This window comes from Acipenser ruthenus, chromosome 49, assembly GCF_902713425.1.
Source record: "Acipenser ruthenus chromosome 49, fAciRut3.2 maternal haplotype, whole genome shotgun sequence".
Lineage (NCBI taxonomy): Eukaryota > Metazoa > Chordata > Actinopteri > Acipenseriformes > Acipenseridae > Acipenser > Acipenser ruthenus.
Window position 1 is genome coordinate 4,733,045 of NC_081237.1, and position 53,747 is coordinate 4,786,791.

The following is a 53,747-nucleotide window of genomic DNA, read 5'->3' on the forward strand; positions in this document are numbered from 1 at the left end:
CCATCAAAGCCTTCAAAAGGCTTGAAACTCGACCTCCCTCTCAGTGCCCACAATCTGCCAGCAATGGCTCCCATTATTAATTGTTCCCCCTCCCCCCCTCTATCGTGCTTTCAGTCTCTCTTACTCATTTGCTGTTTCATACTCTTTTTTCCCACTCTGTCTCTCTCTTGCTCATTCTCTCATCCTATCCCATCCACTCTCCCTCCTCTCCCTTTTCACCCCCTCTCTCTCACACTCTCACTCACACTAACACTCTTTCCTGCTCTCTCATTCATGCTCACACGCTCTCTCACTGTATGTCTGGTGATCTCAATTGCCTCACACAACGGTCAAGCGGGTTTGATTTGAGGAAAAGTGTTGCACCATTTCTCCCTTCATTGTGGGGGTGGTCCTGATGCACTGAGACTCACGCTGGGTTCAGCAAGCACAGGTGTCTCGGTATCTTTTGCATCGAAGTCGCTGGTTTGCATTCCAGTCGGAAACTGCTTAACCCGTCCGCGCTGGCTGAGCTCGGCACTGGGCAGGAACTGCGAGAGCCACCGCAACTGTGAACAGACGACACAAGGCTTTTGCATATCCTCCTTCGTGACTATTGTCTATTGTCGACAGAGCAGGCTGATAAACAGCAGATCTGATAAATGGATCTGCTGTCGTGCGCTCACTTCCGTCCTCTTCATGCCACAGCCAAGGGGGCACGGGGGGGGGGCTGACTGGAGTTTTTAACTTGGGATGAGAAACACAGGGAGCTGGGACCCCACGGGAAACATGTTGGTGCCAACTGATGACTTTTGAAGGTGATCGCAGATCATGTGCTTTTTTTTTTAGTTTTGCTTTTAATGAAAACATTAAATATGACCGAGCTGTCCACTCTTTTTGGTTAAAATAGCCGGGCTATTCATCAGTAGGCTAATCCTTTACTCACAGTCATTTCTCCATGGTTATACCACACATTTACCCATAACTTACAATGCTTTGCCATGTTTTTCCAATGCTTTACCGCACCTCTCTGTGCTTACAATGCTTGCCTATGCTCTGCCATGCTTTTGCTTTTGATAAAATGAATACAATCGCAGACTGCAACCCTAAAAAGGTTTAGTTTACTAAAACTAAAATGCTGATTAAGATACTGGTTCAGTATTCATTTGCTGAACATGCTAGTTTTGTATATTCGGACTGTATTTTAGAAGACCAGCTTGGGCAGCCCTGCAGTACAGGGTACAACATCATGTTTAGTTTTCCTGTTTACATGTCTGTGTTTTTAGCAACGGCATGGCCGTTAAACTGAGGCCAGATGATCTTAATAGCATCATAAACCAGCAACTATAACACAGATAGAGGACAGGGATGAGATTTACTGGTTAGAACGTTTGGACTTTGAAACCATTCCTTTGAATAAACCTGCATGCATTTCTTTGGTTCATTTGGTTCATCGCTCACCTAAAATGATTCATGCAGTAACGTGATCCCTCAGTGCTGTAAAATACTCTAAGAAAATCCGGCTGTGGTTTATCCAGGTGGAGTACAGGTTGATCAAACCCACCCCTTTTATACAAGTAAACACATTTTGCCTTAATCAACAGTACGGCATAGGAATTTATTGCAGGCTTGTGCCTTGTATCAATTCCTCTGTTCCAAGTCCAAAACGCATTTCCTGTATACACTAGGAGCAAGATTATTCATTTAGCCCTTGCAAAAATATACAGCAATACTACTTTGCAAAATTCAATTGCAATCTGCTAAAAAATGCATGTATGCATAAAATGTTATGGTTATTTTTATTTATTTTTTACTTTCAAAACTTGGTGGTAGAATGATAGGATAAGTCATGGATGCAAATAAGACTCCCATTGCATAGCAGTTTCATCTATTCCAGGTTTTACTGCAAGCTTAGCTAGAGGCACCTCAGCTGTCAGAGACAATCCATAGTGAAATTCATTTGTAACCACATAAGCCCATGGAAAAGGCTGGAATGGATCACAATGCGTCGCAATGTTTTTTTTTAAATGTATTTTATCAACTCTTTATTGACTGCAATGGGTATTTATTGGAATCAGCAGGTGCTGTTTTGGAATCCAAACAGGATTTCTCTTTTATCAGTGGGAGGGGCACTATGAAGTGGTAAAATCATCAATCTAATCAATGTGTGCCCAGGAGATGGGCATAAGGTACTGGTAGTACACTGGGGCACAGTGACACACCCCGAGGCTGGACTTGAGCGGGGGCGGCAGGAGAGCTGAGGGGCGTTTGAAGTAAAACGAACGTAACGGTATAAAACTAGCACGTTTCTGTGCAGTGTAACCTTTGATCCCAGGCTGCCCTGCTGCATCATGTTAGCGAAGCTGCGTCTCGCTCGCAATCTAACCCAACGTTCTTTAGGCTTCAGTCCCGATTTCAAACAAGCTGCAGGAGAGACCGTGTGTCTGTGTGCTTAAAGTGTCATGAGGAAAACTGAGGATCACTCTAATATGGGCAGCAGTGTGGAGTAGTGGTTAGGGCTCTGGACTCTTGACCGGAGGGTTGTGGGTTCAATCCCCAGTGGGGAACACTGCTGTTGTACCCTTGAGCAAGGTACTTTACCTAGATTGCTCCAGTAAAAACCCAACTGTATAAATGGGTAATTGTATGTAAAAATAATGTGATATCTGTATAATGTGAAATAATGTATAATGTGATATCTTGTAACAATTGTAAGTCGTCCTGGATAAGGGCGTCTGCTAAGGAATAATAAAAAAATAAAATAATATTGTAGTGCAGGAAAGACAACTTCACTCAAAACTGCAGATAGCTCTAATCTCTAAAGGAAAGATAACTTAATTCAAAACTGCTGATCGCTCTTACAGTACAGGAAAGATAACTTCACTCAAAACAGAAATATCCATACAGGAGCTACGTCCATCTTTGTTTCATTTTCAGTATGAAACACTGAAACGATTTAACTACTGAGCCTAGGGTAGTCTATCTGTTACTTCGTGCCAAAAGAGATAATCATGTGTAAAGTACAATTTTAAATGTAGACGTCAACGATAAATCAATCTGAATATACTGCATGAATACAAAGCCAGTCGTTCTTCTTGTATTGAAACTGTACATACAGTTTAAATGACTGTGCCTGGGACCCATGCCTGCTGTGTGTGAGTGTACAGTAGCTCAGACCTGTCCCGTTTCAACAGCAGCTCCTCTAATCAGATCTTAGGGGGTCATTTGCTCTCCAACGGCTCAAGCACTTTCCCACAATTCATTTGACACTTTAACCCGGCTTTATGATTCAGAGTTGTGGCTAAATGGGGGTGGGGTGGATATGTGCTCCACTAGACCTATATAAGGTGTGTTAGAGGTGTGTGTGCAACTATTCTGCAACAATATGGGAACGCAGGAGGAGTCATGTTACATAGGGGCTGCCTAGTGGCTGCAGTGTCCATCTCTGATCAAAGGCAACCCCCCAGATTTTCCTGGAATAGTAGCATTTGCAGAAACTCCCATCGGAAACTACAGGCACAAGCAGGTCATGATGGCTTGATCTCGCAGCCACTGCATGCAACAGACCCCAAACCACAGAAATCTGTTTCCATTTCCACTGCACTGCGGTAAAAGCTCACTCTCATTTTTTAGCCAGTCATCATACTTGACTGCTGAAGGAGCGGTCTGAGCCAAGGCTGAGGGATTCTGGTAAAACTGCATAATCCCAAGTGTTTCAGGGATAAAAGTCATTGTATCGCTCGACAGTGCGTTGATGAACACGAGATATTTCCATCGTACAATATCATCTAATACTCTAAAGAAGGACAGGATGCAAGAAGCACCTGAAACAGTCAGGAGCAAATCTAAAGCAGCCAGTGAGAGCGGCCATACAGAACAGGTTTCAGACTGTAAATACAAGGTTGGAGAGCCTGACCCAGTAAATAGAAAACAGGGCATGTTTGAGCCACTCAGGTGCCCCTATCTTCAATCTTGAGGGGGGTAAACAGGGAGCGGTGGAGAAGTGCCACATTCCACACTGGGGAGTAAAATCTAAACTGCATTTGATAAAAAAAAGTTAGAAAAAACAAATAAAGCTTCAACAATTTTGGACAACTTGTAACCACAGAAGCCTCAAGAGCTCCCTACAGGCAGGTAGCCAGCTAGGCAGGCAGGTAGGGAGATAACGTTAGAAGGAGACTGGGGTTTTTCAGAGCTCCCACTCTCCCAGGCTCTCTCGTTTTTTAATTCCTCTTGAAATCTTGGACTATCAGGTTCACAGCGTCTGAAAGAGGCTCTGCGGCGACTCTGACAACATGATAAAAGAGGCTTAGGATTTCAAGCCTATAGGATAACACCTCCTCCCAATGGAATAGAGTCCCGCGAGGGTTCAGGGAGCCGCAGGTGAACCAGAGGAACAAGCGGCTCTCTGTAATCAAAGAGCAAGGTGTCAGGAAGTCGCCAGCCGTGACGCTTCTCCTTGCAGCGGTAGAAGGTTATGCAGCATCACACCCGGCTTATACAAATCAGAAACAAGGGGGGAGGGGGAATTCTGTGCAGATGTAGGACCAACAAGTGATCAAACAAATATGAAGCATTGCTACCCTGTATCAATGTAACATGGAGTAAATGATGATCTCCAATCAAGAATCGGTGGATAAAACTGATCAGTTAAGAGAAACGGCGAAATATATCTCCCAGATTTTCAGCAATCTAGAAGGTGTGACAAGTAATGTACAAAGGAGCTCATATCAGATATTGATAAAGGTGTCATGAATGTCCTTACTATCTAGACATTTCTTTCATTTTTAATTGGGGGTTAAGTTCTGTCACTGAAAGCCAATAAAGATAAATGACCACTAACACTACATCCATTGAAAAATGATTTGACTAAAAGCCTTTTTTTCAACAATTGAAAGCACTGATTTTTTGGTCGTAACATCGTCATTGAATGTAGCTCTTGATGCAGCGCAGTAGTTCCAGAGCATTTTCTATATAGCTGTGGATGAGCAGTGGATCCAGGTAGTACACAGGCGATCGTGTTCAATGCTTGTGAGCCTCGCTGTGCATGTGCTTTTAAAAGCCCGTTGGTTTGTTCTGTGGCTTTGCTGATCAAAGCCCTGCTGAATGTCGAGCACATGTTGCCCTGCCTTAGCCTGCTATTCTCCTGGGAAAATGTTTATCTTTCACCTTTTGTTGCGGTTTCCATTGACTGCCACTGACCCTGGATTGACTGTCACAGAGCACTGAAAACCTGCCATTGATGAAAGCCACATCAAACGGGCCGGCGTGGCTACTGTCGGCAGCCCCGGAGCTGACCTGAGAGAGCAAACACTGCCTACAGAAGAGCTGAGGACAGGGGCAGACAGGTAGGCAGGCAGGCAGGCTGCAGCGCTATCTCCCCAGAGCGGGGAGAGGGGGTGAGGGAGCGAGGCAGAGTGGGAGTGGGGGTGAGTCACGAAAGTGGGGAGAAGGAGAGGGGAAAAGGATAGGGGAGGAAGGAGCAGAGGTGAGGGAGGGGGAGAGAGAGTGTGAGAGCGGGGAGAAGAGGGAGAAGAAGCAGAGGAAGGAAGAGATGGAAAGAGCAGGAAGGAAGGAGGGAAGGGTTAGAGAGAGAGAGATAGATAGAAGGATGGGAAAGCCAGCAAAAATGTCATCTTTTTAGTCTATGAAGATGAATTTGGGATTTTATTTGGAGTCGGAACTGATTGCGATTCCCTCACCATTACGAGCGCTATATGAGAGTAAAGAAAGAAAAAGAGAAAGAAATGGAGGGGGTTAGAAACAGAGAGAAAGGGAGTAACAGAATGAGAGATAGAGAAAGAGATGGGGATAGTGGGGGAGAGAGAGACAGGGACAGTGAGAGCTTCGGAGCCCAGTTTCCAGGTGGCTGGGTTAAGCAGCTTTCTAATTACCAGGAGGTGATAATTGGAAACAGTGACTTGCTGTTCAAAGGCTTCCCCTTATAAACCGGAGCGAAGACAGAGCTCTCCCATCCATTAGGAGCCAGGCTACTGTCCCATAAACCCCATCTGCACTCTGCAACACTTCACACCTCCTGGCTCTCATTTCAATGATGTCTTTTCAGTCTGTCTGTCCTGGGGTGCAGAGTACAGCAGGGACCCCAGCTCTGAAGGGGTGGGAGTCTAAACTGCTGAACTTAGTTGAACTCCGAAACTTTGCTATAAGACCCGAATTTATGACTTTGCAGGGCAGAGGTGAAAAAAAATAATAACGAAAGCTAGAAAGCTAAAAAGAAAGAGCAAAATAATGAATGAAAGAAAACCAGAAGGCAAGCAAGATAGGAGAGTAAAAGCACACCTCCATGCCCTGGCACTGGAAAGCCTTTCTTAATGGCCTCAATTACCACAGCTTCCCTCAGCACGGATCAAACAGGCCAGCCCAAGAGCTGCAGCCCTTATTAAACGCATGGCCTGCTTTTACAGGTGCCAGGAGGTACGGAGGGGCGCTGGTGGTTCAGGGGGGCTCCACAGCTGGGGCAGGGGTCTGGCGTGGGAGGTGAGGGGCTAAAGTTTTCCTGAAGGTGAAGTTTCTTTCCAAATTGCCAGCTGTGAATTCACTGCCTGTCCTGTAGAGCAGATAAGAGATAACACAACATATTTTAAAAAATAAAAAGGGTTTAAAAGGTTGGTGAACGTAATTTGTTGATAAACGAATTTATAGACGATCCCTTAGGCAAGATAGAACAGAATGTTATTTGGAAATTCTCGGAGTTCTCACCCGGGAGTCGTGTACAGGAGTTCCGCTAAATAAAGAGTATTTATTTTCTTGCTTTTAATATGCGTTTGCTTGATATGGTGACCCAGCAGACTGGGTGGCGGGCTGGAGTGGCAGTTCTTATGCATGTGCCAGCAACAGGGCGATTTAACCCCAGGAAGACGCAATAGTGCAGATGGGAGCCCTAAACCTAAAACCTTGGTTTTGTTTCTAGTTTGCATTATGATGTCACCCCTTCATTTTCTCTTGATCACCATGGCAATGAAGGGGTAAGGTTTGGAGGGGAGGTATGATTTTCAGGGTCTGTGAAACCACCCCTAAACGCATTAGTAATTAAAAAGAATTAGCAGAATGCATACATATTCAATATCATATTTCACAATTGTTTATGAAAGACTATTGCATATTTTTTCTGTAGATAACAGCTCTGGTCGTCATGCTGCTTGCCCCACACAATATTGTTTCATACACTAAATACACACACTATATTACCTGGATAGGTTGCTGGTATCAAAGACATTGAACCATGTACTATAGCTGTGCGGTATCCAGAGCCGAACAGCTTGCAGAATGGGAGAAATGGTTCCACCTACCGGCTACCAGCGGTACTGCTCTTTACAATATTACTCAGCTACTTCAACTACGTTTTAATTATATCGGGGTTTTATTTTAAAAATAAGGAAATTACCCTTTTTTACAGATGTGTTATTGTTAATTATTTAAAAACATGTATCATGAGTCGGTGTCTCTTTTACACGCTGTATTTCTGGTGATATTGATATGACATTGAAAAGCATGCAAGTACCGTTATGAACGTTATGTTTTCAGGGTCTTGCTGTTTTTAATGGTTTACATACCGAGAATAATAATTGTATGGAGTGCTTTGAGTTTGTGTTGCAAAAAAAAAACGTTAGTTCAATTTGTACTTAATAAAAATAGCATCGTGGGAGAACTACAAAGTTTTCTACAAAGTTTTTTTAACTCGGAAGACACTGACCAGTTTATAAAAATGTTTAAGAATTACACGGTTAGGAGAAATAGTTATATAATTATCAGATATATATATATATATTTTTTTTTTACAGATTAACATCATTTATTGACCTTAAGTTTAGAGAAAGGTTTCGAGCGAAACTGATGCATAGAGTTGTAATGGTCTTATGTTGCGGTTCTTGAAAAGAAAACACGGGCGCGGTTCGTGTTTCATTCATACCCTCTTCGCTTTCACCCATTATTTCACCTGCAGTGCTGTTGTGAATGTGCCCACGATCACGGATCACTCACCCAGCTGGCTGTAGGACAGCACCCCGTGTGATGATGTGACCCAGGTCAGGTGGAGGTTGGTCGAGGGCCAAGCCTTTGAAGGCGGCATCTGATCTGTGTGTTGTAATGGAGTTTGCACTCGCTTTGAATAAAGAAACCCATACAGGTCGTGAACTAATGCGAACTTTTTACATTTCACACAGGTAATATTAGACCGCTGGAAACTGACACCGCCGAATCCAGTCTGTTAAAATTAGCACAAAAACGAGTTTGTGTACAGCAGCGACAGAGAACACTACCCTGTTCCAACGGGGCGGTTCGCTCGCATATGTTCTGAGCGAGAATTTCCAAACAGTTTTATAGATGCGTGTATTACCTCCTGTCAATTCGCGATTATTATCTTTATTTGAAGTTTGTTTGGCGGCATGCTATCTGATATGATCAGGTTAAAAGGCGCCATCTAGCGTTAATGTCATATACTAACGTTGTAACCAGTGCTCGAATTATCCAAGAGTATATCAATGCAGAACCAAGACACGCACAGCGTTAGCTTATTGATCCCAGAATCTCATCAAGCAGCTTCTTGAAGGATCCCAGGATGTCAGGACCCACTATTGATACAAAATCAACATATCTGTCATGTTTGATGTATTAATGATTGCGTTTTTTTTCTTCAAGGAAGCGAGTCAACACCGTAAATAGTGTATTACTAATTACCATTGACTTAATTGATGATATTAATGTTTTAGTTTGTATTAATGACATTTGTCTTGGTGATGTCACATCCAACTCATGATATACAATGAAAAAGACCAAAAAAACTTAGACGGGGAGAGATTAAAAAATAAATCAAAATAAAAGCCTAATACTGTTCAGTTGAGATACTTACCGCGAGTACTACTTGACAATAACATACTTTATAATGGTATATAAATGCAGGGACATTTTTACTGAATTAAACTCAATTACACTCTCCTGTTTTGTTGGTTGACAGTGTGGCATTGCGTGCTCGAGCACCCTGCTATCGTTTAGTGAGGTCTAGCGCGCTCCTCGTCTCAGCTCTGCTAGTGGAGTCTGGTCAAAGATGTCTGCTTCGTGAAACACACAGCGGGTCTCATGTCAACATGTCCCTGCTCCGGCTCTGCTCGCTTTCCAAGGGGCTCCCCGGTCGCTTACTGCAGGAACAACACAGGCTCACTCTGCTGTTCAATGCGGACCCGTGTCACGGTTGCTTAAAACTCAGGAGACACGTCCACGACAAAAGTCCAGCAGGTAAAGTTATGTTGCGTTTGTTCTACAATCACATCACATGTTGAAATTGACACTCCGGACGAGGCAAGCGAGTCAAGTTGTGTTGTGTACCGACGGTACCCCAACCTCGAACGGACATTTTTACAGCATATTATATACAGTTTACCCTATGTGGTGTACAGACACCTGGCGGGGTTTTTTTATATTGTAACTTGTAAATAATGATAAAATACTGTTTTGTTAAATTGTAACCGCGGAACAGCGTGCTAACCAGTAGTAATTATAATATCTACTGTATCTTGCCTCACATCAGAACAAGCATTATGATCACCTCTAGACACAGTTTCCTTGCATGATTATTTTCAATCTTGTAGTTCTGGTGCGCAGCTGCTTCGGTTGCAGCTCTTCAGGAATTCAACGTTTTTGTCACTTCCTGGTACATAATCACTTCAGGTGCTGGCAGTCAATTCTGTCCAGTGGTCAGGCTGCAAACAGACCATGTGACTAACCCCACATGAACTGACTAGAATACTTGGAGGCAATAGTAAGGCAGGGATGGGTTCACCCATTCCAGGTTTTACACAGGCAACAATCTCAGGTGTGTCTTGTTAAACTTGTAGTAAAACCAAGAATGGATCAAACTGCTATGCAATGGGAGTCTGATTGCCATGCCTGGTGTAGTGTGTGTGTGTGTGTGTGTGTGTGTACTGTGTTTATATTGTGACCTGTGGTGTTATACTATATTTCCTGAATTCAATAAATGAGATCTTGAACTGTGCATTTGATTTTGTATCTTTCTTTCTTTCTTTCTTTCTTTCTTTCTTTCTTTCTTTCTCTGTCTTAAGAGAGACCCTGGGTTTTGTTTCGGAGGAGTTATTCAGCGGGGATCCCGAAAAAGGAGGATGGGAAAAAGAGGACATGGGAGCAAACCCAGCTGTTGGATGGTAAGATTGCTGTTCGTCTCGGACCATGCAACCGTACTAATTAGGCAGAGTAGGCAGTCACTTTGCGCATGATCATGCAGTACTAGACTATATACTCTACAAGCCCCCCCAAGCTTCTTAAAGGTTCACCTGGCTTGTGCAAGCCTAATTACAGTCTCTCGGTATACAGGGATGGAAATAAGACTCCTACTGCAAAGCAGTTTCACCCATTCCAGGTTTAATATGAGTTTGATTAGCCACTGTTTCTAGGTAAGAAACTCGGGTGTGTCTTATTAAACTCGTAGTGTAACCAGGCATGAATCAAACTGCAATACAATGAGAGTCTTATTGCCATCCATGGTGTATACGATAGACAACCTCTGAGCACCTGTGCTCTTGTTTCACCCCCCAGTTCTGGATGCCAGGATCCAGCAGCTGCAGATGGACGGGGTGCTGGATGTGAAGCGCTCGGAGGTGCAGTTTGTGAGGGCGTCCCAGATGGAGGCCACCCCGGTCAAGGTGGTGAAGACGCTGGCCAAGGAGAGGGAACCCCTGGGGGCCAGGAAGGGGGGGGACCAGGACCGGCTGGTTTCTAAGACACAGCCCAGCCGCTGGATGGAGAAACTCAAGCAGGAGAAGTGGAACAAGAGCAAAAGGCACCTGAAACTCGACCAGAATGCCAAACACAAGTCTCTGCAGGGCAGCCATGTGGCAGATTCTAAAGGAAAGGCATCTGGAGCCAAGAGTGACAATCCCAATCCGAAGACAGACTCCAAGAAGGCAGCGGCTGGATCCCGTTTAGACAGCGCTAGTTCCAAGGAGGAGTCCCTGCTGGCCGAAGTGGAAGATCTGGACCACCGCTTGAACCAGTGGGAGCAGCCGGAGGGAACGCAAAGGCTGCTGGAGGACCGGGAGGGGAATAAGTACGGGGACGCCCAGCTGAGCATCCACTCCTTCCTGGAGGCCTGCATCTTCAACGAGGACGTGGAGAGAGCCCAGCGCTGCCTCATGGACTACCACCGTAACCTGAGCCGTCGCAAGCAGCTCAGCATCAACACCTACAACATCATGATGCATGTCTGGGCCAAGAAGGTGAGCCCACAGCAAACCGTGCCAGGGATGGGCATGAGACGCCCACTGCTGAGCAGTTTGAGCCATTCCTGTTTTTACTATGAGCTTATAAAGACACACCTGAGCTTGTTACCTGTATACTGTGGCTCGTTTTAAAACCTGGAATGGGTGAAACTGCTGTGCAATGGCAGTCTTATGTCCATCCCTGCCGTGTGGAGCAGGCTGTCCAAACCTGCCACTTCGATCTCACCACGTTCTTAAATATTAAGTTAAACCTCTGGCCAGGTACGGAAGTTCTTCAGGTAATTATATCTGTTAAACCTTGAAAGGAACGAAACTCCTGCAGTTGCCTAATACATTTGTGGAGCTCAGTCCTTCTTAACTTTTAGTGATTTTCACTTACAGTGAATGTGGGTTTTGCCAGGGTTTCCTAATGTTTTTTTAACTCGTTTGAGTGCTCCTGGGTACATATATTAAGAGATTAAAATCTTGACTGGTTGACATTTTAATTGGAACTGTTAGAGCAACACATGTTTATTTTTGTATGTTTTTTCCAGGACTGTAATTAACTTTACATTTTTTGCATCCAATTGGGAAACAATTTCATGATTACTGGCTTTCCACTGTTCGATTGCATTACAAGGTTTTAGAAACCCATGCATCAGGCATTTGTATAACACAATGTACAGGGATTTTACAGGGTCAACAGCCTCAGTCCAAGTCTGGTGGTCCACAGGGCAGTGTTGGAGAAGCTTACTTTATCTCTGTATTGTTTCTAAAAACTATCGGTCTGATAGATTGAGGGGACAGGGAAGTGTGAAGGATGCTGTTGTCAGCAGCCTCATTAGACATCTCCCTGGCAGCTGTTTCCACTGCTCCTGTACTCTGATGTGAAGACTGTATTACATGCTTCGTCAGCCTGACACAGACAATTGACTGACTTTTTATAAATGTATTTATTTATTTAAAATGTATATACACCTCTTCAAGGGAGACCCAGGAAACAAATACTATATACATTCCACCTCATCGATTCTCATTTCTCACTAGTCAGTGATTACATGTACTTTGAACAAGAAAGTAATTGCAGGGATGGAAATAAGACTCCCATTGCATAGCAGTTTAACCCATTCCAGGTTTTAGTACGGGCTTGATTAGTCACAGTGTGTAGTTAACAAGCGCAGGTGTGTCGTCTTAAACTCCTAGTGAAACCAGGAGTGGATCAAACTGCTATGCAATGGGAGGCTTATTTCCATCCTTGAATTATGAATCCAAGTTAAAAGACATTTAAATGGCTGGGGTTTTTTTTCTTTTCTTTCATGAACCAGCTTTTCCGGTTCTTAAACCAGCACCAAAGGCTGGTTTCACAGACCTGATTAGTTCTAGTATAGGACTTGCTTTCCAAAGGTGACATCGAGCAGTCCAAGATTAGTGCTGGTCAGGGTCTGCTGAACCAGCTGGAATACATTAAATAAAAATGGCGCTATCATAAGATTCTAGAATTTATAAAAGTAATCAATTGTCTTTTTATTTTAAGCATAATGTGAGGTTTAGGTTTTACCCACTTGTCCGTTAGGATTAGGATTAGGATCAAGGTCCGGACTGTACACCAGTAAATGCTGTATACCAGTTTTTTTATATTGTACCATCAGAGTAGAAGAGATCAGTGCTGGGGTTTCCAAGGTAAGTGACTTTTTTGTTATTTTTTTTCAGAAGTTTGAATCTTGCACGTTCACCCTGATGGGGTGAGCACACGTCCCAGCTCCTAGCAGCAGTCCCTGCAGTTGCGTTGGTTTGGGTCCGGGTTGCCTGTGTTAACAGCTTCTCCTCTGCGTTGGCAGGGCTCTCTGGGGCACATCGGCCGGCTCTTCGTTCTCGTGGAGGAGGCTGGCTTGAAGCCGAACCTGGATTCCTACACCGCGGCTCTGGAATGCATGGGCCGCAGCCCCCACTGCTCCAATCGGGTCATCAGCAGGTACAGTATCTGCAAACCGCTCTCGAGGTGTTTTCATTAAAGAACGGATGAAGCGCTTTGAAAGTATGGCCCTTAGCATCTTACCTCCCTTACGGCTGCATGATCATCTCTGCAATCAGCCAGCAGGCTTGTGTTTTCATATTAAATAAATGAAAGGTTTGCTGTTCGCAATCTTGCACTTCCAAATCGTTCAGGCTGATTTGACGTACCCCTTAGATTACGCTGACGGGTAGTTTTTTCTTTGTTTTGTTCACAAAAACTCCCGTTTCTGGTTTTGGAAACTGTCGTCCGGATTGCAGCCCTGATCTGTTGGTACAAAGATTCAGAGCACTTTGTTTCGTTGCACAGAGAGACATGTTTGCACCGCTGCTGTCCTGATGTTTCTGTGATTGCTGTGCACGCTGTTCTTTGTCCCAGGGCAAGCTTTGCTGGAGGCAGACAGAGTGTTAAATTGAAAGCTTGTCTTTACTGCCTTTGGGTGACCTTCAGATCTGTGCCCATCGGTGCGTGTGCAACCTTCCAAACAAAAAACTAAAAAAAGAGGAGACAGACACAGTTAGCTTTTCAATACCACTTAGCAGGGATGGAAATAAGACTCTTGTTGCATAGCAGTTTCACCCATTCCAGGTTTTAATACAAGCTTGATTAGCCACAGTGCATAGGTAGCAAGCTCAGGTGTGTCTTATTAAACTCATAGTGAAACCAGGATTGGATCAAACTGCTATGTAATGGGAGCCTTATTTTCATGCCTGCTTAGCATCAGCTACCTGAAGCTCTGTTATTTTTCTATGCTGAGGAGCTGCTGTTCGGTTGTAGTTGCCTGCCATAGCCATGTATTTATATTATGAGCTAGATCCCCCAAAGCTTCTTAATATTTGTAAGCTCCAGCAGCGTATCGGTAGCAAAACAAAAGGCAATCGATTGATCATAGGTGGCGCTGGCTCCTACTTCTGTAAATCTCACCTACGTTACATCTATATTTTCAGGGATAGAAATAAGACTCCCATTGCATTGCAGTTTCACCCATTCCTGGTTTCACAACGAGCTTGATCAGCCCCAAGAGCAGGTGTGTCTCATCAAACTCCTAGTAAAACCAGGAATGGATGAAACCGCTATGCAACGGGAGTCTTATTTCCATCCCTGATACAGCAGGCAACTGGAAGCGAAGAGCAGCTACTGAAGGGATTGCAAAAAGAGCCGTTCAGAATAATAGCAAACTCCATACAAATGTAAAAGAAAAAGCCAATAAAATGAAAAAAACAAGTTACTTCAGCCTCTTTTCAAGAGCTTGTACGAGAGTCTAAATGGTAAACGGCCCGTGTCTTGCAGCAGTTGTTTCACAGTATTTGTTTGAGTAAGTTTGTCTGTCTTTAGAGGCTGACACGTCACGCGGGCTCATGTAAACTTTGTCTCAAACGAATGTCCCCGAGGTGCAGAGTGTGTTCCAGTATTGGGAACTGAGAGTGTGCTTACAGCACGATTGCATTGATGTTAATTACGGAACATAAGAAGTGGGATTCGATGGGACAAGCTCTGCGGTGTTACAGTCCCAGCGCAGTTTAACATGTACCTGTTATGTTCAGCCAGTAGCTTGCAAATTGGAAAGGGACCGACACACTGCTTATCGAGTACAGCACAAGAACACCTGCTAGTCACATGATACCTGATTCTGGGAATTAGAAGCCTGCAGTAGCAGTGTTTTCTCACTAGATGCCAGTGGCTTCTTGTATGATATCGGTATTTCATTTCTGATTTATTTTTTTTTGTCCTCTGCTTTGTAACACTGCTGTCCGTTTTGCTGCAGTCCTCTACTCCTTGCAGATTGAATGACGTGAGCCCAGGTAATGAGGGGGTGTGGAGTCTGGTGGGTATTGAGATTCGATTATTATAAAGGTGTTGTATGCAAAAGGACTGGCCGGTCACTTATAGCTCAGTCTCTGTAATGCTCAGCCGAGCTTCGACCTGTGTGGCAATGTGTTGTACAGCTACTCAAATGATGCTATAAGAGAGATACTGTTAGACAAAGGCTGCAGGGGGCTCCAAGCAAAATGCAGTGCTGAGCAAGATCCGAGATGAAATCAATAATCTGTTTTATGTATTGATCAGCCTCCCCAGATGTTCCAGTCGCAAGCTTTTTTTTTTTCCTTCACAAGTCAAACTTAAAGTAACACAACCCCCCCCACTGCCCAGCCATGTCTTATACACCCACAAAAAGATTCACAGGCTTTTTATTCTGGTGACTGAATTTCAAAGCCGCCAGTCGTATAACTGTGTGTCAGGCTGACCCTGACAGTATCTGTTTAGCGTGGCTCAACTGCAGGGTTTTAATGAATAGAGAACTGTACTCTGCTTTAAAGCAAATTGCCAGGAAGGCTAAAAATGAGGATCACCTGCCATGTGTAACACACACTTCTGTGTGAATCCCCTTTGTTCAGGGGAATGGCAGACATGAGAAACGCATTCTTGAATCGATATGTTTGTCACAATGGGCAAGACTGCACATCTGGCACTTTTATTTGGTGATAGGCACTCGGTTGGCAGGTGCTTTTGAAGGAACGGCACCAAATTGGGCTGTAGATTTTCTACCCACGGCACCCCTTCATAAGAATTGAAAACATTTTGCATGGCAGGTAATTCTTTTTTTTTTTCAATACACTAATGTTAAATACATATAGCTGGCCTTTTTCCATTACGTGTCTTATTGGTTTTTTGTCCAATGTACTGATGTTAGCAGAGACCCTGAATTCAATTCATCACCTCCCACTGAAGTATACCAGCTCCATGGTCAAAATCTTCCTGTTATTCTCGCCGATCTGGAACAGGAAGTTCCTTTCAGGAATTCAGTTTCCACGGTAACGCTGTGTGACGTGCGACTGCCACAGTGCTAGAACTTCATCAGGGAGACTCTTTCTTTGATGTCTTGAGTGCAGTCATTCATTCACTGCCTCTGCTTTCTGTCTGTTTAGCAGAATATCAGCTATCTTTGCATGTCTTAATTTGACTGTATTAGGACACGGATGTTTGTGAAATGATTCCATCCCCTGTACAAGGGTTGGAACAATAATTGATTCCAAGAATGCTATTGATTGTTTATAGTGCTGGAAAATGATTGCTGATTATTTCTGACAGTCATGCAAAAAACACTAGGCGCCACACCTCCTGAGATATCTCTCCCTCTTACTGTGTACAGTACAACGCACTCGTCTCAGATTTGTCCTTGTATAGTGATTCTGAATCACAACGCCTCTGTTATCAATGCAGCCCGGGCTAGATGTGTTGCTAATATCCACGGCCGGACAGGAGCTGCTCCTCGCTTCATTCCTAACGACGGCGCAATCCAAGATTTGAATTGGATCCGTTCAGTCTTGTGATATGGTCAGACCTCTTCATAGCTTTCAGAATGGCATGTGGGAGAAAAAAATACTACAGTAAATGTTGTAAGCCTTGTAATCGTTTTAAACAGTTTTCACCAACCCTTTTGAAATTGCCCACACACACTGTGCCGTTATAATACCCGCTATGGTAGTAGCGTAACTGTAGTTGACGTTTTTGCATTGTTTTTGATAAGCTTAGGGAACTGGCTGGGGCATAAGTGAATTATAAATCATTGTGTGAAAATAGGTCACACACACACAGCGTACTGGCCCTGGATTTATTATACGGCTATAAATCCTGACATAAAACGCCTTTTATATCGTGTCTGGAGGGGACTGTTTTTATGGGAGGTTTCCATCAAAACCATGGCATGACCAGCTTGGGGAAGTCTGATAACGAATTGTAAAATAATAACTGGAGTTTTTTTTTTTTACTGTGCCCCTGAAAATTTCAGCAATTCTCCCCCTCTGTTAAGCCCAAAAGACTGAGGGAGCAATGGTCTGATACTGCCACCTAGTGAGAGCCAGGGGAGGTACAGTTGACATTTGTGTGTAGCCAGCTATCCGTATCAAGGTAGGGTTTATTGATGGGAGTAAATAACAATAAACAAATGTACACAACTGCGTCTGATACTCTATAAAGACATTAATTCATAACCTTGGCTCAAGATGTTGTGGAAATGTAGCCGGCGAGGATTTGGCTGCATCCCTTCCATAATGCAGCACTGGGTATCAGCAAACAATATCAGCAGTGACTCTGCTTAAGAACGCAGGCTTTTGCAGAATCCTTTACTTCATTGTTTCTTATTTCCCAGGACAGGTAGTTTAAATGTCTTGCAAACAAGATGCTCAACGAAGACAGGGTGGATCGCTTAAGAGGGTATCTGTTGACCCTTTTGTTTTTGGTTCTGTTCTTTCTCCGCTCCTCTCAGTTTCACCAGCCCCCGCCACAGTCACCTTGCTAAAGAGCTCTCTGTGTAAGTGGGTTAAATTGCAAGCTGCACGCTATAGATTACTGTGAAGCGGAGGCTTGTGTGATAAATGGCTGGGCCCGATTCCCAGCGCGGTAACGGACTGAGGGTGACTTCCACGCCACAAGGTCGTTCCGAGGATAGCCTGCCGCATCGATTCTGGATAAATTTAGCACACAGATAACGGCTTTATCTGAAACAATTACATGAGGCTGGGAGCTATTTATGATTTTCATTAATCCTTTTGAATCTTCATTAAGAAAACTTTCAAAATTGCATATCCATTTGGCAGTTGTGTGCGGCCCAGTGCCTAGCTTGTGTGTTCTGGCAGTAAATTATCCTGTGGGTAGGAAAAGCCTGAATGTTAAGGACTTTAATAAATATGGGACTGGTGTGTTGCGTGTTTCGCATGAATAGAATCATTTTAAATATTGTAATATTTCATTCCATGTGCTACTGGTGAATTAAACGGATACAAATGAAAAGCGTATTTTGCTATTTAACAATTTTTTGCTCACAAAAAACAAGTAAAAAACGCTTACTATGGGAACTCCTGTAGATGCTGAAGACTTTGCAGGTTTTGTTTTTGCAAAAACATGATTTGAAGTTAATGGCTTAAACTTATTCTTAGTATATTTTTCTTTTCTCTGAAACGCTAACATGCTCTGTGTAAGACACTTAATAACACCCCGCACTCCATTCTGCCTGAAGAGTTTTCCCAATGACAGCGAGAGGGAGAAAGAGCAGGTCTGATAATTGATCTCAGTAACGTGATGCTAATGACATCCTCTCTCTGCATCAGTTTCCTGCCTCATGTCACTCTCTGAAGGATGGCAGCCAGTGGCTCTGGACCTGCAGACCTCTCTGATCCCCCAGCTCGGTGCGGAGTGCCAGAGGAGGAGCTTTCATCTCTGCCACTGCTGTAAACCTAACCCCAAACCACCCGCCTATCTGTGTATTTATTCATTCATTATAAATTCTATTCATTCATTATAATTTCTATTTAAAGAACCGCAAGTCGAACTCTAATGAAACCTAGTAAGGACCTTCTTTAGCACAAGTTATTTTGAATATCAGAATCTAGAGATGTTTGGAGGTGCCTCTGTCTGCCCGTCCGTCCATCCGTCTGTCCAGCTTTATACTCGTATGTATGTTTCTCTTACAATTGAAGATCTGTTTAAAGAAGCACCATTCCAATTGTGATGAAATTTGGTAACAACGCTGTTTAGCACAGGCTGTTGGCACTGTCCGAATCTAGAGATGTTTGGAGGTGTCAGTCTATATTTTAAGCATTTTTACCTGTGCGTACTGGGGGTGCAGTTCGTGGCGGTCCACTGTGATAATTTGTTATTCAGAGCTATGGCGTGGTTATGTGTATTTTGAACACAGTTGGTACTCAGTAGTTGGGTCCAGTCTTCTCACCACGCTCCTCTGTTTAAGCATCGGCGTCACTTGCGTTCCTCTCCCTGCACTGTTTGCCGTCTGTCCGCCAGAATCTGATTAAAACCAAACTGAGACGCGATTGGAAAACTTAAGTGCCCTTTTCTCTTCACGCTGGGTAAATAGTCTCCCGGAGGACTGTCTGCTGAATCTTGATTGATCAGCAGCAGCAATTCCTTCAACTGAGAGAGCAAAGGAAGGGGAAGAGTGAACCAGGCTGATTGCTCGCTGCATGGTCGAAGGTGCGCGCGATGAAATGCAAACTGCTGTGTACTGGAGTTATTTCCAAAACACTTTTGGATCAGAGCTGCCCAGCCTCGTTGGTTAAAAGAGCCACACTGATGACTAAGGGAGCAACGGTTCATTGTGCATCGATGAATCGCGACACTTCCTCTACATGATGTATATTGTATTGTAATAGAGGTATCGTAATAGATAACCAGAAAGCACACCCTACTGTAGCTTGTTGTAGTTCACCACATGGTTCTTGAATGAACAGTAAGTGTGCTTTACAGTTGGTATGAATACACACTCTCCCTATCTAATTAAATATGTTGTCTTTTAACAAAACAGTCCATCATTAAACCAACTGATCTTCTTATGCACGATACAAGTAGCTCATCAGGACCACCGCGTGTATCGTGATTCATATCGAGACACGTATCGTATCGCGACATAAGGGTATCATTACACCCCGACTGATGACCAGGGAGTTTTAAAAAAAAAAATAGCCATATATTGCTAACGTAGAAAAAGAAAGACTGTAACATATCAAATAAATTCAGTTTACTAAAACACAAGGTTCAAACCCGACTGCAATATTAATAATGTTTGTGCTCCATTGATGATGTGTAAAGTTTAAACGCAGCATCAACTTGCGTTTTGCATCTTGGCTGTACGTCCGTCAGTCCAAACCCTAGATTAAAAGAGCCATCGTGGGGAGCTCGCTGAGCCGTCTGTTGGGCAGCTCTGCTTTATAGCTTTGATCTCCAGTCCTTGGTTTACTAGCATATGCTTTAGGCCCCCAAGCTTCAGCAGAGAGATTTTAGAACTCTGCTCACTTGTAGAAAACTGACTGCTATTAATCAGTTAACCTGGAGGTGAAAGTGTTTCGTTTGATAGCTCTGTTTGCCAATATAGCATACATTCACCACTGTACTGAACCGTGCAGTCCCAGTTCAAAGCACGATGATCTGTATTCCTTTTAAATCTCCTTAACAGGTATTACTTATTCCTGGTCTATAAGCTAAGTTAAGGGACAGGGTGATAGTGGGAGAAGGAAAACTATGAGTCCAGCAATGGAAATAAGGTTTTATTACAGGCTTGATTAGCCACAGTGTGTAGATAACAAGCTCTTGTAAAACCCGGGACGGATCAAACTGCTATGCAATGGGGGAGTCTAATTTCCATCCCTGGAGTCCTAGTGTTCACAGGCTCCGAGGCACAGAATGTATTAGTGGCAATTAGCACAGAATTGCCGTTTATCCTGCCTACCGCTGCACTTACGTACAGTATAGAAAGAAAAGAAGAGAAACGTGACGCAAGCTCATTATCATTGCAATCTGTGCTCTCTCTCGTGCATCGTTACCTGGAAGTAAAACCACTCTTCTGATGGTAATGGCTGATAGGCACAGAAGTGGTTTGCTGGTTGCGGATTAGTTACCTAACCTGTTTGGAGATAGCATCTGTCTGAAAACAATGAGCGCTGGCTAGGCTGGCACAGTGAAATGTCCTTGTGTGCACAGGTCACTGGCTCCCTTCTCGATGGCACTGCGTTTTGAAGTCGTTACCCACCTCCCAGTAAGCCCACACCTGCGTTTTCAGTTTGGAAACTTTTGTCTATAGAAATAATAAGAAAACAAATACACCCATTCATTGCCTGTAGTGATGACTGCATTAGCCTACAGCATCAATTGATTAATTATTGATCGCAACAGCTCTTTACGAGCCTCAGTTGAATAGTCATTGATTAAATCATTTCCCTGGTGCCACTTTTTGGAGCCTCGTCTAACAGTGAAGGAAACAAGACTCCCATTGCAAAGCAGGTTGATCCTGTCCTGGTTTTACTACAAGTTTAATAAGACACACCTGAGCTTGTTACCCATACACTGTGGCTAATCAAACCTCTACCGGGTGAACCTGCTATGCAACAGGAATCCATCCCTGCGTCGCCAGCTACCCAGTAACATTGCTAGAGTTCTTCCATTTGATTTGTGATGAGAAACGGCAGAATATTCTTGCTTTGTATTTTGCTTTCTGAATGCATGTACAGTATTATAGCTCTGTGTGTAATAAGATGCCCATGCATGTTTTGATTTGTATTTGAAGGAGGAGTCTACACCTTTTCTTTTGCTTCTTAATAACAGTGTTCTCAATGCATCGATTTCATGTCAATTATTACCAGTCTGCTATTAGAAAATTGCTTGCTGATTGCACCTCTAGTAACCCTCATGCTTTCTATGGTGCTGCTCGTGCCTGGTGAAGGCAGCGCTTCAAGGTAATGTTAGGCATCAGGAAATGCAGCGCTTGTACATTGCATAGTGGTTAGAGCCATGGTTTTATTATGAGCCTAATCAGGCTTGGGACTTTCACATGTTTCAGGAAGGCCTCGGAAGTATCGTTTCTGCACTGGATTCCACTATAAGCGGAGCATGCATATCCATCAACGAATGCCATAACATAGCTTCCAGTTAGACAGATATCAAGCCTTCTTGACTCATTAGACGGGTGCCTGTCTGAGCGAGGCTTCTCAACATTGGCGATTGTAGACTGAGCTGCCAATTAGCACTGAACAGACGCTGTCTGGGTACACAGAGCCTACACCCTGCCCCTCTCACGACAGCTTATTAGAGCAAGCTTGCACCATCCCTATAGCGGTTTAACCCTTTCGTGTATGGCGACCTTATATGGGGACCTAAAAAAAACCTCTTCTAGTCTTTATAGAGGGACATGTGGAAGACGCAAATGCTTGATGATCTCATATGAGGATGCCATATAAAGCAATAGGTACCTGGGGCGAATTAATTATTGAGTGAATGAACATCTAATTGTTGCATCTCTAGCTACATAAAAAAAACCTACAAGATGACTTTAAGTGAAGCAGGTCCATCAGAAGCATCAATGGAGACTTGCACTCCTCTCTAGCTCTGTGCTCCTCAAAGCTTTTTGACCATGGGAACATTTCTCATTAGGTCAAGGGATATGACCATTTCGCTGCATTTAGAGCACAGTGTAGTGGATTGCGATGACCTCAGCATGGCAGTTTAACGGGTTGAGCACAGCATTGAGGACGCCGCTCGATCTCTGTCTCTCTCTCTCTCTCCGTGTCTGTCTCCAGGTGTTTGCAGCAGCTGGAAGAGGACGGCTTCTCCATCGAGGACCTGTTTAAGCAGTGCGTCTTCCGGGAGGACGAGCGGGAGATGGTCCTGAAGGCAGTGCAGACCGTTCATCCAGGCTTCCTGCCACACGTGGACGCAGAGATGAAGATCTGCTCTTCCCCCTTAGTCCATGACTTCTATACAGAGGTATCTAGACACTCTGCTCGCTTTTTGCTAGTGCTGCACAGACTGATTCATTGATTATTCGGGCTGAGCTCTCCACAGAAATCAGGTGAGGGTCATTGGTGTTGAGCAGGCTTTAACATTCAACGTGAAACTTCTGTAAACCGGCACCCCCTCTTTCTTCTGAGCGTTGGAATGACTCCCTGTCAGGTTACAGCTTGTTGTTTTAGCAAGGTGCAAATTCACACATCAGGTACGCAGCTCGCTGTGTTCACACGAGTTAATTGAACTGGCTCTGCAGGGATATATGTAGCAAACTGTGTTCCACTGTTAAAAAAAATAACTAAAACTCTAATTAGATGTGAAAAATCCCATTATTTATAAATATATATAAATACACAAACTGTAGTTGCCAGTCAAGAAAGGGGATTATAAACAGACAAACCATCGCTGCGTGACAAATGCACAACAGTGAATGACGCACTACAGGTTACAAAGTGTATCTGATAGAGGTAGATTTAGAACCTTCTGCTGAGTACGCCATCACAGTCTGAGCTGCTCCAGGTATCTTAATTGGAAACAACCTGCTCAGTCCAACCACGGTGTGTCTAAGGAAGCTTATAGTAAGAGCAGGAGTCCTAATCAGTGGTGGAAATGCAAGGCGTGTGTACGTGTAGCAGCACATACTGTAGGTATCTGTCCACGTGCGTGTGTCTGTCTGTCTGAGCGACGTGTGCATCTGCATGTCTTTGTGTCTGCAGGGATGGAAATAAGACTCCCATTGCATAGCAGTTAGATCCATTCCTGGTTTTACTGTGCGTTTAATTACACATCTGAGCGTGTTACCGAGACGCTGTGGCTAATGAAGCTCGGAGTAAAACCTGGAATGGGTGGAACTGGTATGCAATCTTATTCCCATCCCTGGCCGGTGTGTCTGTCTTGGTGGTGTGTGTGTGTGTGTGTGTGTGTGCAGGTGGAAGTATTCTCTGTCACTCTCTCTCCCCCTCTGTCCTGTACTGTGCCTGTCGGGGTCGGATTCCTGGGCAGAGCTCAGAGCTCTCCTTGACCCAGGGAGAGGGCCACAGCTGGCTCTGCCTGACCATTGGTGTCTCGCAGAATTACACCAGCAGCCCATTAGAGCAATCACGCGCAGGGGCACACAGAGCTGACAGCGGTGCACAGACAGCGCTTCATCTTCTGCTCTCCCTGTCTTCAATCAAGTGGCAGAGACGCTTCACAGCTATCCTGCTCCAGCATCCTAACTTTATTCCAGAAGATGACAGCAGTAAATAAACACTTCTCCCAGTAACAGTCCGCCAGCCAGGCACCTTTGATTGCTTAATAGCGTGTTGTTTTCCTGTGATTAGCCGGGACAGGTGTGCTGGTGAATTATTCAGCTGTCCCCTGCATGAATTGATTGATTTCTGTGGATAAACTGAATTGGATTCGCTGGGATCTGATTACTCGCAGGGACAATTCCAACCTGCACCTGCGAATAGCACTTTCCATTTCCTAGTGCCCAGGATGGGTCCCAGTGTTGTGGAGGGATCTGGGTTTGTTGCTTTCCAGCAGAGGTAGTTCAGCTGTAATGCGTGCACACCAAAGCTAATCAGAGTGGGGTTTGATCAGTGTCTGCATGCGAGTTATTTAACCCTTTCATCCACGAAATATTGAAAATAGCTGAAAAAACACGTAATAAATGTATTTTTAATTGAACATGCTTCAATTTGCCTTTGCTTTATGTGGGGGGTGGGGGGTGGGGGGTGGGGGGTACTATCCTCAGATGAGGTCATCATGCATTTGCGTCTTCTGTATGTCCCCATATAAAGACTAGAAGAGTCTTTTTTTTTTATCTCCATGCAAGAAAGGGTTAAAGAGGCACTGCAGTTGTGTTGGTTGGGCAGTAGGAGGCGATCAACTGTTATACTGGCCCGTGGCCCAGCTTGCTGTACAGTATGGGAAACTGTGCTGCGCTGTCTTTAGCAGTTGTCCAACTTGTGCTGCGAAATCAGACATGACTAGGGAATCCTTAAAGACACATACTTAAAAAAAACTTGACAAATTTAACCTAAAATAAGTTTGACTAAATAGTGGAAAAGGAGAGATCTGAAAGAAAGAGATTTAACTCGACTACACCGAGACACAGCTTCACTGTTCTGTGGTCATTACTGTTTAAACACAAAATAACAAGGATGTAAATAAGGTGTAATAAGGGCAAAGGTGAAAGTTCTTGTTTTTTGTTACTATTGTTTCTACAGCGGGAGGGGGCAGAGTACCTGAGGCTGGGCTGCTTTGCATGAAGAGTGCTAAATACAAGCAAACTGTATTGCATGGTGTACTGTACAGAGGTCAGCAGCAATCCTAATTCCCAGGTGTTGTTTCTGCAGAGGGAGTCGGCAGTGTACCCTAAGCTGGATTTCCCCCTGGCAGAGCTGGGTGAGCGCTTCAGCAGGCAGCTGGCGATGGAGCAGGCGGGCAGCGTCACCATCGAGTCTGTGGAAGCCTCCAAACCCCTGACCGAGCACATGATCCAAATGGTACTGCAGAGCGCTGCACTCTGGGGGGCATGGCTATCAAACGCTTGGCACTAAAATAATAAATGTGAAATAAAAAATATATATATAGATAGATATACACACACACAATTAAATAATGCAAAAACAGTCATCTCTTCTTCAGTACTAATGTAATTCAATAGCGTGAAAACAAAACTTAACCATATTTTCAAAGCGTTTCTTAAATTAGCTCCTATTTAAATATATATATTTTTTTTAAGGATAAAAATCCTTCTTCACGTTACAGCCGTTGAGAAACAAGCGAGAGTGCTTCAGAGTGAGACCTTGAATTTATATTACTTGTCAATCTTGTAAATCTTAAAAATAATAAATAAAGAAGGTGGGAGTTAAGTAAAGACGGGAATCTCTCCCCCAGGTTGTTTCATAGATATTTCTGCTACTCACTCAAGAGTGCAGAAGTCTGGGCGAGCAAGTAGGAAAGTTCTCTAATGCAATCTGGTCTGTGTGTGTGTGTGGTTGTTTCAGAGGGAGCTGCTGGCTCAGTTGCGCTCACACTGGCACCAGTCTCTCCTGCAAGCCTTCCGCGAGAGCAAGATGCACCTGGGGAGCAGCGGACAGAAGAGCTGGAGGATGAACCTCTACCCCTACCTCTGCCTGCTGGAGGACAAGGAGTACGTGGACATCATGCTGCAGGTACAGAACTCCAAACCCTCCAGCCCAGATCAATTGCAGGGTTAGAAACTCATGCTAGCCCTGCTGTACGGAGTCCTGGATTTCAGAACTCCCCTTGTTTAGGGATGTTATTGGAAAGACCATGTGCCAGAAATGGAGGCTCCTGCTAAATCTACTCTCAAATGATCACGCTTATCAGAATGTGAATAAGGCCCAGCTGAGTTTGTAGGTTTTACTATTGAAAATTGTACTTGCGGTTGTAGAGGGGGTGCAATTGAATTTAACAGGGGGCTGATTGCTCAAGTGACTGGGTGCAGCAGGGCGAGTGTTTCTAACCCTTGAGTTGAAGCTGTGTTTTAGTGGCCTTTATATCTGCGCTTTTCTAACAGTATGGGTGTGAGTTCTGTATGATTCTCTATGGTTGTTCTGCTAGATCATTGTTTCCCATGCTTGCTTACTGTTCCAGCATAGATTGCTTCTGAAAAGACTCCTCAAGGCTGAATTACAAAAGGCATGAATTACGTCTTAGTATAATACAGCCTAGAAGCCTATTAACATTGTCCCCACCCTATCTCTAACCCTCCCAGGCTGTTACCAGCCTGCCCCCCACTGGGGAGTCACTGCTGACCATGGCCAAGGAACTGGGGAACAAAATCTACAACAAATACTCCATCCGTAAGAAGACCAAGAGCAGCATGGTGGACAAGATCAGCACCATATACCAGAGATACGCTGAGCTGCTGGCCAGAGACACACAGGTAACCACAGAGCACCATATACCAGAGATACGCTGAGCTGCTGATCAGAGACACACAGGTAACCACAGAGCACCATATACCAGAGATACGCTGATCTGCTGATCAGAGACACACAGGTAACCACAGAGGACCATATACCAGAGATACGCTGAGCTGCTGGCCAGAGACACACAGGTAACCACAGAGCACCATATACCAGAGATACGCTGAGCTGCTCCCAAATGACATGCAGGCAATCACAGACGCTGATCAAACAACTGGAGGTGAAGCTCGCAGAGAGAACGCCTTCAGCCTTGCAATCAAATATTCATGTTTAAGTATTTTATTGATGTGTATGTGTGCATGTATGTATGTGTGTGTGTGTATGAAGTGGTTACTACCAGTAGAAAAGTTACTCTGCAGTCTTTTGGGGGTGTCCTATTACCAGTACAAATTCTACTGCCAGTAAGAAGCCTCAAAAGACTGCTGCCAGTTGTTTAACATCATGGCTGAAGGAAGAGAAGTACTTACATTTTATTGAGTTTAAGTTTAGAGAGTGAAATGGATGGTTTATATTAAGAATCTGTTTTGTGTAGCTACTGGCAGTAGCAGAATCACAGCCTTGGTGCCAGTAAGAATCCTACTGTTATTTATGTATGTGTGTGTATATTTATTCTTTATTTATTTAATAGTTGAATGAGTTCCTGCCGCGGGAGCACTGGGTGCGCCTGGAGGCGGAGCTGAACTCTGGCCCCTCCCTCCTGAGTGATGACACGCACTGGCCCCACATCCTGGTGGTGCAGCTGGGGACTCACCTGGTGGAGCTGCTGGTGCGGGAGGTGAAGGTGAACAGCAACGTGCTGAGCCCCGCCCAGGAGACCAAGCTCATCCCAGTGCTGTACCACATGTACACCTTCCGCAGCAACCACCAGGTAACCATTCTACATTGGGGATTATTCTGGTGGTAATAATGAAGTGAATAATGGAAACACTTTACCTAATTTATAAAACACTCAATACTGCTACATTTAGAAATGCCAATAGAAAGTGAACAAATTCAATAAAACATTTCGTCAAAGTCTTTTTCAATGTTATTTTTTTTTGTAGCTTTTTGTGATCCTATATTTTGTGCTCGAGATTACTTTTATCTGGATCGTTTTGATCGTCACTGTTGGATTACATTTATCCAGATTACAAATAATTACGATTAGGAAATTATTATTATTATTTTTTTTTATATAAAGGAAATCTCGATCACAAAATACAGGATTACAAAATCCGAATCACTGTCTGCGTGGTTGGATGGATGGATCGCAGTCCATTTGTAAATTGCTTTGTCCTTCATCATGTTTCCAGGTGGGTTTCATCAAGCCTCACCCCATCCTCACCCAAATCCTCTCGGAGGCCGTGGAGACCACGCTGACCTTCGACTCTTACGTGATGCCCATGCTGTGCCCGCCCGTGCCCTGGACCTCCCCCAAATTCGGCGCCTACATCCTGACCCCCACCAAGCTGATGCGCTGCGTGGAGGGAGCCATCCAGCACCAGCTGCTGCTGGAGAAATGCCAGGACCAGGACCTCCACGCGGTGCTGGACTCCCTCAACCAGCTGGGCAACTGCGCCTGGAGGATCAACCAGCCCATCCTGGACATCATCATATCCATCTTCAACGACAAGGGCAGCGACAAGCTGGACATCCCCCCCCCGGTCTCCGAGGCCCCCCGGATGCCCAGCATGGCTCCGCACGGGGGGGGACAGGGCTCGCAAGCAGACAAGGCCTCCTTCAAGCGCGAGCTGGCCAAGTGCAAGAAGAAGGGGGCGGAGATGCACAGCCTGCGGATGGACGCGCTCTACAAGCTGTCCATCGCCAACCACATGCGCGACCAGCTCTTCTGGTTTCCCCACAACATGGACTTCCGCGGCCGCACCTACCCCTGCCCGCCCTACTTCAACCACCTGGGAAGCGACGTCACGCGGGCCGTGCTCCTGTTCGCGGAGGGGAAGCCTCTGGGGCCCCACGGCCTGGACTGGATCAAGATCCACCTGGTTAACCTGACCGGGCTGAAGAAGAGGGACTCTCTGCGGGAGAGGCTGCAGTACGCCAACCGCATCATGGATGATATTCTGGATTCGGCAGACAAGCCCCTCACTGTAACTATGAAACACTCAGTAGTGCTAAATTTAGAAATGCCGTATTAAGTTTCTATTTAGTATTTCAGAACCACCCTGACCGTGACCGTGTATGAATATTTTTTTCATTTATACACCATATATAAACTCAGTTATTATGCACGTTTTGTGCATGTGTATTTTGCAGATTTTTTAATAAATGTGAAATTTGTGGGAATTTCTTTCAGTTTGTATATTTTAAACTGGAAACCTTTTAGTAACGCTAACCGTAGCAGTTAAACGCTTCGCCATTTGAATATTTGAAGTTATGGTAAAAAAAAAAAAAATAGAATATGTTCTGTATAAAAGGTTGAAAAAGTTGCTCTGAAATGATTTACAATGTAGCATGAGACAAAAAAACATCAATAGAACCCTTTAATGGTCTGTGTGTAATCCTGCCTCCCGCCTCTTGTCTCCATTGATTTGTGATCTCCTGGTAGCCGCGCTGCTTTGATTATCGGTTTGTGTTTCGCCCGCAGGGCAGGAAGTGGTGGATGAATGCAGATGAGCCTTGGCAGGCCCTGGCATGCTGCATTGAGATAGCGAACGCTTCCCGATCCCCAGACCATACCGAATACATCTCCTATTTCCCAGTGCACCAGGTAAGGTAGAACTAACACACCCCACATTACAGCTGACAACTGTCCTAAAGCAGCGCCCTGGACTCTGGATGAAGTGATCTTCCCTCATCGCTGGCTCCTACATCTCCTACAGGCTTGCTATAGGGTTAAGAACGACCGTCCAAAAGAAACAGATTTGTTCTAACCGCCATAGTCTATTGTAACTGCAGATCTGAATCATACGTTAATGTTGTGTGTCTTCTTTTGTATGAGAGATGTTATCTCCTGCCTCTCATCATCAGAACAGAAACTGTTTTGCACAATCTGAGCAGACAGAGCTCCCAAACTGCGGGGAATGCTTTCTGTTATAAGAAGAGACACCCAGAACACAGCGTATCAACTCTTAAAATCTTAAACCAATACTGAACTCAAGAACTCCTCAACTAAACATAAAATAAGGTGGTGGTGCTTTTAAACGTCAGACCTGCGGGATGACGCCTGTACGCAGGGTAAGACGTACCGTGATTCATGTTAAAAGCCTTACCGCTGATTCATTGACTTGTGTAGGTGATTTTGTAATGAGGATTACTCTCCTGAGCTGGAAAGGGGAGGCTGGTGTTAAACTCATGCAGAGAGTGCATCTTGCAGGCCTGCTGTCTTCCAGAGTACCTGGAGAGACATCCATTATTCATCCAGCTCAGTCCAGAGTGTCCTGGTGACCTTTACTTGACAGAGGGGCTGGCAGGTTTCTGTGCAGCGCTGCCTGGGACCGGTTTGATTTTTCCACATCTCTGGAAGTGCAGGTCACATGTTCTACCACATGGGGTGGGGTGGGGGGCAGGTTCATCAACGCTGGTGCACGTCTGTTTTTCTAGTCATTCTACTATAAAACTTTGGCTGCATTCAGTGCTTGTCTGCCTAGTTTTTCAACTGTAAAATCTTAACTGAAACATGATGGCAATTAAAACCATGGCACGCACATAGAGAGGGTTCTCGTAGACATGTTTCGAAGAGATCTGTAAAATAGATTATACCCCAAGTGCAATCTGAAAGGTCTGAAGGTGACTAGAACTCTTCGATTAAAGATGAGAATTTACCACGTGGAGACAGGCTTGATGCATACGGGTCCACTTTTTTTTTCTAGTGATCCTGTATGTCACGTGATTGGGATGCATTAAGGAAGTACGTGGGTGTGAACATGCTGCTAGAGCTAAATAAGGTTAATGGATTTATTTTAAAACCTCAGTCTCTCCACCTTAAAGAAGACCACATTTGTATTTATTTTTACATTACTGCGCAGCGTTGTGCAAAGGGGTCTGCATTCCACAGCACGAAAGCCTCTGCAGGAGCGATGGTTCATTTCCTGCAGGGCTGCAGAACTGCCCTTGTCAAGTTCCTGACAGAGCTCTGCTGTGTTCATTAGGACGAGGGCCTGTCATTTATACGGCAGAGTAATCGGATTGTTATTCCACACGAGGAGCACCTCATAGATCACTCTGGAAACAAAGCTGTGTTTACTGGATTTGGCCCGGGAGCTGTCTCCTCTGTAACGATGACCGATTCCATAACATGCCAGTGATGCCTCCCTCTGGCTGTTAATGGACAAAAAAAAAAAAAAAGATTTATTATAATCTCCAATCTTTTTATTGTTTTGTAGAGTGGCATGCACATTCGGCTAATTTTCCCATGTGCTCCTGGCAGTCTGCAATAGTAACCTCTTGGAGTCTTGGGTGAAAGTTGTGTGCCAGATCATGCATGAAATATTGAAAATAGCTGAAAAATAGAAAGTAGTTTTGGACACATAATAAATATATATTTTCATTGAAAATGTTTTCAATTTTTTTTTTTCCATTGCTTTTATATGGGGAAGAAAAATTGCATCCTTATATGAGGTCATCATGCATTTGCATATATACAGATAGAAGCAAGTTCTTTATCCGGCCCTACATGAGGTCGCCGTGCATGAAAGGGTTAAACCCGTCTCCAATTAGGATATCCAGCAGCGCTGTTAAGGTGAAAGATTGCTAAGCAAGTGCAGATTGTGGTGTTGCAGCGATGGAGTTGGCTGTGATAGCCTGACTGTGCTGGAATATAACAGTGCAGTTGAACAGACCTGCTCTCCACGTTCCTGGCTTTGAGCACTCCACGAAATCCAGTTTTGCATGGCGAGGGGCTGAGCCCTGCCAGGCTTGTAGACCTGCAGGCTCTGTCGTGCACGCAGTCTAATTCTCATATTAGAGGCAATTAAAGCGAGGCCCGGCCACCAATATTTTACAAAGTGTTGGAGCCAGATGTTGGAATGCATTACTGGCTGACATTCAGACGAGTTGTGATTTGAAACCCGGGGTAATGCTCCATCTGCTTTCGCAGTACTTCATCGCTGTGATCTTCTTTTTCTGTGATATTAATAGAGGTGTATATCTGTGCGAAATCGTTTGGAGAAGATGACAGCCGACACGAATCTTCTCCAAACCTCCTGCAGACCTTTCAGATTGCAACAAATGAATTAGGAAATGTATTTTATATGCCAACGTTTCTCAAACTTGTTGTAACTGAGCCACCATTTGAATATAATATATTATAGAAATACATAGTAAACAATTCTTAATCAGGCAGACTTCCATAACACAGATCACTACAGAATATTCACTGCAGTTGACTGAGCAGGTAGTGAAAGAGAGAAAGAAAGAAAGAAGTCTGCTTATGATGTGTTTGTATCCCGACCCCTACTTTGAGAACCCCTCATTAATAATGCTGTCATTCGTATGTCACAGGGTTCTATTGGAAGGCTGGTCCCAATGTGTTTTCTGACTGGCTGCATACCTGTGTTCAGGTTTCAATGTTGAGTAATTGAACACCCCATTCCCCCTTCCCAGGATGGCTCATGTAACGGGCTTCAGCATTACGCAGCTCTGGGTCGTGATGTCATCGGCGCCACCTCGGTCAACCTGATGCCCTGCGAGGTGCCCCAGGACGTGTACAGTGGAGTGGCGCAGCAGGTGAGAGTTTGAACACCAGGCGGGGGGCGCTGGTGAGCATTCTTCAAACTGGCCAGACGTGGGCAATACAATGAGGCTAAGACATTCACTAAAACTGCTACATCCAAAGGGACACTAGATGATCAAACAAGGTCCTATTGTCTAGACTGCAGTAATGGTAAATATGGGCTTGTATCATTTAGTAAGGTCGTAAAAGACTGTTCTACTACACATGACCAGCATTTGAGATTTTATCTGCTGTGTAAGTCAGATCGCAAAATAATAGTGTTGCACGAACCTATTAATCGGATTGAGCTCTCCACAGAAAGCAGGTGCTGGCAATCAGGTGAGAGTCTGCTGTATGTCAGAAATGCTTGATGGCAGCGATGATTCCTCCAGTAGCGTGCACAGTGTGGGCTGTGGGCTGTGGCGTGTGTGTGACTGTGGGTGTCGTGTGCCTCTCTGACCCCGCTGCCAGGTGGAGGAGTTCCGTGCGCGCGATGCAGAGAAAGGCCTGAAGGTGGCGCAGGTGCTGGAGGGTTTCATCAACAGGAAGGTGGTGAAGCAGACCGTGATGACGGTGGTGTACGGGGTGACGCGGTACGGAGGCCGGCTGCAGATCGAGAAGAGACTGAAGGAGATAGAAGAGTTCCCCAAGGTAACCTGCTGGAGCCGTCGCTCTTACAGTGCCATGCAAGCCTACAGTGTAAAAACACAAACTGGTAGAATATTCACGCTAAAAGAAAATTAAGTCTCTTGACAACCGTCTTGATTAGAATGTCTTTCTCAATGCCTACAATGTACTATGCCAGCACAGCGAACAGGAATCAACAAGTCATATACACAGCTGATATGCAAGTGCAGGGATGGAAATAAGACTCCTTTTGCAGAGCAGTTTCACCCATTCCAGGTTGAACTAGGTGCTTGATTAGCCACAGTGTGTATAGGTAACAAGCTCGGGAGAGGCATTGTTAAACTCGTAGTTTAAACCAGGAATGGATCAAACTGCTGTAGCAACGGGAGTCTGATTAGCATCCCTGAAGTGGACTGGCTTTGTATTGTTGAGTGTGTGTCAGCATGTCGGGACTTTTAACATTTTAAAATAAACATGACACCATTAAGGTTAACCTAGAAACCGTTCATTTATTTTTCTTTATATAAAAAAATTATTTAAAAAAATAAACACATATCTTTTTTTAAATGACCCCCAGCTGCCAGGCTTGAATTCACAAGCCTGCATCGTTATGATTATTATGTGGCCCAGGCCCTCTGCCTCCCTATGTGTGTTTGTTGCTCCCTGCTTCCTTTGCTTGCTCTCTGCAGCTATTGCTGACTGCTTGCAGTGTATATTTGGGAGAAAGTGACAGGTCGCAGCTGCAGAGTGCTGATACCAGAATCAACTCATTCTTCACTGGATGGAGCACAGGGCTTTGCACATAGCCATGCTAATGTTGTGGACGATTTGACTGCTGTAGTATTGGTTCTGTAGAGATTGAACCAAACTCCAATCCCGATCATGCACTTTGTTATTCAGGAATCTCCCTGTGATCCTTAAAACAGAATTGCTTAGGTGACAGCCCTGCATTTAAGCAGAGCATTTTCACAAGAATTTGCATTCGTTCACGTGAAGCCTTTGTTTGAACATGGCACAGCTATGTGAGAGAAGACGTGGAGGATCTTTTTCATTTCTGTTGTAGACTTAAATAAAATAAATACACTGCTGGTAAGACAGACTCGGGTGAAGGAGGTGCTGTAGATTTAGTTAAAGTTTCAAACGTCTTAGTTTAGGAAATTAAATGGAATCTTAACTGCTTCAGTTTATACAACTCCAGCTCCTCTCTCTCATTACCAAGCGAATATGCTTGATCTGGTTGCACGAGAGGCCCCTGAGGGTTCGGTGCTGACCAGAGATCTTGTTCTATCTTCAGGAGTACGTCTGGGACGCCTCCCATTACCTGGTGCAGCAGGTCTTTACCAGCCTGAAGGAGATGTTCACAGGAACCAGAGAAATCCAGGTAAGATGACCCCTGCCACAGCAGCATATAGAAAAGTTTCCCAAAGTAAAAGCAGAGCGCAGTGTGATAAAGCAGTGAAGGCACAGATAAGCATTGTGAAGCCCAGAGAAGTATGGTAAACCATTTTAAGAAGACATGGGAAACCATGGTTAGTATAACCACTGGAAAAGCCTGGGGTAACTGGAAAAGTTAGTGTGCAAATTTATCAGGGTGGACTTGGGTACGGTGCACAGGGCAAGGCTATTGGGGTTATCGAACCAAAAATGACCAAAACAGACATTTAATTTAGAGGATCCGAAGTCCTCTTTTATTCGTATTAATATTTTTATTGCTGTTCTTCTTTTTATTTTTTTTCCTGGAAAAAGAAGTGCTAATGATTTGGAGTAAGTAGCTTTGAGCCCAACGTGACTGGAAGTAACAAGTTGAAAGACTTTTTTAATGCACTGTTCGGAACACAAGACATTCTCACTCTCAGCTGCATCAGCTGGCAGAATCCTATTAGGTTAGGCTGCCATGATAAGATCATTGGTGTTGTTGGAATATTTTACACCTCGTCAAACATGCAACCAGCCCTGGCCATCTCCAGCTTACCCTACCATTGCTCCAGATGTATGTATTGCTAATTAAATAGTACTTGTGCCAGCCCTGCAGCCTGCTGAATAAAATGTTGAGATGCCTAATTATATCAAAATCTTTTTTTTTTTTTTTTTTTTTCCAATGTTGCAAAACCATCCAAATTAAAAAACCTGACTGCACACTGATTAGCTGGGAACTACATCTAATGAGACGTTTTGACTTTTGGTAATAACTCATTTAATGCTGTGCAGCAGACATAATTATCTGCTCTTGTGCCACCAATCTTGGGAGTACCAAATGTTACGTTGGATAAGGAGGCCCCAGATCGGTGCTGATCAGATTCTGTGAAACCAGCCCTTCAGGTGACTAGTTTTCTTCTCCTAATGTGTTGGTGAATTGATCTTGCTACACGAAATTGATTCTGATAATTTACAACCAGCAACTAAAATGAAAGGATCCACTTTTTTTTTTTTTAAATCCATTAAACTGCTTCCTTTGTTATAAGGATTTGCAATTTGCAATTGTCAGTATAAGAAAGTTAACTTTCTCTTAAGTGGGTCACTGCATCTTAAATGGCAATTTCTCACAGTTTTTCATTTTAATGGCTAAATAGACAATAAATCACAGACTCTGTCCCTTGTACCAGTGAGGCAGGCAGGCAGTGAAGAGACTCAGGGAGCCTGACAGCCTGATAAATGGGCTCGATTGGCAGCCAGTCGGCTCTGGGATTTGGAGAATTTGTTTTACACAACCAGGATCGTCTGCTCTGCATTGGTGTGTGTGTTCTAACAGGGTTTCCCTTCAAGGCATTTTCCAAGGCAAACCCCTGGGATGTCATCATTAGCATTGCAGGGATGGAAATAAGACTCCTGTTGCATAGCAGTTCCACCCATTCCAGGTTTGACCGCAAGCTTGATTGGCCACCGTGTATCGGTAACAAGCTCAGGTGTGTCTGATAAAGCTCATAGTAAAGCCATTGATCAAACTGCTATGCAATGGGAGTCTTATTTCCATCGCTGCACTGGGGAGCAGTGTTGCATGGCGGCATCGTGGAGGCAGTGGTATTTGAGCAGGGAGGAAGTCCTAAGCCTGTCGGTTTTGTCCCTATTTCTCTCTTTTTCTTTTTAGGACTGGCTCACAGAGAGCGCCAGACTGATTGCCAAATCTGGCAGTTCTGTGGAGTGGGTGACCCCTCTTGGCCTGCCTATTGTACAGCCTTATCACCGCACCAAGAACACTATTGTGAGTACACTGCAAGCCCAGGCCACTCTGAGCTTGGGTGGCGAGGGGTGGGGGGTGGGTTGATCGATCTTGGTTTTATTTAATCCCAGCTGCCCATGGTAGCTCCACGCACTGTTGACAATGTTAGTAGACCCTAACAAACAGATTAATTTGAGCTCAGTGGGTACTGAATCAGCCCAACCAACTCCACTGACCCTCAGTCCGAGTGGTCTCATGATCGGGTTTACTGCAGGTTTCTTGTCCAGCTCCCTTGTATGTTGTAGGCGTGTGTCACAGTCTCAGAATACACTCACTCACACGCTCCTATCAGATCAATTGACAATGTGAAATCTTCAACCTCATTATGGAGTTTGACAAGAAACAGTGTCAGTCAAAGGTACAGCCATTGTCTGGCATTGCATTCCTGTTTGATTCTCAAGGTGACACGTGCGTTTCTTGTCGATCATGCTTTACCCTGTATCAATGCAGGGCTTGTAGATTTACAGAGCTGCCTTGTTAAATATAAAGCAGAACCCGGAGCGAGACAGAGTGAACGTGTCAGAGTGGAGCAACATGAGGAGTTACACTCCCTCCACCAGCCACACAAACCGAGCTGACCTCATTTCATTTCTGCACGCTGCTTTATAAAATTGGCCTCATTGCTTGTGGGACTCCCTGCAGTAAACAAACACTGTCATTTCTGCTGTCCTTTTTTTTTTTTTTTTTTTTGTTCTTGTATTTCATTTTTTTTATTTTAAAGTTTAAAAGCATATTTACACAGACAAACCCTTTCGAATCAGCCTGCTGTACTCGTAACGTTTCCAGTGGTACAGTGTTGCAAGACGTTTAGATAACCAGGCTGTCGTCTTCAGTTTTAACAATTCCCACATTTTAATTTAGTTAATCCAAACAGCCCTTTAACTCATGAGGGTGCTCCTTTGTGAACGAATGTGATGTGCGCTTTCAGATTTGGTAACGATCAATTAGTAATAGGTTTACAAAGTTACACATAATATAATCCTCAGCTTTGCTAACCTGCAGCTTTTGTAACTCCAGTTTTGGTTCACGCTCTGTGAATGTCACCAGCAATACAGCGGTGAGCTTGAACAGCCAATATTTACATATAGATTAACACGCAGTTATTAAATGTATTAAAACACTGCACATAGCTGCCCCCTTTCATGAAGATAATATTCTAGGTGTTCATATTACAGTGCATCTCAGGTCATTATATTTTATAGCTCTTTTTTTAATGGATTGCCTGATGAAGGTTTTCATAAATCACATGGCTCTGCCCCATACTGCATTTATGAGTTCCTCCCTGCTTAATCATATTTAATCATTGTAGAAAATGCCTGGTGCCCAATTTCATTTGGTTGCTGAGCACAGATACCTAGCTTCATAGACCTGTTACTGGGAGATGGAATTGAAAGGGGGTTGGGAGGGTGGAGAAGTTGCATGCAACACTGAGGAAAAAACAACCTTGGCTGACAGTTCAGAGAATAAAAGCGTTCATGTAAGGGTTTCAGTGTTAATACCCACCCAAGACATTGCCATTGCAAACCCTACGGTGTGCTGGAAAAGCACAGTGTTGTAGACGCCATACACAATGGGCCATTGCATTTGATAGCAGGAGTGCAATGGTGAGTACACTGGAATAATTCATTCTCTAAATGGTTATGGGATTTTCATCACTGTAATTGTGATTTATTATTAGGATACTGTAGTTTAGGGCCCTGTAGTTTATTACTTATTTAATACTGAAGGGAACCGTCTCCTGTCTCGTATCTTCGTCATGCAGGATGAGCATTCGTGGAGGCGGAGAGATGCAAGTGCAATGGAAAAGGCAAATGTTTCCTAGAAGAATGTGACTAGCAAGAAACTAATCGGAACAATACATGAACTGGTCCTTCTTGAAACTACCAGTAAACTTGCTGGTTTTATAACGCGATTGGTTCAATTACATCTCAGAACAGTTCTTGATCCCTTAAGCATTCATTTATTTCCATGTTGTATTCCAACTGGAAATAAGACTCCCATTGCACAGCCATTCCTGGTTTTTACTATGAGTTTAATAAGACGCACCTGAGCTTGTTACCTATAGACTGGCTGATCAAGCTTAAAGTAACACCTGGGTGATGCTGCTATGCAACAGGGGTCTTATTTCCAGCCCTGTAAAATGAATCGCAGGCCCATTTGTGTGTTCTGGGTTTCATGAGGACTGCTTGAGAGACAGAGTGTGTTAGAGAAGCAGCTGTTGTGTGTGTGTCTGAGTGTGCCTGTGTGTGTGTGTGTGTGTGTGTGTGTGTGTTATGAAGTATGCAGGCAGTCATTTTAGGCCTGGGGCAATCGCATCATTCACTGGAGTTCCATTAGCTGAGGAGCTAATGACAGTAATCGCGTCGGAAGTTATTATTTAATTTACAAAATAAGCACGGGCAGGCGTACATAAAGATTGAGGGACCAGAGAAACTGTAGATGGATATTCACCTGCAAAACAGGTGTATCCCGGACACAAAGGGGTCAAATATGTTACTGGGAAGTGTAAGTTGAGACGACAGCATCTCCTTCAAAGCAGTTTGCTGCTACCCGGCACGCTGCCAGCTGTCTTCAGTCACCTCTGCGATCAGTTCTTCATCTCTCTCGCTATCTCTGAATAAATTGAATCAGGAAATCGAAATTAGTATTCCAGACTCCCTGCGAACAGCGGGCTAGATAATTACACAAGAGACTTCCGGGGACCCAGACACGCATCCGTAAACCCGCGCGGAATGTGATCTTCAATTACTTAATCGGATTGGGATCTGTTCTTGTTGAGTTACAAAACAAAAAGATTATAAAAAATAATTTCTTGAGCTCAAATCAAGTGATTATAAAAATGAATAGCATTGGGGGATATACAATGTAGGCTGTGATTTGAAGGATTACGGAAGAAAGAAACTTAAGTTTGTGTTTTCTTGTGGAGAGGCTGATTTTCTATGGGAGAGCTTGCAGCTCGGATTTAATTTCACTGTTGCAGAGTCCGGAGTGCCATGTTGGCACTGTCAGTCCGGAAGCAGTGGTACCAAGAGCTGAACGGTACCCGTTTTAATGCCAGGGCTGTGCGTCTTACATTGTTTTCATACCTGCTTTCTAGTTCACGTGTTTAAGTTAAACGTTTTAATGTTTAAACCTTTTATAAAAGTTTACCATAGTAAAAGTGTAATAAAGCACAGTGCAAGCATGGTAAAGCAGAGGCGAGCATTGTAAAGAACAGCAAGGTATGGTAAAGCATATTAATAAACATGGCAAAGCAGGGTAGACTATGGTGAATGCACAGTATAACCATGGGAAAAGCATGGGGGAGAACTGCAAGAATACCCTGGTAAAGTTGCATAAGGGAAATGTTGTTAAACTGTTTTGACCATTGTAAAAGTGAACTGCTATGCAAACACAAAATTAGCATCACTCCTATTGAAGTTTGAATCTCAAATTAAAATGCAATCAAAACTACTGTATTGATCACACAAATGTTGCAGTAAAAAAAAAAAAAAAAAATCATAATATTAACAATAATTTGCATCTCTCTAAATGTCTAAGATGTGAACCGCAATCAAACCCCCCTGACGTCTGAAATTCCGTTATGATTCAGCAATGGTCAAGCGTGATGTGTGTCGCTTTTTTACTAGGAGGGAGGGGCTCCCCAGATAACACTAAAGACACTTGATGGGATACAAATAATGTTTTCCACTGACAAAGTGACTCGATAAAGCTAATTGTTGGCTGGGATATGTCAAGCGGCCTGTTCTAGTCTCCGGGAGGGTTGAGAAAGAGCAAAAGAGAGGGGAGGAAGGGAGGGGAGCTGTCAGGCTCTTAGCTGGAGTTTCTCTCTTCTTAATTCCCCCGGCTCTGTTGTAATGAATGCGGACAGGGTTTCAAGGACGGAACGGCGAGCGAAAAGGTCAGGCGAGTTCTGCAAGTGCTACAGGAGATATAAATAATTAGAGGAGAGGAGCCGTCGAATGTACCTTCCGAAGTCCAGCGCACAACGGGATTGATCAATAGCTCTTAGAGGCGGGTGGACCGTGGCAGAACGGAGAGGGGGAGAAACCTACAACGTGGCCCTGAAATACAGGGGCCTTGAGAGACGTGTGCCCCCGGGGGTCCACGAGATGAGGGGCACAATAATCGCAGTCCTCGAGGGCACAGTTTTAAAGCTCGTTATTAAGTCATTGAATTGCTCAGGACCTGAGTAGAGCTTTTGCAACCTCCAACTCTTTATTTATATAGAATTATTATTATTATTATTATTATTATTATTATTATTATTATTATTATTATTATTGCCACTACTACATTTAAAAAAAAAAAATTGTCACTTTTTATTTTTAATTGTGTGTGTGATTTGCTAAAACAAATTTTGTCCAATTTTCCAGAAATTGGCTGTAGTGTAAAATACAGGCCCTCATCCCCAACTTGTGCAATGAGGTCATTATGAGGTAGCCTGAGTGACAGAGTCTGACTATTATATATTAAATCACCTGGATACAATGCCCAAGCTTCCCCTATAAAAAGCAAAGAACCGTTCATGCAATAGACTTTGCACAGTGCTCTAATTATTTGGTTCGCTGCTTCTAAATAGTTGGTTGATAAACTGGAAAAATACACAAACTTTTTTTTTAAATTTTAAATACGAAGAGTTGTTTGCATGACTGACATGTAATAGTCACACTATTCATGTCACGTTAGGTCTTAGTTTTCCACGGTACATGGTTACTGTTGTTATTCAGCTGTTTGACAAAAAAAATGATCTACTGTGTTCTTCTCCCTAGCTGAAGAGCAACATCCAGTTTCTGAGTTTGCAGATCAGCCACGATGCCAGCGAGTAAGTACCTTTCGGCTTGTGTCGAGAGTTTCTAATCCTGCTTTTTTTCCCCCCTCACCTCTTTCTGATCACTGATTTCTCTTTTACACCAAACCCTTGAACCCACATCCTGCTGCTCTGCAGCCCACCCAGTACTTCAACCACTGAGCCACTGTCCTTCTCTTTATCTACAGCAGCTCCATGTAGATGTGGTTGAGAGTCCTTGAGTGGCAAAAATAGTTTTATTATGACAGAAAAAATACTGTAAGCCTCTGCATGTCTTTTGGGAGTTTTTTTTTTTTAGGGCAAAATGTCAATTACTTTCATGTCAATCAACAGCAGTGGCACAAGGCCAGGGTTTTTTCAATTGGTTCCCCGTTCTTATGATTACTAAGCCAAAATGCACCTGATGGCATGTGTTTCCTTTAGTTTAATCATAAACCCTATATAAAGCACTGCAAATGAATGAATGAATGAATGGAATGAAGTGAGTCAGTCAGTCGGTCTGTTCAGCAGGCAGTCCCATTCATTGACTTGAGCCATGGCGTGTGGAGGCAGATGCTTAATGGAAATCACAGCTGTGTCAGCCCACTGACAATCCTGTGTGGCATTTGTGGGGTTTTAAATGCCATCTGCGAATGTTCTGCATTTCATCATGTTGCTTGAAGGGCTGAGAGAACGGTTGCTGCACAGTCAGGTGTTTGTTGTGACCTTCCCATGTGAAAGGAATGCTAAGCTACAGAGTGAGGCGATGTGAGTGTGCCTGTCCTTCTGCAGGCTTCTGTCCAATAGTTCAGACTCTCGGTTCTTTCTGTATATAAATGCTTTGCTATGATAACCCTTATGGCTGGTTTCACAGTCCTTGATTAGCATTAACCCTGGACCGCCCAAGTAAGGTAATCCTCAAGATTTAGTGCTAAACAGAGTCTGTGAAACCAGTCGCTCGCAATCCACATTCGCCAATTAAATAGCTATAATTATTTCCCATAGCTAAATTAATCTCGGGTGGTGATTTTTTTCTATTTTTCAAAGCGTGCAGAAAAGTTGCAAGATGTTTAAGGCCCCTCAGTAATCCCAATTTTAAGTGAGGTGCGAGGCTGTGGTTGATTTAGCACAGTGCAGATTTCCTGTGTTTTAAAAACCACCAGTCTACTACAGAGAAGCAGCGTGGGGCCATTCCACTTCACAACCTCCCTGCCTCTCTGCATCATGCCTGCCTGTCTGCCTGCCTGCCTGCACTTGTCAGGGATTGCACTGGCTGAAAGGGAAATCGAACGAGAGGGATAAAAATAAGCAAGCGCACATTGACTGCTGTATTGTGCTCCAACCAAAAAAACAACGAAACCGTTCAGGCATGCTACACTATATGCATGAAGTCTATTTAAATGTATGGAGCCTGGCTGGCTGCATGGCCACTCTACATCTATCTGTGCGTTTGTTAGTTCTCTAATACATCAATGAACCCCCTGTCTGTTGCCAGGCGTCCTGACACGGTGAAGCAGAAGAACGCCTTTCCTCCGAATTTCATCCACTCCCTTGACTCCACACACATGATGCTGACAGCCTTGTACTGCTACAGGTGAGCGAGGGAGAGAGAAAGGGGGCAAAGAGCAGAGTGTAGCTCAGGAAGCGGTCTAGCTCTCAGGAGACACGTCTCTGGCAAGCTTGCATCGTATTGTTGCTCTCATACGGGATGCATTCTAGACTTCTCATTCCCTTTTAATAATATTGAGGTTCAGCGCACTCTCGCTGATCCAGAGCAGTAAGAGCATTATATTTATTTCCCATAGTGAATGCCTTGCTAGAGTAGTAAAGCACAGTGAGAGCACATTACCTGAGAGGTATAGTAAAAACCTACAGAGTGTCCTCTGAATAACATGAGGTGAAGAGTTTTCTATCAAGTCAACATTTTATCGGTTTATATCCGAATGCAATCCGAAAGGTAACTAGGAGGCAGTGATAAAACATTTTGGACAGCATTTTGAATTACCCCGCCCATGCCAAACTCTGGTAAACACTTAGGGGAGAGCGTAGAAGAGCTGTGAAATGACCATGTAAATTTACAATGGAGTAACAGACTCCTCTGTTAAACACTTAAATGTCTTCTTCCTTCCAGCGCTGGATTAACATTCGTCTCTGTTCACGACTGCTTTTGGACCCACGCTGTCACGGTAGATGTGATGAATAAGGTAAAAATGACACCCACACTTTGAATCTTTTAATAAAACCCCAAACCTTCAGCGCTAAAATACAGCACTGTGACTTGTCTAGATAAGCCACTGCATGCGAGGATATAACCCAACCCAAAAAAGGACTTCATGCCATTACTGTAGAGGCGAAGATGCATTATGCATGATTGTATCTGCTGGTAATCTGGGGAGCCTTGTTTTGAGCAGTGCCATGGATTCTTCAAAGCAGACGGTTCAAGTTTCATCACAAAACTCAATTTCTCTCCTTCCCCCTGGGACTGATCTTTCTGTGTGTGCTCGTTGGATGGCAGCCGCGGGGTCCGCCTTGTAGCCACAGCATGTTTAATGGCCCTGAAGCCTTCCCTGGAAACCAAGGTTTTTCTAAACATGCTCTACAGGCTGCTCTTGCCATATGCTGCTGTGTGAAACCATGTCAAGACAGGTCATTATTTATAGCCAGGAACAGCAGTGCTGACTCAAATGCCAAGACAAAATGCTTACAGAAATCATCGAAATGATGTAAGCACAAAATTGAAGTTCGGAAAACCAAATCGTGTTTTCAAGCTGCTTCTGATAATCGCGGCCTTTTACTGGATAGGTACTGGTGTTTGGCCTTCTAAAACCATTCAAATGTTACACTAACTTCAAACTAACCTGGGCAGGCTACAGATCCAAAGACAGGCACAGTGTGTAAGTACATTCTGATTTTAATTCAAACTGCTGACATTTTTTGCTTGCATTTAGTGTGTAATTTTTTTTTTTAATATAGTTTAATGTGACTCGGGCGGGTCTGGTGATTGCTAGCTTGCGCAGTTTTAATCTAAGTGTGTGTTTGTGTCCCCCTCCTCGGCAGGTCTGCAGAGAGCAGTTTGTGGCCCTGCACAGCCAGCCCATCCTTCAGGACCTCTCCAACTTCCTGCTGGATAAATACGGCGCCTGCCTACCGTGAGTTTACTTGGTAACCACTCGCCCCAAACTTCATGAGACTTTGCAGGGACAGTCTGAAAAATCTCTGGACCTGGGTATCTGAAAAATACACGTTGGGTATGGAAATAAGACTCCCGTTGCATAGCAGTTTTATACCGTTATTGGTTCAATTCCATCTCGGATTTTTTGCTATCCCATAAGCATTCATTTTAAATGTACTTTTATGTTGTATTCAAACTGGATTCCAAGTAGATGCAAAAAAAAAATTGACTTTTGACTTTCCAAATGCAGGTGAATTGTGCTTGAATGAACTCTTCAGAGCACGTGGCACAATTTTTAGTAAAACACACCTGAACTTGTTACCTCTACACACTGTGGCTAATCAAGCTCGTAGTAAAGCCTGGAATGGGTGAAACTGCTATGCAATAGGAGTGCAATCCATCCCTGCAGGGGTATCTTCTTAGTATTCTTCTACTTCACATCTGGTTCCCTGGCTTTAAATGAATTGCTATGAGAAAGTAATTTGAACCTGTGCTGCAGAAAAACGTAAACTCTGAATAAGGGCACTCCAGGTACTTTTTACAAGCTGCCCACCTGTTTATTCCAGGGATGGAAATAAGACTCCCATTGCATAGCAGTTTGATCCATTCCTGGTTTTACTTTGAGTTTAATAAGAGACACTTGCGCTTGTTACCTATACACACTGTGACTGATCCAAGTTCGTAGTAAAACCTGGAATGGGTGAAACTGCTGTGCAATAGGAGTCTTATTGTTATTCCATGTACTGGGAATTGGGGATTAGCTAAGAGCTACAGTATTGCAGGATATATCTTACAAGAAGCATGGCAATTTGTTGTCGAGCGATTTTCAGTCTTATTTTGGGCATGGAACCCTACACTTTCCCTTTAGTGCTGTGTTTATGTCCTTGTATGGCTCTGACGTGCCTTATTTACACTGTGAAATACCAGCATGTTTTTTTCTGAGCTATGGTTGTGATCGGAGCCAAGATTAGTCTGTAGTGCACCAAATCAATAATAATAATACTGAAAGCCCTGTGGCTCACTTATACAGGTTCAAGCAACTGGAGGGCACTCGCTCGGTTTTATTGCACCAACACCGAATTCCCCGAAACACATTTTATTGTATTTTTTAGCTGAAAAATGAATTGAAACGTCACTGTTTGTGAGTCTCCCGCTGTGGTTCAGCTTAGCTTTCAGCACCACCTCAGCACTCGTTCGTCTGTGTTTTGACAGCTCAGCTCAGTGGCTGCTCTGGGGTTACAGCTAGAAGCCTGTCGGAGCCTCGTGATTTGATGGGAAGGTGCAATAGGCTTCATGTAATACAGTTAATCATTATTATTATTATGCTGGCTTTTTTTTTTCTCTGCAGGGGAGATCGTAGGAACAAGAAGTTTTTGGAGTACAGGAGGATGTTGGAACTGCTGTCCAAAGTTCCCCAGACAGGTGCGTGCTAACGAGGCAATTAATTAATCAGAGGTTCCTCTTAAGTAATTAAGCATCCCTATGAAGGGACCTTGTATGAGTTTGCAAGCCTGCCACCTGTCTGTCACAGCTCTCTTTTTAATTTTCTCAGTTCAATAACCGGTGTTGTCTAGTACAAATTAACCCTTTCACGTTGTTTATAGCCTCTGGACTCTGATATAGGGTCCTTTTTATAGTTTGCACACAGCTGTATTCTATGATTATCTCAATTAAGTTCCATTACAGGTGGGGTCCTATGAACAATAACCAATTCAGTGTCGCTCTGTTTTGCTAACTATATTAATGGCACGGACTTGCTTTCAGACAGTGCCGTTACAAGCTGTATTCTATGATTCTCTCAACAGAGTTCCATTACCGCCACATTGCTTTTAGCCTCTGGAGATGTCGGTGATTCAGATCTTTTTCACATTTCCATTGCAGTTCATGTTTACAGACCATTCGACCGGATAAGACACGCCTCTTAGGCTCCAGTTTCGAGTCATGATCTGCGTGTTGCTGAAACCCAGGTGTCCAGATTCTTCTGGCAGGGATCTGTCTCGCAGGTCTCCCGTATAAATGATCCTAGTAATTCTGTTCTGTTCGATTCAACTCATATCGCAAGCACGTTCATTCAGCTGTCAGTGTGGAGACTGGCTAGTTAAGAATCCAATCTAATCCACCTGAGCCTTCCAATCTAAAGCAACATGAAAATGACTCTGAATAAATCTTGGGTGGCAGTGGCACTGTTGGAAGGCATTCCCCAAGGTTGTTTATCGCTCTTGTGAGGAGCCGTACTCCGCCAGTCGGACAGGCCAGCGTATAAGAGGAGTGAAGGGTTACTGCTAGTATACGATCGTATAAAAATGAATAAATCCTGGCCTCTGTTTGAAAAGGAAGTGACATTTTAGTTGATTTATATTTTTGCTCACTGAGAAATCTGATTTAGCAAAGGGGCTCAACCACAGGTGCTTGAACATCTGTCACTGGATCAGACAGGCGGCTGATTTTATTCAAGGCACCTCTTGACATTTACAGAAGCTCGTACTAAAAAACGAAGTCAGCTCAGTTCAGACGGCCGTAAAACACGCGCAGTGCTCAGATTGCAAATTGCAGTTGCCCCTCCGCCTGGCTCCCATCGAGGACAAATGGAGCACTTGCAATTAAAGAAATGAGGCTGACGACTAATTTAAAGCACTGATTTATCATACAGTTATTTGTTTTGCAGTGTTCTGCCTGTAGCCCTGGTGACCAGGAGTATATAGAACAGAGGCTCTAATGCACTTCCAGTTTGCATATACATTTTCATTATTGGGCTGGGTTAAGTTAAACATCCGAGGGACACGCACTATGAAAGTAAATTAAATAAAAAGGAAAATACAAAGCAGGCCTAATTAAGTGTCATTATCCTGTTGCATAATTGTTTTAGTGAATGAAATATCAGGCTTTCTCATCACAGCACAGGATAATACGAAACGGCGCTGTGTCTGGAGAACCGGGCGTATACCATTGTGATAAAAGGGATACAGATGTTTGTTTGCTCAAGTGTCGTGAGCTAAATCATGGCGATCTGCTCTGCTCTGAGCACAGTTTCTTGTTTGTGAGAAGCAAGTGATGCATGACTTGAACCCTGCTTATCTGATTCTTTCCTCTCTCTCTTAGGTGATTTTGATCTGCAGAGGGTGAAAGAATCTACATATTTCTTCAGCTGAGCCCACGCAGGCGTCGAGAATCTCTAATCAAGGACGCAGACTGAGCCAGCCTACAGCTGCCCTGCCTTGACACCCGCCACCCCCACCCCAAAGAAAAGAAAGAGCCCAGTTATTTAATTTTGTTTCCACGGAGACTCGCTTTGCAATGAGAAGAGAACATAAACCATTCATTGCACCTGGACTAACCGAGGAGAGGGGGAAACTGGTCTTTTAAACCAGAAAGCACCGCTGGTCCAGTGAAGGGTGTGGGCTGGGCGCCTGAGGTTGCAGCTTCTGACTGTGCAACCAGCCTTGAGATGGAATCTCAAACCTTCGATTCTGTCGAAAAAGACTTACCGCCAGCAGTGTGCAAGTTTACTGGATAAAGAACTGACACCAGCGTGTTTTCTGTAATGCCTAAAAAATAAAGCAAATAAATACTGGTACTTCTGTATTGGGCGGAGAAAACACACACCCATACAGCTTTATATTAAAATGAAGTGGGAATACTTGTGATTCTCGCTGTGATGCTGCTCAAGCTTCCTTATGTTGATTTGACTCGCTCCTTTCCCTTATGTTTGCTTTGTCTTTTTTTTTACAGTTATCACCTCCAGTTTCAAGTATTGAATAAGTCCATTAAAAAAAAAAAAATGTAAATTGAGATACACACATTTTTTTAAGCTGCTGTGATTGTGAAAGAGTTAATACTGCTATTAAGATGCAATAACCCATTCCTTTCCCCTGCTGAATAACACACTTGGAAGACTTTGTAAACTTTGTGCTGCTCCGTGGTACGCTGAGCTTGGTTTTGATCATCTTCAGAGGAGGTTGGTTTGGTTAATCCTGACAGACAAGACCATCATTTCATCAGGGGTATTTTAATGAGGGTGTTTTAATTTCTGTGTTGATTGCTTTTGTATCTTTCTCTGTATATAATAATTATCCTGTGACTTGAACCAGCTGGGTACGCTACATCTTGTTTAGGGGGGGGGCAATGTTTTCAATAAATAAATAAATAAATAAATAAATAAATAAATGACTTAATAACTAATGAAACAACAATATAAAGTGGTTTGATTAATACCTGCACCTTCATTAGCAGTCTGATCACCAGGCTCAGGCATGGAAGGCTGTGTTTGTATTTCTTGCAGAATTTTTCAAACATTGTGGTTCATGTATTCGATTTGTTAGAATAACTGGTCAGTGGCTAGCACAGCTGACCATTAGGCTAATGCATGTACATCTGCAGAAGAAAAAACATGAACTGTTATTTTTGACTGTTTCACATAGGCTACTAATCGCTGTAGGGGGGGAAACGTTACCAATGCTGTAAGTGTGTCATATGATGAATGTTTATATTGAAATAATTAGGGAATGTATGACTCATAGCGGTTTACTGTATTTTAACCAGGCTCATATATCTTCTTCAAGGGTGACAAGTGACGTTTTCTTTAAATAATGAAAAAAAAAAACTAGAAGGGTGTTTATACAGCAAATCCTATCAACGTGCGTTTGCTGGATTGGGAGGGGGGCTCTTCTCAAAGGACTTGTCCCGGGCCTCAAAATTTTTGGCTACTGCTCTGCAAGGAATGGATCAAACAGCAATTACATGCCTTAACTGGCTGCTTTTTGAGTGCAGATGGAGAAGGAGTACGATGGAACGTCATTTACAGCTTATTATCTGTTGGCAGCAATTATGGCTAATCTTTTTTGACCTTAACAAACCCCCATTTACCTCTAACCAGTTTGGGCATAGCTATTTGTACAGAGCCAGCAATTTACAATAAAATGCCAGCTATCTGTAAAAGCCTCCTTCATTGGCTTTCTGTGTACTACAGTGTTATGAGATACACTGCCATCATGGACTGCTGAAAACCACGAATTCAGACGAGTCCGGCTCTTTTGCAATGTGGTCAAGCTTGCCGTGCACGAGGTTGCTGGTTCGCGCCCAGCCTCCACCCTGATACACCTGCACAGAGTTTTGGGCAAAAAGAGCACTGTAGGTTTTTACAGCTGTTTTTGAAACTTGCATGCAGATCAATGAGATCACAAGGGAGACAGCCGCTTGCATTCTGGAACCTCAGAATATTACATTAACATTCTGTCGGGATACCAGCAATTTCCAAAAGACTTTCCTTTAGTGGGTAGGACTCCTGACGCAGTTGGAAACCTGTTGGTTCACTTACGAGAGACGGAGAGGGTAATATCGCCCCCGCTGAATCGATAAGAACACTTAAAGTGGCAGCAATCAAGCAATTTGTACTTTGAGAGTCGGGGGTCTAGATGACAAGTGTGTCGCATTAAAGGCTGTAACCTAATGTTTGGGAAAGGAACCACATTTGACACTGGGGGGGAGGGGGGGGGGGGTGGAACAGTAAAACATTTACATATAAAAACAGAACCAAATAGAGCAGGGTGCCTGTTTAAGATCCATGCCTTGCTCTTTGAATAAATACAAGCATGAATATTGATCTGAGCCCTTGTGAAGTATTGGATTTTTCAGCAGAGCCCTTGTCAGTTGGCTTAGTGGGGTTTTTGCATTGATAACCGCCTGTTGATTCGAGATCGTTACGGCTTGCAAAGCTGCCCAGGGCCTGGGGTAAAAAGAGACAAGCGAAACTGAAAAAATAAAAATAGAATAGAATAGAGTCAACTGGGTCTGAAAATGTGGTTTATGCCAAATGGCATGAATTGATATATTTTGTTGTGCATTCACTTCTATTGAGATGATCCGGTTGCTTTAGAAATGTGATTTCGGCAAGAAGTTAAAGTTAAATGCGAATGTTCTGCGCACCCCTAATGATCAGTATGGAAAGCTGTGTAGCTGCTGCTTGGTGCACTCCCCCTATAAGCTGGAACACTTTTTGGATTAGCACATAAGTTCAGTGAATGCGTGCATATACAGCAACACTAAAAGCATACTAAATAAAGCTTACATTACTTTTGTATTCTGCTGCTGCTTTGTTTTTGGGTTAAGTATACCTCTAATTGAAACCCTTTGACACTTAAATCAAGAGGCTGACAGTTACATCATGGGAAGCAGGTGGAGTCAACAGAGTTGAAAGGTCACAACTTCACCTGACTTCTAAAGACCAGGAAGCACGGTCCAGGTTAGCTGCAGTACCCTTGGAATCCTGTAGGTGTTGCAGGCTGACGGGGAGTCGACGTGCCGTGCTGCTGGAGATGTCCTTGAGCTGACCTTGTGTCTCACGCACAGGCACACGACTGGGCTGCACACAGACACCTCGTCACAGATGCAGCAGGGTGTCTGTCTGCATAGAAACCATCACTTCGAATAGGGGTGTGTGTGTCTGAGGGCGTTCTGAGCATGTGAGCTGCATGCATGGACTGTACTTTGCTGCCCAATTCTCCAAATACTATCATATGCTATTTGTAACTGATGCTCCCTTTAATTAAGAAAATGTTTACAATTATGCTAAGTAAACATCTGTAAAATCTTACTAGGTGTTTTTTATATGGATGTGTTCTTGCAATTCTATTTTGGCTATACAGTACATGCGTTTCTGTTTCTACTGTGAGTGCTTTATGCTCTATTGTCTCTAGTTGTAGGGCACATAGAACACTAGTCCGTCAGAGCCCTAATGTCACTATAAACCCCCAATGTTTGCCGTGCTGCAGCTTAGCAGTCAAGTTTCATTTAAACATCACCTTGTAAATATATAAGAAACCTTTCCTTCTTTAAGTCGTGTCTCCATGTGACTGCAAAACAGCCCTACTGGCTGCTAGCCAACTAGCAAAAAATCTAGCAGTTATCCAACCTCTCGCATCACTACTTGTATTGGATGAAAAGATGAAGGACACAGATTAGTATGCCAATGCTCTCATGTTTTATTGCACAATGATTACTGCATGACTTTCTGAAGGGGTTTGATGTCATTATTACCATACATTTTATAATTGCATTTTCTAGTATTTATTAGAAATAGTTGACCTACCAAACGCTGCAGTCATACCAGACATCAGTGCAGCTATTGACCTTCTGTGACGGGATTCTGTTAAGATTTCAACCAGGTCTGTAGTGCACACACCTCTTTAAGCGGGGCACAGGAAAAGAAGCTTGAGTGTTGAGGCTCCAGACCTGGGTGCAGGAGGATGTGGGTTCAAGTAGCTCAGTGTAGTTAAGGGTACTGTGGTGTGTAGCTTGTGGCTTAAAGAGCGTGGGTGGGGGGGCACATTACAGAACAAAATCCAAACTTGCCTGATTGTACAATTTTTTTTTTTCATATGACAAGTTTCATATTGTAGATGAGTTTTGTTTTTTAGGATTGACTGAACACAGCAGGAAAGGCAAAGGCAAAGGCACAGGAAAACAACACGCGGAACAGACGATACAAACGAGTACAATGCAAACATTCAATTATTGCAACAGAGAAACAGAATTCTACGTACAAGCAACAAATGCCAGATTCAATTAGAAAATCCTTTGTCAGCAAAATTGTCTTTTTTTTTTTTTAAACGGTTTGCAAAACCTACTCTGTATTCTGTTACATAGCGTTTCCTAAACTTGAGGAATTCGACGTTCTAACTTTAGGTAAGATGCTGACAGGTAGGATGGTTCTGGCAATGTGAGCCCCAGGACCTTTATAAGGAATACCAGAAAACAAACTCTTTCCACACTAGAATCTAGAATGCTGTATTGTGTCACAATGGAGGCTGTTGGCACTACAGCCTATAAGATACTACAAAACTGCATGGGAGGCCGTTGAGAATGTTCTAAGACTACAGGTGCAGACCTCTCTAATACAATAACAGCTTGCCTTTCCCCGAAGGTACTGTGCTTGGTCTTTAACACACACACCGTACCAGACCAAGATGTGTGCCCCCCTGTGCAGCCAGTAATTGGACCGGACTCACTGGCATGCCCTTTGCACTGCACTGATATCTATAGGTACTGCACATGCAATGTGTCACAATAGACGTGTCGTGTTCTGTACACCATATAGATTTGCCCCACAATATAAATAAAATGTTACCCCAGCCACACTGTGCATTTACGACATATGATGTGCAGTACAGTGTACTGTGTACATTTTGCAAAAGGCATGCTGGTGACATGGGACTCAGCTACACACAGATCATTAGTCTTAGCGCCCCCAGAACAGAACACATTGATTGTGAGCCCTGAAGCCGGGAGAATAAAAAGTTAAGTTGCCACTGAACAGGAAGTTCTGCATAACGAAAAAACACAATCTAACCGTCCTGAACACTGCAGCTCAACTCCATATACCCTGGCAGGAACTCTTCATATCCTGGACACCCTGGCAGTCGTATTTGTGTCTTTTAACAGCTGGCATCCTTCACTGCCGGCCTCATCTTCTGCTAGATTTGAACTGTGCAGATGGAAATCGCCACCGGCAGGTGAGGTCAGAACTACGAGCGGAGATGTATCTCTGGCTACTGCTGCACTGGGGTCCAGGAAGATAAGAGTGAATGAATGACCCTTGTGAGGATTCCAGACGCTTCCATCACAGACCCTGGATTGGTTTCTATTGGTGCAGACGTTGGCGTTTTATTAAGGGTTTCAGCTGGGGTGTTCCTACTATAAAACACTGTGGTTTTGAAGCATGAAATCCTAAACCGTTGCAGTACGAGGTGACATATCTAACGTCCGTGACGCACGGGTCACAGCAGGGCATTGCCCAAACACCGCAGTAAGACAATATCTGAATGTTTTTAGCATGATGACTCATAGTCTTTGCTCTTTGTATTAGATCAGAGTGATGTGTTTAAAAACTCATCAGTTCTGTATGAATGATTTTGAATGCAATATTTAAAATAATAATAATAGCAATACTGTAATAGTTACTATTAGAAACGGAGACACTTGGAAATACAGTGTCTTCCGTTTTGTTAACTAACAATGCAGTAAACTTTGCTATGAGCAAAAGCTTCGTACAGTTGAGACTGCAGTACTATGTAGACTGAAGAAAACACAGTGTCAATGAGTCAGACTGTTTGAATTATACTGGTAGGTTGCAGTTTCAGAGGGCAGTAGTTTAAAATCTGCTGGAGCGAGAGAGAGTCCTATGCAAGGACAAAAACAAAGTTTTCCCTTGGGAATAGACTGGAGAGAAATTTGGACACCCTTTGCAGAGCGCAGCTGGAATCATAGTCTAAAAATGTTGGGTCGACCAGGTGTGCTTGCACTGGGGTCTTCCATCAGGCACGAGCCTCCTGGAAACAAATGAGCCATTTTGGGCTTGACCGAGATTCTGATTTTTTTGCTGTTTAATACAGCTATAGTTTTGCACGGCTAAAACATGCACCAGCAGAAAGCAGTCAGGAGTGGGAGGTTGTGTAGGAGTAGCAGACCTGCTCTAGGTGGGGCTACTGATTTTGAGTTTCCACCAGCACCCTGCACCTCACCCAGAAGGATCCAAGCTTAGGGAATAAAACTGACAACTAAAGTGCTGGAATAGGAATCAGCAGCAAGACTGGGGGCAGACAAAGAAAAACAACCAGCACCCTTCTTCATATAATACAATGGGGTAGGACATGTATATGAAATAGATGGTCTCTTTTTTGTGCACAGGGCGCCATGTTGGTGAAGGAGCAATCCATGTGCAGCCAACGACTCACAATCCTGGGTTGACTACTAAGAACAGGCCGCCTCCTACGCCTGCCCACTGAAGGGCTGTCGCAGATTCTGATTGGAGGAGATCGTATAAGGGGGTGAGGCTGATTTTGACAGAC

General features: G+C 43.8%; 1 protein-coding gene across 1 annotated transcript; it reads left to right on the top strand.

The window, feature by feature from the left end:
• Positions 1 to 8,979: 8,979 nt before the first annotated feature.
• On the top strand, positions 8,980 to 49,296 carry LOC117428956 (DNA-directed RNA polymerase, mitochondrial). The gene is made up of 21 exons (XM_034912335.2): positions 8,980 to 9,228; positions 10,053 to 10,151; positions 10,543 to 11,222; positions 13,043 to 13,176; positions 22,299 to 22,485; positions 24,849 to 24,998; positions 25,503 to 25,670; positions 26,237 to 26,407; positions 27,079 to 27,318; positions 27,743 to 28,537; positions 29,035 to 29,157; positions 31,992 to 32,114; positions 32,572 to 32,751; positions 34,022 to 34,108; positions 35,813 to 35,926; positions 40,717 to 40,769; positions 42,229 to 42,327; positions 42,865 to 42,937; positions 43,791 to 43,882; positions 45,254 to 45,327; positions 47,005 to 49,296. Exons 1-21 carry the CDS (start codon positions 9,081 to 9,083, stop codon positions 47,052 to 47,054), a joined length of 3,840 nt encoding a protein of 1,279 aa, XP_034768226.2. The 5' UTR covers positions 8,980 to 9,080; the 3' UTR covers positions 47,055 to 49,296.
• The last annotated feature ends 4,451 nt before the right edge of the window (positions 49,297 to 53,747 follow it).

Coding starts and splice junctions, on each gene's coding strand:
- LOC117428956 (XM_034912335.2), top strand. CDS start 9,081: ATGTCCCTGCTCCGGCTCTGCTCGCTTTCCAAGGGGCTCCCCGGTCGC. Junction 32,115..32,571: donor ACAGTGGAGTGGCGCAGCAG/GTGAGAGTTTGA, acceptor CCCCGCTGCCAG/GTGGAGGAGTTCCGTGCGCG. Junction 43,883..45,253: donor AAATACGGCGCCTGCCTACC/GTGAGTTTACTT, acceptor TTTTCTCTGCAG/GGGAGATCGTAGGAACAAGA.